The sequence below is a fragment of the Macrobrachium nipponense genome, chromosome 24, assembly GCF_015104395.2.
Source record: "Macrobrachium nipponense isolate FS-2020 chromosome 24, ASM1510439v2, whole genome shotgun sequence".
Classification (NCBI taxonomy): Eukaryota; Metazoa; Arthropoda; class Malacostraca; order Decapoda; family Palaemonidae; genus Macrobrachium; species Macrobrachium nipponense.
This window is the reverse complement of record NC_061091.1, coordinates 2,836,105-2,908,193: the sequence shown is the minus strand read 5'-3', so window position 1 is coordinate 2,908,193 and position 72,089 is coordinate 2,836,105. Positions and strand designations below refer to the sequence as shown.

The window sequence follows — 72,089 nt, the reverse complement described above, 5'->3', positions numbered from 1 at the left end:
GATCCAAGCCTCTGTCCGATTGATCGGGGTGTGCACCGCAGGATCAATGGTCAGACCTCTGGGCCGAGTACTAAGAGAGAGGCAAGCGTATCTCTTCGTACCAGCAAGCAAGAACTTGTTCCTGTTTGCAAGAGGCAACATAAAGTATGGGTTGTCTCAAGCTGGCATCCACTTCCTCCCCCTTGTTGGAGGAAGTGGTGGATATACGCTTCCTATCCTAGTGAAAGGGATAGGATGGGGCTCTGTTAAGTAGCTCACCTGCATCTTGTCCTTATCCAGCAGGGTGACGACCGTGTCCCTCTAACCACAGGTAGAGGGGAAGAAAAAGATGGGAAGAGGAGCCAGTCACACTCCATCACCATCCATTCGTACGGTCACACCAGGACTCGATGCTGTTCAGCCTGCGAGGGTCTGGGTTCGCTACACAACGTGTTGAGCAGCCACCACGGGTCCCAAGGAAAAAGATCCAAGGACCTGTGGGCAATATCCCGAAGGTAGAAGGAAGGGCATGTGGTCTGGTTGGACCAGACCCCTGCCTTCAGTACCTGCGCCAAGGAGAAGTTCTTGCGGACAAGGCAGCATCTCCTTCGCATCGAAGGCGGTGAAGTCCATTAGGGAGGGGATTGTGAACGACTCGAACCAATCGTCAGGGACCGAGGGGTTCTGAGTCTTCGCTACGAAGTTCGGTACGAAATCGAGCGTCACGGATCCCCATCCCCTGGATGCTTGACTTCGCAGGAGAAGTCATGCAGTTCCTCAGAGGAAAAGAAGGAAATAGTCGCATGACCTATCCCTCTTCTTCTACTTCGGTGATGTCCAGTACCCATACCGGTCTGTCCGTTAGCAACGAAGTCTCTCGCATCCTCCTATCCCCATGCAGCGAAGTTCTCGTAGTGGATAGGACACCGACACTCCATGGTGGGTGTCAATGGTATGGGTACTGTGGAGCCAAGCTATTAAACGAAGTAATGATTGCTCTGTAACAACCGAACTAAGTCAACAGCGTAGTTCGTAACTGACTCGGCCGTTCTGACAGCTGCCGACTGACTGCGTTCGGTAGGAGGCAAGTTGTCAAAGCATCCGAGTAAGTCACGTGACCTTCGCCTTTAAAGGGTTATGCCGAGAGACCAAACAAATAATGTATTTGTTTGTCACCAATGCCGGACAGCGAGGTGATGATTCTCTTAAGGCATGTGCCCAAACAGGCGAAAGTCAATTGCCTTCTAGAGACCGAGGTCCCTGAAGGTAAAAACATCTCATGGTTGTTGAATCTCAGCTAAGGAGAAACAACACTATGTACCGTTGAAGACGAAGGTAGATATTGAATGCAACCTACGTCTTCACAGACGAATCGAGAGAAGGATTCTCAAGATTCATAACCTGTGCTTACAAATGACTGAAAACGCTAACCGCTATTTCATTGCTGTCCGTGAGAAGTCGTAGTTGCAATGAAAGCGGGGCGTTCTTCAGTAATGAAAACACAGGGGAAAGCCGCCTGAAGAACTGCTTCTCATGGGCTGAACATTGGAAGTAGAGCTGTCAGGTCGGAGAGTTGGCAATGTCTTCTGACACATCTCGTAATTCGGGTTGAACAATGAACAATTGTATACCTACGAATACGAGATATTTGAAGACAAACTCAGATGTCTGCAAAATCATTCGCATTATCGCAGTGCGATGGCAGCGGGGAGACTTGTACAGACTTCTGTTACCGTGCGGTAAACAGAAAGATGAAAGAGTCCAAGAGATATCTCTGTTGAAAATTCTCGCAATGTCGAAGGCGATGGAATCTAGCGTCACAGCAGTAGATGGGTCCTTCATTATTGCGAGAATCCCCGTTAATCAGAGACTAAGTCCATGATTGTTGGGCAGAGATACGGTTCGGTAGTCAATCAAAGCAGGGCAGAGAGAGAGAACATACATGACCGTGCATATCGGAGGCCCAGCTGATACTGAGCTGCTATCAGGCAGTTCAATACGCAGTAGTTGAGCCTGAGCTCTCTCGACTCGTCATCCTGAGTTGCCAGGTAATCCATTATTCCACGAAGGAATGCGTTCGGCTAGAACTACCGAGCATAAAAGATATGCTCGAGCAATTATATTTAGGCGAAACGAATTTCGGTAAATATAACAGTTGAAATGGTGTTGTTCGTGACAAAACCATAAGTATATAAAATTGAAACTGAAAACTCCTGGGAGGTTGCAGGCAACCCCGAGTTGCAGTTCAATTAGAATACTTCTCTTATAAGTCGCAATCCGTAGTTTCACTAGGATATGCGCCTACCCCTCGGACAATTCAACTGCTTAGTAGAATCATGTCGCGAGGTTAATATACGTAGTATATTGTAGGATTCTGAACAACGATCTCCATCCTAAATTCTTTCCTTCAAGAAAACAAAATAAGGATTGGAGATCGACCACCTTCGATCTCTATCAAAGAGAGTGAAGGAGAAGTCTTCCTCGAAGGAAAGCTTCAATGGTGAACAGAATACTAAGACGATAGTTCAAGCCAAACTGGATATTCCCGTCTGATCTTCTCTAGTCCAGTTGGTCGCCTACTGTGAGATAGTTTCTCAGCAGCAGTCTTCTTCCCAATGCTAGAAATTCCAGGAATTCGAGCATAGGCGAGGTTCCCGATTATCGTGTATATCGGGGATTCTCGTCTCGCTCACTTTGGACCGTGGTCTCGCCTAAGTGTTTGGAGATCGTAAAACTCGAACACTGAATGCGTTAGAAATTCCGTAGAAAATTCTAAGCAGTCTGCGAAACCCCCACCGAATTCGCCAAACGATATCGGCTGGTGGTCCTCTCGATTCCCGTAGAAATCGAGAATGGGGCAGGATTCCTCCTCAACGACCGGGGCTTACGTCAGGTAGGACCCGAAAGGTCCCCCGGTAGCGCAGTCCCGAACGTGGGGATCCTACAGAGAAATCTCTGTAGGATCCCTCCCTTTCCCTCGTAACCGTAAGGAGAGAGGGAATGGGGGAGGAATTGGATACTCGCTCGCCTTCCCAGTGGAACTAGCAGTCGGAGAAGAGTAGGAACAGCCATCGCCTTGCGGCGATGGCCTCTCAGAGTCTGGGAAAACGTATCGTCAGGAGAAAACGTTTTCCCGCGGAGGGTTATGAACTCTCACTGTATTTTTTTGGTAAGGGTCTGCCGCCACTGTGAACGTCGTCTGGGTGGGGCTGATCGACACCTGACAGGAGAGAGCCGATACCGTCCTCAGACTCATTCCAGTCCTCGTCGAGGTCGAAACCTCTCAGGAGGACCGAAGGAGTATTCAAATACGGTGTCCGAAGACACGTAGAAACGCCGCTGTCGCAGTAGAGGAGGTGGAAGTAGCTTGATCGACCGGCCAGAACTGAGAGAGCCTTCTTGTCCGGAGACGAGAGACTCTGGTTCGAGACAGAATCGGCAAGTTCCGATCGCGGCAGACCCACCGTCGGTTTGGGTTCCCTCTCGGGCCCCAAAACGACTCGAGCAGAGACGTGGGCTCTGCTGGTGGGAGCGGCAATCCTTCCGCAAGGTCATTATGCTGACGAATCAGCTAATGACTTCTGCAAATTCCTCTGTATCTCGGGAGTAACCGTGTCTTGCGGAAGTAGGACCGTCCAGTCCCTCCAACAAGAACAGATCCCGAGATACTCCTCCTTCAGAAGGAGGAACAGCGGCAGACCCCACCCCTGACGGTCGCCTTCAGCTACTTGCGCGTATGTCCTGGTCGGTCCTGGAACCGTGCCTGGTCCATACGGCGTCATAGCTGGGTCACGAGCGGCGTACCTCTCGTGATCGCTCCTCGGTACCTCGCTCCTCCCGGTATAGCCCGAGGAGGTTGAAGGTACGGGAGAGGCAGACCTGACGCTCCCCCCTCGCTCGCTGGCAGGACCAGCGTGCGTGGGAGGGCTGCTGCTGATCGTCAACCCGCGGTGACGGTCGAGCAGCAGGCCTAGCCTTACCGCTCGCCTGGGGCGATTGGCTCGGCTGAGAACGTCGAGACCGATCTCTAGCGTCAGGCGAGCTGCCGCTGGTCACCGTCTCCGCCCGGTCCCATCGGGAGCGGCGGACGGGTGACCTGCTAGGCTCTCTGTCGCGTCGAGACCGGCCAGCGTCCTCTCGGCGCGTCGAGTCGCTGGTACCAGCCGTGGCTGGTACCGTCGGCCGCGGGGACTCCTTCCTCGCCTCAACCCGTGGCTGGTCAGCGACCGTCACGTCAGCCCGAGCAGCCAGTTGATCGCTGCGAGAGCGTCCACTGGCCTGGCGAGAGTCGTGTGCACGACTCTCGCCAGTCTTCTGCTCCGCGCCGCTGTCTTGACGGCGAGCGAGCTCGGGCGTCAAAACTTTGGCTGGACGGTCTTCTTTGGAAGAGCGTCCACTCGGTGCTTCTCGCGAACGAGAAGCGGCCGAGACGGAACCTGGTTTAGCGGCAGAACCGCTAGCACCAGGTGAGGACGCACCAGCCGAGGCTGGTGCACCTCTGGTCCCCGTCGCCTTCTTCTTTGCAGAAGAAGCGACGGGCCGTTCCCGAAGGAACAGGAGGACCAGCAGAAGAGCTCCCCAGCTCGCCTGAGCGAGCCGGGCCCTTAGAAGATCCCGAAGGAGTCTTCTTAGGGGGGGAGGAGGCAACCTTCTTCTTCTTCGGCTGTTTGGCCTTAGAAGTCGAAGGGGAAGGAGAGGCAGCAGACGACGAAGAAGACGACGAAGACGACGACGACACCTTCTTCCTCTTCCTCTTCTTCTTCGCCAGGCTCCGCAGGACAGACGTCAGGTCTTCCATCCAGGAGGGAGCCGGGGCAGTTGCCGAAGCAACAGGGCCCGACTGCACCTGTCCGGAAAGACCTGAGACTGTGACAGCACCACCAACAGCAGGAACAACAGGAACAGGTCCAGGAACAGCAGGAACATCTGAAAGTGAATGAGCAGCAGGCACCTGATCTGAAAGGAATGAGCGGCTGGGACAGCAACAGGTACGGCAGGCACGGCAGGTACCACAGGAGAGCCAGGCGTCCTGTCGGCAGCTACCGTCATCCTCGGCACTGGCGGCAGGTCCAGGGGGGTATCTTTGGGCAGCGGAAGTCCGGGGTCGGCAATACAAAGAACCCAGGTGGCGGTGGCACCGTCCTCTTTGGCACGGCAGGAATTGGTTCTGGATTGCAGCCGTGGGTGTTACCGACATGACATGTGGTGTGTACACCAGGTGCGGTGGCATCTCATATTGGTTTTTGTAGTGGTTACCGTACCATGAGTGACCACTGCCGACTCCGCCAACCGCTGAATCAACCCCTGTATGCTCGGCACTCCCTGCAGTCCCAGCGACTCCCACACCTGTCCCAGGTCGTCATTCGCTGATGGCACACCTGCGGAAGCAACAGTCGGGTTAGTTAGAGGGGCTTCCTCGCGCCTGTGAGAAGAAACCCCACCCAGAGCGGACGGAAGACCCCGAGTACAACTGGACGTCCGGGTAGCGGGCGCCCTCCTCCACACTCGACGGATCGAGAGAGGAGAAGGACTCCGCTACCCCCCCCGCAGGGGAAGGCGCGAAACGTGGGGGCTGGCCGGGGGGCAGGAAAGAGGACGAATTGTCCGTTACCAAAGGAGTCACTGGACTTTCCGATGACTTCTTGTGCCCTCGTACAGCACCCACTGCGCCTCGGACCAATGCATACACGTTACACAGGGCTCGTTGCGGGAGCACTCTCGCCCCCGACAACGAGTACAAACCTCGTGAGGATCTACATCTACATCCAAGGTCGTCTCCCACGGATGTAGCACCTGCGGTAACATAGATAGATTAGTAAGAGGGGTTCCCTCACGCACGGGGGGAAGACATGCCCCACCCCGAACGCAAGGAAGACCCCAAATACAAAATACAATGAAGAAGCTGAGCGGGGGGCAGGAAGGAAGACGAAGAATCGGATACCACGGGAGTCGCGGGAGAGCTTTCCGACGACTTCCCGGCAGACCTTCGCTTCCCCCACCCCCGCACAGCAGTGAAAAGTAATATGAAAATGAAACAGAATACTGCCCTTGCGATTCACTTCATAGAACTTGAAAGGAGGAAAAAGATCAATTCCCGGGTAAGAACGGAAACTTGATCCAATAATATGATGCTATCATAAAAATATATATGAAAATGAAACAGAATACTGCACTTGCGATTTCATTTCACATAAAAAGAAATCGTAAGGATCAATTCCCGGGTAAGAACGAAAATTGATCCAAATTAAATTTCATGCAATAAATAAATGAAAATGAAAAGAATATGCAATTGCGAATCCACTTTCATTGCATTCTATTATACAAAATTAAAAGGCTCGTGCCGAGCACAATCACACTCTCGGTAACGAACGCACAGGGCAAAAATATAATGAAAAGAGTACTTACATTTTTCAATTACACACTTTCGCCCAAATACATGACTCGGCGCGAGCGCGCCCGCCCTCGGCACCGAGACATAATTCAAGGGTTCAATTCATGAAAAGAGAGGAAATCGCCGCATCTACGGCGATAACTCCATGTTGGTTCATAATTAAGTAATGAAAATGAAAACAGTGTACTTACAGTTTCATTTTCAAGTCAAACAAACCATTAGTAGAAAACACAATATAAACAAAGCATACGACGATGAAGCGGGCAGAGAGCGATGACGAACACGTCCTTCACACCCGCGGCCGAAAGCAAAAGTGATTTGTTTACCTCCCAGTCGCGCGGCGCGCGACGATCGGACAAGCAGTTAACTACCGTTCTCCCCTTGTTCGAAGCTTACGACCGTTCCAGCTGCCGCTAGCTACTTCCTATTGTTAAAGGACCGAGGGTTTGTATTACGTATCGGAACAAAATTAGGTTATGAAGGCCGCTTCGGAATGGATTAATTTTGTAACCTGAGGCACTACTGTATATTAGTTTCAGAGGTTAGGGGACAAACCCAAGTACTATAGTGTTCTGCTTGTCTTTGTTGTCAGTTTCCTGATCATTGTGATTTTCCAAGTGTTGTCTTCTGTTACATGTACATATGCTATCACAATTTTAGTCTTTAATTTCTTATTGCATCATATTCTGATATGATGACAGTATAGTACTATATAGTAATTACCTTAACAATATATAATGGAAAGTAGTCCTTGAATTAAAAACTTTTTTTATATAATTTGTCAACCAAAGATGGAGTGCCTCACCCACGTATTGTGTAGAACTCCTTTTTCTTTGGATTTCAGGACAGTTGTGATGTAGTTTTGAATATTAATGTATTCCTCTTGATGGTGTCTTTCAGGAAAGTTTGTCATGGTTCATTTAGTCATTGGTCACTTTGAAGAGAACCGGTGTGTTTACCTGCCATGGCATCTTTCTGTACAGTACAACTGTAAGGATTTAACTTTCTTTTGGTTGTAATACTGTTTTTAAAAGTCCTCCAAACATTAATATTGATGATGATTCTCCTAAGTTTAAGAGAGATTGTAATACTGTCTTGAAGTTCTATGGATGGATATATTTATATATATACCATATTGCTGGGGCATTATGAGAAAGTGTATCAAGTTACGCTCTTTGTCTTTCTTGTTTTCGCTTAGACTTTCTAGTGGAATTTTGTGTGCCTTCTTTTCACATGCAGAGTTTCTAGTGGAATTTTGCCAGGTAGTGATTTTAAAGGGTTAAAAATTTATTTTATTCAATAATTATTCAGGTTGTTAAAAAGTTGTTTTATGTCTTAGAAAAATCTGTTCAGCCCTGTCCAAGTTTGCTTCTAAGAATGCTAGCATCTCCCTAGGTACTCTCTGTAATTTAGGGAAGTAAAATTGTTCAAGTTGAGAACCAGCCTTGTAAGAGTTAAATAAACTAGCTCAATGTACCAGTGAAACTGCCTAGTATTTGTACAGTAATCAAAAGCTTTCAGTTTTATCAGTAACCAATATCAATTTCTATTTGAAAGTCTCTTCAGAACACACTCAAGTTAACCGTCTTCTGCATGGTTTGTATTAGTGCTTTTACTACAATGTCACTTGATGTAAAAAGTGAAAACTTATTTCAGTTTAGAAGGATTATGTATCAGTAGTATTAACTTTGGCTTTTGACCTGTAATTTTATGCTTGCATAGACCAGCATAAAGGCATACTAGGTGAAAAGTGGTAGATTTTTTTCTGTGAAACGTTTTGGGAATATCAAACCATTGATTTACAAAAGCTATTTTTGCTTGTCTTTGGTAGGTCAGGGGTAATGAAAAGTAAGGTAACTCGAGTATCTGGTGCCTTATATATAATTGTTGGTAATTATTTGCCTTGTTAGTCAACTTTTAAAGAAGTCATTTTTTACCACAGATAATGTTTATAACACTGAATTGCCGAGCTCCATTATTACCACATACAATCATGGTGTTGCTGCTCTACATGTTGACATTATTTTTGGTTGTGGGTAATTAATAAATTAACCCACACCAATCTAGCAACTGTCTTGACCTTTTTAGTCAGAGATGGGACATGAACTGGATCGTGAATGGTGTATGTGGTTAGTGGGATATGAGGCTGAAATCCAGTAAAACAAACACACTATTGATAGACTTCGCACAGATTTTCGACCCCATCCTTCAGGTAGATGGGTCTCTGCTGAGTGAGTGATGCTCAACTATTCTAGGTATAACTTGACTACCATCTTACTTTTGAGGAAATTCCAATGAAAGTTTTGGCAAATGCTGTGTGAAATTTGGTTATTGTTCCCAAGGCCTCATATTTATAACTGGCAAAATCAGTGCAATCTGTTTTAGATGATTTGTTTTTTCCTTGACTAGAGAAGATGACTCCTTCTGCCACATTTATCTCTTTTAGATAGTGTGGATGTCTGCTTCTGCCACATTTATCTCTTTTAGATAGTGTGGATGTCTGCTTCTGCCACATTTATCTCTTTTAGATAGTGTGGATGTCTGCTTCTGCCACATTTATCTCTTTAGATAGTGTGGATGTCTGCTTCTGCCACATTTATCTCTTTTAGATAGTGTGGATGTCTGCTTCTGCCACATTTATCGCTGTCAGATAGAGTGGTTCATGGTGGTAGGTTTTTGTGTCCTAATATTAGTGGTTATGACCAGGACCGTTGACGGATACATATGCAGTCCCTTCTGTCACGTTTTCACAAGTTGTATTTTAATAAGATCGTTCACATTCACAATTGATCACTGATCCCCTTTTCCTGTCGAGAGCAACCAGGTTTCCTGAACAGCAGCACCAGTATATGTTGGACTGCTGAACATCCCCCCAGAGGATGTTGTGCTATTTGGAACTTCAAAAGTTCAAGCAAAGATGCAAGACATTGCTACCATAATACTATATAATTCTTCTTGTATTGTAATAACTTTAATCTGTCCTAATAACTGATCTTTCTGTATTTCCCATTACCCTCTGCAACTTCTTCTTTCGAATGAAAACCATATTCTTTGTACGCTTGAATTTCATATCAATGGGCCCTTTATCAGCTTGTTCCATATAAATTGGGTTCATCCGATCTTTGTTTGAGGCTTATGTACAGTTGGATCAGGTTCTGGATGTTAGCTTTTCAAGAAAGACTTGAAATTACAGGCCAATTGGAATGGTACTCACTATGATTGTAGCATAGATCTGAATATTACTGTCCATTAATGGTTACCTTACGACTAATGTAGAGAGGATTCCTTCCAAGATCCTCATACCAAGTAGGGGGTTAGTGTCACCAGTGCACGGTGCACTGTAGGCATTACTTAATGTTCTTTGCAGTGTCCCTTTGGCCCTTGGCTGCAACCACTTCATTCTTTCTACTGCACCTCCATTCATATTAGTTTTTGGATCAGTCCCTTTGCACCCACATCTAACAATTATTTCAGAGTGGAACTGCGAGGTTTCCTTCCTGTTACTCACTGTAACCTGCTTTCAATTTTCCTCTGAGCACAGTGAAATCATAAGTCTCAGTGTTTGGCCTTTGGGGGGCTAAATTGTTTATTCTGCTCTATTCTAAAATGCTTGAAGTTATGCCATGGCTGTAAGCTTGAGTGCTTGGGAAAAAGAAAGCAGCTTGTCATTTATGGAAGAACAATCCCTCAGAATTTGTGAATGTAATTTCATCTAGCTTCAGTCCAGCTTGGGTGAGTCTAGGAGAGCATAATATGAGGGTGTGGAAATCTTACTCTTGTGGAGTTGAACAAAAGCGGTAACTATTTTGAACAAATTTGCCTCTCCTTTTGAAAGTTGGTGGAACTGCTGTTTATTGGCCCTAAACAGAAAACAGAAATTTGGCCAGTCTTTGAGCAAAATGGGGGAGAGTCCATGGTTTTGGTTTAAATCAAGCTTTTCCCAGCCTAGGTTGTGTTTTTTAGACCTGTGAAGCTCTTTTGGGTCAAAACTGCTTCAGGGCTTAACAGTTATGGAGGCATTGAACCTAATTGGATGTTTAAAAGACCACAGATTTCATTGCTCATAAGATTTATACTTGAGAGTTTGTTTTTCTTCTGGAGGTGGAGGAAGAAAATTTATGATTTACTTGAAAGTTCTCTCTTTGAAGTAAAAGATTACTGCCTTTACCCAGGGGATTGTCTGTAGCCCCTCAGATTATAGGCAAATTTGAATTTCCATTTTTTCTTGAGGTTTGATATTGCTAGGCACAACTGTAGGTGGTTTATAGATTTACCTCAAAAGTATGGGTTTCATTAAGCCCTTGGTACTTTAAAACTAATGTGAATGAATGTCTTGCAGTGGATTGAGGGTGAAACACACACACACATGCATGGTTGGCTCTCTTTTAGTGCAACCTTTGTATTAACATATAAATATAGTATAATGCTTAATAAATAAATAGATCATGGGCTAACTAAAAATTACCGAGTTGGATTTTAAAGTGAGTTTTAAGGAAGCAGTAACCCAAATTATTACACCTATTCGTATTTGTTGCAGGTGCATACTTTTATTACTCTTACTTCTGTTGCAGGTGCATGTTTGTTTGTATGGCGTTTCTACATTGCATTAAATCAGTGGTTATTCAGCAACGGGACCAACAGCCTTACATGACTTCCAAACCACGTTGAGAATGAACTATCACCAGAAATACAAACCTCTAATCCTCAGTGGAATGCCCGAGAAGCGAACTTGCGGCCACTGAGGTAGCAGGCCAAGACCCTACTGATCACCCCCACTGAGGCGCTTTAGATCCGTACGATAGAAATGAAGGGCTTCTTAGGACTATTGTCCTGCTGATCATTAGCTACATGAAAGTACTTGCAAATGCCATTTCTCTTGAGTCTTAAATAATTTTTACTCGGTAATACTAAGTTTGATTTAATCTGATAAATTAAACTTTAAGCCTTTGTGATTGTCTTTGTATAGAGGAAAGTTGTGGTAAACCAGCTGAAAGTACTCTGTGTCAGTTTAATTCTAATGGTCTCATGTTAACGCCAATCGTGAATATGGAGGAAATAAAAACTTTAAACTTTCTAGTTTTTTATTAAACTAAAATTTTATATATACTGTTTTTAGCTTAGTGGTGGTTAAATTGTTAAAATTTCCAAGAAAAAACGAAGTTTCAAATCAGTAGTTGAAATATTTTTTGGCAAAACCAAATCTCAAAAATTTATGTAGAAAAATTTTTGTCTAGCAAATCTTTTCTACTCAAGAGTGAATTTACATAAGATTACTTATTTTCCATGGAAAACATTCAGTAAATTGATTTTGCCACTTTTATACAAAATGTGTTAAACTTAATTTTCCAACATTCAAAGTCAAAATTGGGAGTTTCAAATCTACACAAATGGCAAAATTAATTTCCTCTTGAATATGTTTTTGCATAGCAAATAAAAAATAAATTCGTAGATTTACTCTCTGGGTAAAAGACTGAATAATGAGACAAATTTTTTTTGCATATAAACTAAGAAATTTGGTTTTGCCAAAATAAGTTTTTTTTCAAGTATACTTTGTAAATTGTACAATTTGACTGTAGTGATTTTTCATTAATACAATGGTTCTTTTTTTCTAGCATGTCATCTTTTCATATACTACTTATACCATAATACAAGTTTTGGTGCTTTTCTTCAGCAGTACTTTGTCAATTATAGGGTTAGTATTTTTTTTTTTTTTTTAATTTTCTCTACAGGAAAGTAATTCCTCATAAAGGATTCTGCCCAAGCCATAACCATTATACTGTAGTTTAAACTACTGAATCATCTGCCTCAAGACTAAACAGTCGCCCAATACTACATGTTGACACCCCACCCCTCCCAATTATACTTTCTAGAAAAAAAAGACAAAATCTAGGAGAAAAAAAAAACTTTCCAACCAAGCACTTTCAAGGCAACAGAAATGACCCACTGTCAAAGAAACACCACACTCAAATTGACACAATTTCAAAGAGACAAAGCTAAATTAACCCACTTGCAAGGAAGCATCTGATCCCCACTCAAGAGGAAAAAAAATATATACAGGCAGTCCCGGGTTATGACGGGGGTTGGTTCTGTTCTTGAGATGTGTCGTAAGCCGGAACCTCGTCAAAAATCCTAAGAAAACCTTACTTTTAATGCTTTGGGTGCATTCAAAACTATGTAAACTGCATTCTTATTGCATTTTTTTCATAAAAAAAACTTAAATATTGATTATTTTGCATTTTTGGTGTCATATTTCATCTGCCAGATCAGTGTTTGTAGGCGTCGTAAGTCTGTAGCATGCGTCTAACCCTGGAAATCATTTCTGATGAATATAATTGAAAAGCGTCGTAACCTCAGAACGTCGTAAGCCAAGACCCGTCGTAACCCGGGGACTGCCTGTGTATATAACCGACATTTCCTGGAAAAACTCAAGTGAAAAACCAATTCTAATACACTAAGCAAATCCCTCTCTCAAAACAAATTTTTATTAATAACTTCTACCACTTACTCATTTTATACATTACCTCTCAATCAAACTCAAAAACACCCACTCTAGAGAAAACAGCTAGCTGAAAAGCATATGAAAAATGAGTGTACAACTCACAAGATATATTTTTAGCCATACACTCGAATCCTCAAACAACTTCCAAACCAAAATTCATTCTATTAGTTTCTTAAGAAACTTGCAAACTAACAAACTACTGTTCTATAAAACAAAATTACTTTATGGACAATTTCATTCACTTCCTAGAAGAAAATATAGATACAGATTTTAGGCAAAAAACACAACCGCCAAACACCTTCAAAGCCAAACTATCATAGATAATAGACTTCCCACAGGAAAAACAACAATCCATCAGTCTACAAAGGTAATAGCATCAACAAATGTAAATACAACCTAACAAACTTATTTTAGGGGGAATATAATGCAAACTGTTTTAAATCGGAAATCTATTCCAAACAAACATACTTCCTAAGTGCAAAGTTATATAATTAGGCTTTGAAAGTACATATATGAAAGATTCTTTAGACTAAAGAACAGACTTAACACTATAAAGTAAGAGTATCACAATAGCCATGACAAACTTCCTGAGGGGAAAATGTCAAATGAACATCCCAAGGCACCAAAGTATCAGACTAACGTGTTTTAAAAAAATTTATAAATATCACAGGCAAATCAACTTCTTAATTCCAAAAGTAATGTAAGCATACACTTCCTAAAACCAAATACGTACAGCAATAACACTTAGAAAGTTAATCCTGATCAAAATTTTTCCGACTCCCAGACATCCACATGTCATTATGCACTGTAGAATTGAATTCTATCGTACTAACAAACCCAAATTACATGCGTCACAAGCAAGGTGTGGAGCCCGCATTAATAGAAACAATCTTAATTCTATATCATAAACTAAACCAAGCTGCGTTATCAGCTAACATTAATGAACTTGTCTATGGCTTCCATTTCATCCAATTTGACAAAGCTTTTCATGAAAATTATCCACACCAGTTAAATCATTGCATCTGGTATTTGGCAATATTGCATACCTTTTCAAGTATACTCTCGATACATTGCAAATTATCATTCACGAAAACTACCAGAATGATATATCCAGTATGTCGAATCAATCGGCTACATTGAACAATTCTAATTGTAAATGATGCTCTACAAATTCCAACTTTTCATTTCAAATTAACATTAACTTTGTCAGGGAATATTTTAAAACTACAAAATACGCGTTTTAGTAAAATCTGAAAATATACAAAAAAAAATTTCACTGATATGACAATTTTTCTTAAAAAGCAAACAAGAAAAGTAACTCAGAGCATAATTTTACATTATATATAGTCAATTATCCATGGTGAAAATCCACCATCTTAAAATACAATCTAAGGACAAAACAAATAACCCTGTCTACAAATATTTGCAAGTGAATTTCTCTACAGAGCTTCAAGGTAAAAATGTTATCAATAAAAAATCCAATTATACAGAGCCTTACGCTTAACAATTAATAATACACTGTAACATGTCTTTTGCTCAGTAATAATTAAGATAGGAAAATTGTTCATTAAATACCAAAAAAATCCTGCATTAAATCTCAAAGACAACTGAAAATTTTGAAACTTATGAAATAGTTTTCTTTCCCTGTAATTCATTGAAAAAATGTACATACCAGGTGCAGAACAACATAGGTTAGCCACACAACATCAGACTTGTCCAGCAAACACTCATTTACCATATATGTCCATGTAAAAGAAGACCTTTAGATAAGACAAGGTAGAAAATTACAGCAAATTTTCATTATCTCAAATCTGAAGTACAAGAAATGACAAATCTTTAATTATTTTGTATTTTTCATAGCTTTCTCAGCATTTCTTGTTAAGTTCAATTACCCCCTTAATTGGCCAATCTGATCCTTGAAAATTGATAATAGTATTTCATTCATTATTCACTAAAATGGCCTCTTGACTTGTACTTGATAATTTATACATAAGTACCAGATGTGTAAAACCTTGTATATATATAATATAACTATACACGCATTAATTTTTTTTAAACGTTAATATTTACCCCGCCCCATCCTCCCTACCCTGTTTTGCGCAAACACCCCCCCCCCTTTTTTTCTCGATTCGGCTCTACCCAGTATTTGTGTTAACATTTTCTTAAGTTATAATGACTTTTCAGTCCATTACTCAGGGCAGTATGAAAGGTTTAATGTACAGTCAAAATCACGGCCTTTTGAGAAAACAGGCCTTTATCCTCGTGTCGACGAATGTAGGCTTGACTTACAAAGGAAGGTGTTTATGTAACATTTAGGTAAATCTTTACGTACATTATATAGTTATATCAATTGTTTTGGTGTTCCTAAGGTTTAGTGCTCTTGATGTTGGTGATATTTATTGGGAATTGTTATTTCACATCATATGCTAGCGTACCTGTGCCTTCTTCTCCCTGTACCCCAACCCCCCTTAAAGGACATATGGCTCCCTGTTGGTTACGTATCCCACACCCCCTACTAGCATTCATATATGGCGGTTTGTTTAAGTTTCTTGGCCCCGAACCAAAACTTTGAAGATTGTTCAGTCGAAGTAGACTATGGCAGTTGACGTTTTCCTATGTTATTTTGCTTACTTTACAAGAGTTTAAGGCCTAATATTTGGCCGGTCGACTGTAACTAATCTGTTAGGCTATTTTCCTTTGAACTCTACATTGGTACATCGCACCCCTTGTACCTATATGTTGACTTCAAAGGTAAATTACGCTTTCATTACAGTCGACCAAATAACTATACTTTAAATTCTTGTTCAGCAGGTAAAATAACATAGGGAAACGTCAACTTCCCTAATCTACTGTACCGCAGAATGCGGGCTTAGAATTACCAATCCAGGAAAACCTACCCGGTATTTCTACAGAAGCAATCCGCTGTGGCTTAGATAATGGCAATTGACTGATTCCTATGTTATTTTAGTTACTGTACAAGATTTAAAAGTAATATCCATTCGGCCGGCTGTAACTAAGCAGTAATTGACCTTTGAAAGTTACATAATAGCCGCACCAAACTCAAAGGTATATTAAAGTTTAGTTCCAACCAAACGAAAAAAATATTCCTTACAACCCTTGTAAAGCAACTAAAATAACATAGAAAATGTCAATTGCCATAGTCTAAGTCACCGAAGAACGGTCCTATAGGAAGGTACCAAGTATTCGTTACGGTGAAGGAAATGTAAACACAGCCGCCATGTTTAAATTCCCCAACCACCACGGAGCCATATGTTCACAAAGGGGGGTGGGGGGGGGGGGGGGTTAACGCACAGGTGGTGGGCGGAGTAAGGTGGAAGGTACGAGTTGTCTTAGCAGCACCCCACTGAATAGTAACATACCTTGACGCAACTTTCGGCGAAAGCCTAACACTCACTTTCCTAAAACATAATAATCAAGAATAATGTGGAGCTTACCTTAAAAGGGGTGGAGGGTACAAAGCAGCAGCTGCCTTTAAGAATGCGTGGAGGCGGGTCTTGGGTTCCTCAAAATGCAGCTTGAAATAAGCAATAGCCAAGTACCCGACGAAAAGTTATACATTCTCCTCCCGTATCTTGGAGTCGACTGCCGGAGTTCCCTCCACCTCCTTTCAATAGTATTAGTATGGGCACCGGTTTCTGGGTCCACAAAGTTCATCGAGTGGTTGACTGTCAAGTGGACATAACCTTCATCTCGCAGGCAGTCATAAGCCCTCCAACAGTCAGAAATAATAGTGGTACCCGGCACAATGTATTCTTTGATAACTGCAAGCAGAGTCCCACTCGTCCTGTCGGGTACGGGAACAACGAAAAACTCCCGGGTCTGCCTGCAGATACCACCGAATACCCACTGGCCTTCGATGAGGCGACCTACGTTGTATTTTCTTCTCCCAAACTTCGCCTCATCGATTTCAACAATTGTGCCGGGCCCACCTATTTGCTTCTTCTGTTGGAAGCACCAATTAACTATGACCTGAAATAAAAGTCAGTGTTAGGGGAGGTAATTAAGTAGGGTAAAAAATTTCATAATAATACAAGGCAGGTTGTGTATGAGAGAGAGGGAGTGGGGGAAGAGCGGGGGAGAAGGAGGGGGTATGAATGGAAAATGGTGAGGGGATAAGCAAAATTACTTAACTTCCCGGAGAAGCTGGCCCAATCATAATTGTCGAGTCCGACAGTCCAAGTTCTGTTCTCGCAACCTTGTAAGAAAAAAAATCACTCGCATACAGGTATGCGAAGAACAGAACTGTCTCAACATCAAGGTGGGACCCAGAGAACCAAGTGCCCTTAAACAATGAAAAGTAGTAAGAACAGCGTTTTTTCGCTTTCTTACTATGTGGTCGATAAGACCGGTCACACCTAAAGGTAAACGTGGAGGGAAAAATACCAATTATAAACATGAAAATATGGAGCAGGTCATAAATGGTATAGGTGTAATATAATATTGCCATGAATCTAGGGCCGGGTCATATCACGGTTACATGTAGAATCCAACAAACTATTCGTAAGGTATTTACCTAAAGCACTTTTTTTTGCAGAGTCTAGGCAGCACTCATTCCCACAATGGGGGCAAAAGACCTGCTTTCTCAGGAGGCCGTGGTCCTGGCAAAAACCGATTAGTCGATCATAATTACCTGAGTAAAAGGCAGAAAAATCTTTGTAACTCATGTAACAATTGTTACATGAAGTTGGCAAAGAGTTCTTGGTGAGGGGCTGGGACGAGCGTGAAGTAGATGCAGCAGTGGATGTCATGGCGGCAGATTCAACAGTGTTGGAGTTCTACAGTTAGGAGGTGGCAGGAGGCCAGACCGTAGAAAACAGGGTAGGAGAGGTGGGGTGGAGTAGTAAAAATGCTTTGATGCTATTGGTTGAGGCAGGGTGGGGCTGAGGTAAATGAACAAGCACTTAACAAGATAAGTTGGCAATGTTAAGGGTAATAAAAGTAAATGGGTAGTTAAGGAACTAAATGTAATGTGGGATGGGTTCAAAATATGAATTAATACAAATACATATATAAGGGGCCCACCAGGGGGCCGAGGGTGGGATTAAGTCCTGGGTGGCAAATGTGTAATAGGGCCTATAGTTGTGTTAATAATACAAAAGACCAAATTAAACATAGGTTAGCATATAACAAAACTAATTAAACTTGTAGGGGATGTTGCCTGACCAGGGGTGGGGTTGGACCTGCTGTAACCCCCCTTAAAGAACCAAACCAACCTAACATAACCTAACCTAGCAGGGGATGTAACCTTACCTAGTAGGGAACTTAACCTAGTAGGCAATGTTGCCTGACCAGGGGGGCTTTGCCCCCAGTACCCCCCCTTAAAGGCCCTAACTTACCTAGTAAGGAATGTAACCTAAACCTAGTAGGGAATATTGCCTGACCAGGGGGCTTCGCCCCCCGTACCCCCCCTTAAGGCCTAACCTAACCTAGTAAGGAACGTAATTACCTAAACCTAGTAGGGAAATACTAGGCCTAACGTAGCCTAGTAAGAATGAACCTAACCTAGTAGGAAATCGCCTGAGCAGGGGGGGCTTCGCCCCCCGTTTACCCCCACCCCCCCTTAAAGGCCCCTAACCTAACCTAGTAAGGAATGGTAACCTAACCTAACCTAACCTAGTAGGGAATATGCCTGGACCAGGGGGGTTTCGCCCCCCCGTACCCCCCCTTAAAGGCCTAACCTAACCTAGTAAGGAACGTAACCTAACCTAACCTAGTAGGGAAATACTAGGCCTAACGTAACCTAGTAAGGAATGTAACCTAACCAACCTAACCTAACCTAACCTAGTAGGGAATATTGCCTGACCAGGGGGGCTTCGCCCCCCCGTACCCCCCCTTAAAGGCCTAACCTAACCTAGTAAGGAATGTAACCTAACCAACCTAACCTAGTAGGGAACATTGCCTGACCAGGGGGGCTTCGCCCCCCCTTACCCCCCCTTAAACAAGGCCTGACCTAACCTAGTAAGGAACGTAACCTAACCTAACCTAGTAGGGAAATACTAGGCCTAACGTAACCTAGTAAGGAATGTAACCTAACCAACCTAACCTAACCTAACCTAGTAGGGAATATTTGCCTGACCAGGGGGCTTCGCTCCCCGTACCCCCCCTTAAAGGCCTAACCTAACCTAGTAAGGAATGTAACTAACCAACCTAACCTAACCTAACTAGTAGGGAACATTGCCTGACCAGGGGGCTTCGCCCCCGTGTACCCCCCTTAAAGGCCTAACGTAACCTAGTAAGGAATGTAACCTAACCTAACCTAAACCTAGTAAGGAATGTAACCTAAACCTAACCTAACCTAGTAGGGAATATTGCCTGACCAGGGGGGTGGGGCTTCGCCCCCCCGTACCCCCCTTAAAGGCCCTAACCCTAACCTAACTAGTAAGGAATGTAACTAACCTAACCAACCTAGGTAGGGAACATTGCCTGACCAGGGGGGCTTCGCCCCCGTACCCCCCCTTAAAGGCCTAACTAACTAGTAAGGAACGTAACCTAACCTAACCTAGTAGGGAAATATTAGGCCTAACGTAACCTAGTAAGGAAATGTAAACAACCAAACTAACTTTAGTAGGGAATATTTCCTGACCAGGGGGGCTTCGCCCCCCCTTAAAGGCCTAACCTAACCTAGTAAGGAATGTAACCTAACCTAGTAGGGGAACATGCCTGACCAAGGGGGGCTTCGCCCCCCCGTACCCCCCCCTTAAAGGCCTAACCTAACCTAGTAAGAACGTAACCTAACCGAACCTAGTAGGGAATATTGCCTGAACCAGGGGGGCTTCGCTCCCCCGTTACCCCCTTAAACCCTTAAAGGGCTAAAACCCTTAACCTAGTAATGGAATGTAACCTAAACCCAACCTAACCTAACCTAGTTAGGGAATATTGCCTGACCATGGGGGCTTCACCCCCTGTACCCCCCTTAAAGGCCTAACCTAACCTAGTAAGGAATGTAACCTAACCAAACCTAACCAATAGTAGGTAACAAGTAGGAATGTACCCCAACCCCCCCCCCCCTCCGGTATCCACCCTTGAAGAACTAACCAACCTAGCCTAACCGGGTAACCCCCTTCAAGGAAGTAAAACTAGTAGGTAAACCAAACATATAACAAACTAAACCTAAGGGTATGTGCCTAACCAGGGGATGGGATTCGGCCCCCAGTAGGTAAAATGACATATAAACCTAACTTTGATGGGTGTGGAAGTGTTGTAAAATGTAAAAAGTAACCATACATAACTGCATAATAGTAAGGAAACTGGAAGGGAGGTGTAAATTGTAATGTCTGTAAAAGTGTATAATGGAATATATTGAAATGTAGGTTTTATAAGAATAATGGCAAAACTATATATTTAAATATTATATATTGAAATGTAGGTTTATAATAATAATGGCAAACTTTAATATAGGTATTGTATCGGTGAGAAATGCATTGTAAATGGTGTAAACGTAAAGAGCCATCGTGAATACTGGAAAGGGGAGGGATTGACTTGTGTATAAATGATATAGGGAGTGTGTATGTAATATGCAACGCAATGTGCAATTTCACGTAACAGGTAGGTAGGTAGGTATCGAAACGTCCTAAAACTGAGTTCTATATAACACGTAGGCATTTTAGGTGTCTGTCCTCAATTATAACATAATATTTCAAGTTATATATGGTGAAATGATTAGGTGGGGATATTTCAAAACAGTTATTATACAAATACTATGGAAAAATGAAAAGGAATAAACACTAGAATTCACATAACATGTTTAATAAACAAATTAGGTAAATTGCTTTATGTAACTCAACGTATGGTTACCAGCCAGGGTTCCCAGATGACACCACTACCAACCAGCCAAAGTCTACCATGAAACCAGCCAAAATCCCGCCAAATGGAAATCCAAACCAAACCCAAATAACCGGCAACTATATGTGCGTTATATCTATCTTTATAAATGCATATTTTTTATCATATATATGCTTGTATAGCGGCATCATAGTTTTAGTTAGTAATATAAACTAATATAAGAATGCAGGAAAAAAAAACGAGAATGAATTGAAATTTTGAAATGAGGCTCGTTCTCTGAGAATCCGGCAGCCTGTTTTGTGGTCATCTTGGTGTGTGTGTGAGTTTTATTTTAATTCCATCTACATATTTTGCTTAAATGTTACCAAGTTTTTACTGAAAACCTATTCAAATTCCCCAGATGTTCCTGAAAACCTTCAAAAATTCCCAATCTGGGGAGAGATTCCTCAAACGTGGGATCAGTGTTTAGCTCAAATAGAAAGTGTTTGAAAACCAGCCAAAATACCACTAACAGCCAAAGTGAATTTTTGCCCACCAAATTAGGAAAAAAAGCCAAATTTGGTGAGAAACTGCCAAATCTGGGAACCCTGTTACCACCCAATCCTTCACTCAGTCCGGTAGCAATGTAGGGGTCATACTGTAACGTTTTGGCTAAATACATATATCCCTCCCGTACCCCCATTTCTTTCCTCACTAAGAAGTCTGAGTTTAGGCCAAAAGCTCCCTCCCTTAGACCAAAGACAATACACGAAAGATGGGAAGCTCAAGCTACAGCCGCATCGGCCGCATACAATTTAGTACCTGGCATGAAATGAAGATGGCGTTGGCATTGCACCTGCCTACATCGTTCTGTTTGGGTTTAACTTTTTCACTAAGCGGGGCATTCAATTTCAATCATGAGTCGGCGTAGCCATCATCACCCGTGTGTGGTTTGCAATAGGACGAAAAATGATTTTCCCCATATTGATTTTTCATGCTTTTCCTCAGAATAAAGAAAGGTAATAAAATCATTACATCTGTTACAAAGTACATGATGACTTTTAGAGAAAATGAAGAAATAAAATAGACCAAAGCAAAATTGAATGTCGGTGCAGTGTTATTCCGAAATAAATATTGGAAAATATTTACAATACGGTGGATGCCTCTAAGCGGAAAGAAAATATATTTATTGCGATTTTCGACTAGAAAAAATATTTGCCATTTGAAACCCCAACAACCAAACCTAACCTCCTGTTGGTGTACATCAGTAGCCTAATCATGTCAACAGTAAACCTAACCATATCAGCAGTACCATAACCATGCCAACAGTTACCTACCATGTCAACAGTAATTTGCAATGGGAAATGAAGCTATTTTGCAAAACATATCAAAATAAACTTGAAAAAATGACAATTTGTCGAAAATTGCATTTTCCTAACTATACAAAACCTGAGGTCCTTTAACAATAGGAAGTAGCTAGCGGCAGCTGGAACGGTCGTAAGCTTCGAACAATGGGGAGAACGGTAGTTAACTGCTTGTCCGACAGTCGCGCGCCGCGCGACTGGGAGGTAAACAAATCACTTTTGCTTTTGGCCCATGCAAAATACGCAGAGTGAGGGGTGGCATGAGGAGGGACTATATGTAAAGGACTCAGGTTTGTATAGTTAGGAAAAATGCAATTTTCGACAAATTGTCATTTGTTCCGATACGTAATACAAACCATCGGTCCTTTAACAATAGGAAGACTCACTTCTTGGTGGGAGGAATCTGAGTCTTTTGATGAACAGACTGGTGTTCGTCCATCCCTGGAATGCCTCCCTGGTCGTAAGAGCGAGGGGAGGGATCCAAGCCTCTGTCCGATTGATCGGGGTGTGCACCGCAGGATCAATGGTCAGACCTCTGGGCCGAGTACTAAGAGAGAGGCAAGCGTATCTCTTCGTACCAGCAAGCAAGAACTTGTTCCTGTTTGCAAGAGGCAACATAAAGTACGGGTTGTCTCAAGCTGGCATCCACTTCCTCCCCCTTGTTGGAGGAAGTGGTGGATAATACGCTCCTATCCCTAGTGAAAGGGATAGGATGGGGCTCTGTTGAGTAGACTCACCTGCATCTTGTCCTAATCCAGCAGGGTGACGACCGTGTCCCTCTAACCACAGGTAGAGGGGAAGAAAAAAAAGATGGGAAGAGGAGCCAGTCACTCTCTCATTCACTCATCCATTCTTACGGTCACACCAGGACTCGATGCTGTTCAGCCTGCGAGGGTCTGGGTTCGCTACACAACGTGTTGAGCAGCCACCACGGGTCCCAAGGAAAAAGATCCAAGGACCTGTGGGCAATATCCCGAATGGTAGAAGGAAGGGCATGTGGTCTGGTTGGACCAGACCCCTGCCTTCAGTACCTGCGCCACGGAGAAGTTCTTGCGGACAAGGCAGCATCTCCTTCGCATCGAAGGCGGTGAAGTCCATTAGGGAGGGGATTGTGAACGACTCGAACCAATCGTCAGGGACCGAAGGGTTCTGAGTCTTCGCTACGAAGTTCGGTACGAAATCGAGCGTCACGGATCCCCATCCCCTGGATGCTTGACTTCGCAGGAGAAGTCATGCAGTTCCTCAGAGGAAAAGAAGGAAATAGTCGCATGACCTATCCCACTCTTCTCTACTTCGGTGATGTCCAGTACCATACTGGTCATGTCGTTTGCCACGAAGTCTCTCGCATCCTCCTATCCCCATGCAGCGAAGTTCTCGGTAGTGGATAGGACACCGACACTCCATGGTGGGTGTCAATGGTATGGGTACTGTGACAAGCTATTAAAACGAAGTAATGATTGCTCTGTAACAACCGAACTAAGTCAACAGCGTAGTTCGTAACTGACTCGGCCGCTCTGACAGCTGCCGACTGACTGCGTTCGGTAGGAGGCAAGTTTTGTCAAAGCATCCGAGTAAGTCACGTGACCTTCGCCTTTAAAGGGTTATGCCGAGAGACCAAACAAATAATGTATTTGTTTGTTTTTCACCAATGCCGGACAGCGAGGTGATGATTCTCTTAAGGCATGTGCCCAACAGGCGAAAGTCAATGCCTTCTAGAGACCGAGGTCCCTGAAGGCAAAACATCTCATGGTTGTTGAATCTCAGCTAAGGAGAAACAACACTATGTACCGTTGAAGACGAAGGTAGATATTGAATGCAACCTACGTCTTCACAGACGAATCAAGAGAAGAAGGATTCTCAAGATTCATAACCTGCTGCTTACAAAATGACTGAAAACGCTAACCGCTATTTCATGCTGTCCGGTGAGAAGTCGCAGTTGCAATGAAAGCGTGGCGTTCTTCAGTAATGAAAACACAGGGGAAAGCCGCCTGAAGAACTGCTTCTCATGGGCTGAACATTTGGAAGTAGAGCTGTCAGGTCGGAAAGTAGGCGATGTCTTTCTGACACATCTTGTAATTCGGGTTGAACAATGAACAATTGTACACCTACGAATACGAGATATTTTGAAGACAAACTCAGATGTCTGCAAAATCATTCGCATTATCGCAGTGCGATGCAGCGGGAGACTTGTACAGACTTCTGTTACCGTGCGGTAAACAGAAAGATGAAAGAGTCCAAGAGATATCTCTGTTGAAAATTCTCGCAATGTCGAAGGCGATGGAATCTAGCGTCACAGCAGTAGATGGTCCTTCATTATTTCGAGAATCCCCATTAATCAGAGACTAAGTCCATGATTGTTGGGCAGAGATACGGTTCGGTAGTCAATCAAACCAGGGGAGAGAGAGAGACATAACTGACCGTGCATCTCGGAGGCCCAGCTGATACTGAGCTGCTGTCAGGCAGTTCAATACGCAGTAGTTGAGCCTGAGCTCTTCGCCGACTCGTCATCCTTGAGTTGCCATGTAATCCATTATTCCATGAAGGAATGCGTTCGGCTAGAACTACCGAGCATAAAAGATATGCTCGAGCAATTATATTTAGGCGAAACGAATTTCGGTAAATATAAAAGTTGAAATGGTGTTGTCGTGACAAAACCATAAGTATATAAAATTGAAACTGAAAACTCCTGGGAGGTTGCAGGCAACCCCGAGTTGCAGTTCAATTAGAATACTTCTCTTCTAAGTCGCAATCCGTAGATAAACTAGGATATGCGCCTACCCCTCGGACCATTCAACTGCTTAGTAGAATCATGTCGCAAGGTTAATATACGTAGTATATTTGTAGGATTCTGAACAACGATCTCCATCCTAAATTCTTTCCTTCAAGAAAACAAAATAAGGATTGGAGATCGACCACCTTCGATCTCTATCAAAGAGTGAAGGAGAAGTCTTCCTCGAAGGAAAGCTTCAATGGTGAACAGAATACTAAGACGATAGTTCAAGCCAAACTGGATATTCCCGTCCGATCTTCTCTATTCCAGGTTGGTCGCCTACTGTAAGATAGTTTCTTTCAGCAGCAGTCTTCTTCCCAATGCTAGAAATTCCAGGAATTCGAGCATAGGCGAGGTTCCCGATTATCATGTAACATCGGGGATTCTCGTCTCGCTCACTTTAGACCGTGGTCTCGCCTAAGTGTTTGGAGATCGTAAAAAACTCGAACACTCTGAATGCGCTAGAAAATTCCTTAGAATTCTAAGCAGTCTGCGAAACCCCCACCGAATTCGTGAAACGATATCGGCTGGTGTCCTCGCGATTCCCGTAGAAATCGAGAATGGGGGCAGGATCCCTCCTCAACGACCGGGCTTACGTCAGGTAGGACCCGAAGGTCCCCCCGGTAGCGCAGTCCCGAACGTCGGGATCCTACAGAGAAATCTCTGTAGGATCCCTCCCCTTTCCCTCGTAGCCGTAAGGAGAGAGGGAATGGGGGGGGAATTGGATACTCGCTCGCCTTCCCAGTGGAACTAGCAGTTGGAGAAGAATAGGAGCAGCCATCGCCTTGCGGCGATGGTCTCTCAGAGTCTGGGAAAACGTATCGTCAGGAGAAAACGTTTTCCCGCGGAGGGTTACGAACTCTCACTGTAGGTAAGGGTCTGCCGCCACTGTGAACGTCGTCTGGGTGGGGCTGATCGACACCTGACAGGAGAGAGCCGATACCGTCCTCGACTCATTCCAGTCCTCGTCGAGGTCGAAACCTCTCAGGAGGACCGAAGGAGTATTTAAATACGGTGTCCGAAGACACGTAGAAACGCCGCTGTCGCAGTAGAGGAGGTGGAAGTAGCTTGATCGACCGGCCAGAACTGAGCGAGCCTTCTTGTCCGGAGACGAGAGAGACTGGTTCGAGACAGAATCGGAAAGCTCCGATCGCGGCAGACCCACCGTCGGTTTGGGTTCCCTCTCGGGCCCCAAAACGACTCGAGCAGAGACGTGGGCTCTGCTGGTGGGAGCGGCAATCCTTCCGCAAGGTCATTATGCTGACGAATCAGCTTAATGACTTCTGCAAATTCCTCTGTATCTCGGGAGTAACCGCGTCTTGCGGAGTAGGACCGTCCAGTCCCTCCAGCAAGAACAGATCCCGAGATACTCCTCCTTCCGAAGGAGGAACAGCGGCAGACCCTGACGGTCGCCTCCAGCTACTTGCACGTATGTCCTGGTCGGTCCTAGAACCGTGCCTGGTCCATACGGCGTCATAGCGGGATCGCGAGCGGCGCACCTCTCGCGATCACTCATAGGTACCTCGCTCCTCCCGGTGTAGCCCGAGGAGGTTGAAGGTACAGGAGAGGCAGACCTGACGCCCCCCCCTAGCTCGCTGGCAGGACCAGCGTGCTTGGAGGGCTGCTGCTGATCGTCAAACCCGCGGTGGCGATCGAGCAGCAGGCCTAGCCTTGCCGCTCGCCTGGGGCGAGAGGCTCGGCTGAGAACGTCGACGCTGATCTCTAGCGGTCAGGCGAGCTGTTGCTGGTTACCATCTCCGCCCGGTCCCGATGGGAGCGGCGTCAGGTGACCTGCTAGGTTCGCTGTCGCGGTGAGACCGGCGAGCGTCCTCTCGGCGCGTCGAGCCGCTGGTACCAGCCGTGGTTGGTACCGACGGCCGCGGGGACCCTTCCTCGCCTCAACTCGTGGCTGGTCAGCGACCGTCACGTCAACCCGAGCAGCCAGCTGGTCGCGTGCGAGAGCATCCACTGGCCATGGCGAGAGTCGTCTGCACGACTCTCGCCAGTCTTCTGCTCCGCGCTTCGGTCTTGACGGCGAGCGAGCTCGGGCGTCAAGACTTTGGCTGGACGATCTCCCGCGGGAGACCGTCCACTCGGTACTTCTCGCTTACGAGAAGCCGAGGCCGGATCCTGGTTTAGCGGCAGAACCGCTAGAACCAGGCGAGGAAGTGCCAGCTGAAGCTGGTACTCCTCTGGTCCCCGTCTTCTTCTCCTTGGTAGAAGAAAAGACGGGCCCTGTTCCCGAGGGAGCAGGAGGACCAGCAGAAGAGCTCCCCGAATCGCCGGAGCGAGACGGGCCCTTAGAAGGTCCCGAAGGAGCCTTCTTAGGGGGGAAAACCCGGGTTACCAGCTGGTCGCTGCAACGAGCGGCCGCTGGCCTGGCAAGAGTCACTGAGCGTCTCTCACCAGCCTTCTGCTCCGTGCCGCGTTTTGGCGCCGAGCGAACTCTGGCGCCGAAACTTGGCTGCACGGTCTCCCGAGGGAGAACGTACACTCGGGATCTCTCGCGAACGAGAGACCGAGCCGGAACCTGGCGTAGCGGCATCGCCGCTAGCACCAGGCGAGGAAGTACCAGAGCTAACCGATACTCCTCTGGTCCCCGTCTATCTTCCTTACGGAGGGGAAGAGGGCCCCCCGCTCCCGAAGGAGCAGGAGGACCAGCAGAAGGACCCCCCGTCCCACCGGGTGGACGGGCCCTTAGAAGTTCCCGAAGGAGACTTCTTAGGGGGTGGGGGGAAGGCAGCCTTCTTCTTCTTCGGCTTATGGGCTTAGAAGTCGAAGGGGAAGAGGCAGCAGCAGACGATGAAGACGAAGATGACAGCTTCCTCTTCTCCTCTTCCTCGTCAGCTCACGGCAGGACCAGTCGTCAGGTCCTCCATCCAGGCCGGAGCCGGGGCTATTGCCGAAGCAACACGGCCCGACTGCACCTGTCCGGAAGGACCTGGGACTGGGAAGACACACCTGTGGGCAGGACCAGCATGGACAGGCACAGGAACCAGGAGCGACAGGAACAGCAACCAGCTCAGGAGCCGGCAGGAACAGCGGCAGCGCGGTAGACCCAGAAGGGACAGCCAAGCCAACAGCGGGAATCACATCAGCGGCAGGTACGGCAGCCCAGCGATGCGCCTCGTAGAATTATCGGCAGCCAGCGGAACCTGGGTCCTGGCGGCCGGTCCAGGGGCGAGCTGCTGGAACAGCGGAAGTCTGGGGCAGGCAACACGAAAAGAAAACAGGCGGCGGCGGCAACCCCACCTCGGTACGGCTGCGGCCCTAGTAGCGGCAGACGGCGTCATCGACACAGCATGGGGAGTGTAGACCAAGAGGGGGGGGAGCAGCATAAGCGGCCGTGGTAGTAGTGGAGACCGCCCCAGACCTCGCTAGACGCTGCAGCAGCCCGTGGATGCTAGGCACGCCCTGCTCCGCGGTGGCCATACCTGTCCAAGGTCGTCTCCCACGGATGTAGCACCTGCGGTAACATAGATAGATTAGTAAGAGGGGTTCCCTCACGCACGGGGGGAAGACATGCCCCACCCCGAACGCAAGGAAGACCCCAAATACAAAATACAACGAAGAAGCTGAGCGGAGGGCAGGAAGGAAGACGAAGAATCGGATACCAAGGGAGTCGCGGGAGAGCTTTCCGACGACTTCCTGGCAGACCTTCGCTTCCCCTACCCCCGCACAGCAGTGAAAAGTAATATGAAAATGAAACAGAATACTGCCCTTGCGATTCACTTCATAGAACTTAAAGGGGAAAAGATCAATTCCTGGGTAAGAACGGAAACTTGATCCAATAATATGATGCTATCATAAAATATATATGAAAATGAAACAGAATACTTGCACTTGCGATTTCATTTGCACATTAAAAAAATCGTAACGGATCAATTCCCGGGTAAGAACGAAAATTGATCCAAATTAAATTTCATGCAAATAAATAAATGAAAATGAAAAGAATATTGCAATTGCGAATCCACTTCATTGCATTCTATTATACAAAATTAAAAGGCTCGTGCCGAGCGCAATCACACTCTCGGTAAACGAACGCACAGGGCAAAAATATAATGAAAAGAGTACTTACATTTTTCAATTACACACTTTCGCCCAAAATACATGACTCGGCGCGAGCGCGCCCGCCCTCGGCACCGAGACATAATTCAAGGGTTCAATTCATGAAAAGAGAGGAAATCGCCGCATCTACGGCGATAACTCCATGTTGGTTCATAATTAAGTAATGAAAATGAAAACAGTGTACTTACAGTTTCATTTTCAAGTCAAACAAACCATTAGTAGAAAACACAATATAAACAAAGCATACGACGATGAAGCGGGCAGAGAGCGATGACGAACACGTCCTTCACACCCGCGGCCGAAAGCAAAAGTGATTTGTTACCTCCCAGTCGCGCGGCGCGCGACTGTCGGACAAGCAGTTAACTACCGTTCTCCCCTTGTTCGAAGCTTACGACCGTTCCAGCTGCCGCTAGCTACTTCCTATTGTTAAAGGACCGATGGTTTGTATTACGTATGCGGAACAACTATATTTTCTTGTCATTTACTGGCGTCAATTGTATTTCAAATAATACCTTTAAGTTATATTTGCATACCTTGAAAATCTCTAGAAATATGAAATAACCATACCAATTCCTATCACTGTCATACAATTCGTGAATGTTGGGTCTCCAGCCTTTTCCAGATAGGCTACTCACAGCAACCTTTGATATACCTTGCTATATATACTTTAGTTAGTTTGTTATATTCTCAGCAGCTTACCCTTGGGTTGTAGTTATAAATGTTTACCTTAATTTTTCAGTAATAAGCAACTATTTAGCAAACCAAAGTTGTTTCATCAGGAAGGATGGATCTTGTGGGAACATTCATATGGGAGAGAGCATAAGTAGGTTAGTTAGTTAGAGTGTTTTACTTTAATTTCAAGTTCACTAACCTTTTAATTCTATGATAGAATTTTCCTATATGTATGGATAAAAGCATTCAAAATAAAAAAAAATTACATGCAAACCAGCATATCTGCTCCCACAAAATCCATTCTTACCGTTTCATCTATGTTTCTGCATTATATGCTCGTAATTGTTCAATTTTTAAAATGAAATCTTGTAATTGTACCAACACCCCACATAGTATTCCAAAGTAAATTTACCATTTGGCAGCAAATGTACGCAGTAATACAGTAGTAATAAATTGGCAAAACAAGTTGTGAAAACCTATGATATTTGCTTGTACTGTACATGTTGCAAAAAGAAACATGGTTCAAGTCAATTAGAATAATTTTTTCAAATTTTTTTAGGAATGTGCATGCTTCTTGCAGAAATGGCATTTTACTAGAAAATACAAGGCAGAAGTGTTGGTTACATTACCTTCATAAAAGGGTGCCAATTGAATATGCATTTTTGAGAACTCCCACAATTGGGCTATGAGATTTTAATAAATAGTTATAAATAGGTTCTGACTTGATCAAGAGCTTAATAAATAATCATAAAATATAATAAACTGTATTCATTCCTCTAGCTTCTTAGATTGTCTGACACATATGTATTGTTTTATGTACAGTATACAATCATAAGCACAAGCCGCAAAAAAGGAAAATAATTACTGTATACTATATTGGTGAACTAATAAGATAATTTGAGAATAAGTTTGTTTCATTCTAACTGCCCTCTCAATTTTAGATCAAGATACTTAGCAATTAATGTTAACTGCCCTCTCAATTTTTGATAAAGATACTTAGCAATTAATGTTACATTAACTAAAGGATTTTATTTAATGATTCAGAAATGCCTAATATATAAGTCATAAGCTATGATAGAGCTCTATAATCATGTTAACAAGCAATATTAATCGATTTAGTATCAATTAATTTATAAAGAGAAGTTTATTGCAGCATAAGAATAAATTTTAACATTTAAAAAAGCCGGCGCTACGCCACAGCCGAGTTTTAGTTGAGGCACCAGATCAATAGATGGCGCGCATTCTGACGGGTTGGATGATGTTTTTTTTAATGGTATTAATAGTCAGTTTCCCATCTTTCGTGTATTGTCTTTGCCCTTAGACCCTTACAGTTAGCGCATGCGCAGTAGCATTAGCGCATGCGTAGTAGGATTCATTGTTGTGGTAGTAGACAAATATGGATGTGGAACGGCTCCACTATCGCTAGTTTTGTTATTTCTTTTATTTCCGCCTGTATTTCGTGTTTTTTAAAAGTGATAAATGTGGGAAATGCCACAATAACACGGCAAAATCTCTCCCTAAGTGGTTTCTCCCCACCCAAAACCACGGTTCCCACAGGGGTCCCCGTTACCGTAGGATAATAGTTGGGGTTTTGTCCCCACCCAAAAACCCGGTTCCCAATGGGAATCCCCTTTACCGTAGGATAGAATTCAAAGGTAAATTAGAGTCGTCCGAATAAATATTACTTCAAATTCTTGTTCAGGAGGTAAAACTGCATAGAAAAACCGCAACTGCCATACTCTGGGCTGCCGCGGATAGGTACACTAGATCTACCCCTACCCCGTAACCCCAACACCCAAAGCTGGTACGGGTCCTTAAAGTCACCGGCCTAGGGCCAAGCACACTGATAAATCAGCCCCTATGATAATTTGCTAATAAAGTAACCAAAATAGCTAGTATACTACAGGAAACTGCAATTTCCAAAGAGATTACCTACCTAGTAGACGCGCCGCGTCTCTATTACTTTGATTAACCCTAAGCTAGTCTTAATTAACCTTCTTACCATGTAAATTAATACAACAAAACGTCAAATTTCCTATATATCACTTCCATACTCATCGACGTAATCGGCAATCTTAGAAATCACAGGAAAAAGTGACGTCTTTAGACGGTTGACAAACCGTTGCCCGACCACCAAAATCCAAAGACCCCTAAACACCCATGAACGTCTACTCTAAAGAAACTACGGGATCCTTAGAAGAAAAGTTCCCTCAAACGTGTATGTACGCTGAAGCAAAATTTTTAAATATTACATTTCTTATATGAGCCTTTATTTTTTACGCTAGCAGACGTCGAACTTTCAGAATATCATGTAAATTTGGGGAGTCAAAATCAATATTCAAGGGCCTCAGGCATTTTTGATGGAGATGAACCCTAGTTTACAGATCAAAAGGTTTCTGAATTCAAGTTAAAGTACTCATATATAGGTATGTATCCGTTCATTGATTCTTTCAATTAGCTTTTCATAACTGATGGGAATGCCTTGTGACCGCAAGACATTGCATAATATGTTTCTGTGGACGTTGTCCAATGCTTTGTTGCAGTCAACAAAGTAATATGATGAATTTCAAACGGAGAAGACTAGGAAATTTTGCTATATACTGTACTTTTATCACAGGCGGATTTTGCACCAAATACACGAGATTCCTTAGTAGATAGTTATCAAGCTTATTTACTGAAAATTCTATTCTCTTATTCCGACAACCTAATCAGAGATTTTTTTTATTACAATAAAGGTTTAGTTCATCTGAAGCGTATAATGTTCAAATTTTGCAATCAGGACATTTTATTACATCATTCTTAATTATCTGTTAAATGAAACTCTTTGTGAATTTTTATTCCGTAAGTAAGTAAACACTAATTAAAAACATTTTCATTTTCTCACAACCGGATTTTTTTTTAATTCATTTTTTTTTCATGCAAAGACCAAAAATATATTACATATATATATATATCTATATATATATATATATATATAAATATATATATAAATAAATAAATAAATAAACAATACCAGACAGTATACTCGGAAATTCGATCAGCACATGCATTATTGCGTGTTAAGTTCTAGGCTAATACTTCCACAAGAAAAGTCCTAACATTAATTGCAGTAAATGTAGGCTGCAATGTATACGGCCTTTTTTATATATATATACGTAGTACAACCCCTGCAAATCTTACTCAGTCAAAAAAAGAAGACAAAAAATACAGGCCTCAACTCGTATCTAAATACTAAAATTCATAACTTTGCACACCTTGCTGAGCCAGAGAGGGAGGAAGAGAGAGGAAGAGAGAGAGAGAGAGAGAGGAGAGAGAGAGAGAGAGAGAGAGAGAGAGAGAGAGAGAGAGAGAGAGAGATAGAGAGAGAGAGGAGAGAGCGAGCTGGAGGAGAGAGAGAGAGAGAAATCTTAAAAGTTTACGTTACGAACACAGCAGGTTTTGGTTTTCTTTAAAGAAAATTTTATACTAAAGAAAATAGAAGCCTGCCAATTAATGGGTAACTTTGTTATATGTTTCTATAGTCTGAGTATTTTAATGAATGTAACTACTACTCATCTTAGACCAGCAATCTACGCATATCATACGAATGCTAGGTAATAATATAGGATACTGTAAATGCTAAGCAATGATGTACATTTGTATTCATGCTTCCTATGGACCTGAAGAAATTAATTTCATGTTGGCAGTACTTACTGGTTACGGTGTCGTCTTGTTCTTGCACAATAAGCTATAACATTAAGCCAAACTTTAATTGTGTTCCTTAGTTGTCTCAACTTCCATGGTATGATTATCTTACCGTAGCTATCGACCTGGCCATGTGAAGATACACACCTTCAAAATGCTTGTAAATACCGTTCTGACTCACTGAATGTTTTTAACCCAAAAGAGCCACAAAGCGTCGTATACTTGAAGCTTGTATACCCATATAATTAACAACAACAAACGGTACTTTGCATCTTAAATGGTCAGGTAATAAAAATGACATCGCAAGTCATATATTTAAGGATTTTAAAAGATCTGTTCAAATATCAACAAACATCATACGGCCGCCAGCCAATTCACATTACACATTCCGAAGAGGTCGTTGTGTTGCTACCATTGCAGTATTACGTTTGAACAGATACCATTCTTCCTGTTTTCTTTCTCTTCTTTTTAGGAAAATGTTCGTCAGGAAATATGCTAACACCAAGAAACTCGCCTCCGAATGCCCGTGTTAGTTTGATACTTTGTTTAAAGTTATCATCACTTTACATAAAAACATCAAACAACCAGCTTCAGCTCCTGACTTCAATATTGTAAGGTTAACCATCCAGGCAACCTGTGGCTTTAGGAGTTTTGCCAACAGAGTGGTATATTAGGCTCTGAATCCAAGCTGTGCCCTTATAATAAACCAATGTCTTGGTCGAAGTTGTTTTGAGCAATTTTGAGCCCGAAGTCAATCAATATGTCTTAGAAATTTAGCTGCGTTTTGGCATAACTATCTTATAAATTGTAGTAGTTTAAAGTTAATATCTTTTGTTAGGACGAGCATAATTAAATACAGGGCCAGATACAAGGTTTATTGTGAATCCGTTACAACTTGCTGCAAAGGACCAGCACACCGGGAGCATCCCAACACAACAACGAAACCGAGAACTCAAAAACAAAAGACGTTCACAGCAGGGAATAGAATCAGAATTAACAAAGGAATACTTTAATTTTTTTTTTTTATCTAAAACTCTAGAAAAGCAATAATATTCCAATTTAAAACATCAGACAATTAAATGAATCAATACAATATTACATCATTATGGAGAGATAAATCATCATATACAGAGGCATATTCTAGAAGTGACATATTATGTTCCTTTGACCATCCCAGCTTCAAAAAATTTTTCAACTGAGACAATACAGCATCCTTATTGGTGAAATGTTTAACTGCCTGAAAAGAGCTGTCATCAGAATCAAGTAATTCAACCAATTTAACATACTCAGCTGGTGTACCAGAATGAAAATCATCATCAAGTGGCAATCTGCCTAAGGCATCAGCAATTACATTTTCCTTCCAAGGTTTGTGAACTAATTCATAATCATACCGAGATAACAACAAAGCCCATCTTTGTATTCTAGAATTAGCATTACATGGAATCTGTTTCCCTCTTCCAAAAAGTCCCAGTAATGGTTTATGATCAGTTCTAGCAACTGTATTCCTGCCAAGCAAAAAATATCTAAAACATTTCACAGCAAAAATAAGAGCTAATCCTTCTTTATCTAACTGAGAGTAGTTCCTTTCTCCTTTAGAGAGTTTTTTACTTGCAAAATAATTTTTTTTTCTTGGTCACCAACCTTTTGTAACAAAACACAACCCACACCTACAGGAGACGCATCCACTTCAGTGATTAAAGGACTATCCCCATCAAAACTAGTCAGCACTTTGGACTCTGAAAAAATCTCTTTTAATGCCTTCAAACGCCTTCTGCTGTACTGAAGTCCATCTAAATTTTAGATTTTTCTTCAACAAATCATACAAGGGAAGAAAAGTTCTTTACAACCTTGCAATAGTGAATAGTCATCCCTAAAAAAGATTGAACTTCTTCAACATAAGTAGGACATGGGCAATCTAAAATAGCTTTCAGTCCCTTTGAAGATGGCTCGACTCCTTCACCCGAGATGTGGTATCCTAAATTTACAATCAATAGATTCAGCCTCCAAAACAGTCTTAGTCTTATTTATTTGTACATTATGTGCTTGCAAAAGTTCCAAAACCTTTCTTAATCGGTGATCATGCTCCTTTTTGGTAGCACCACTTACAATAATATCATCTAAATAAGCAGCTTCACCCTCCACATTTGCCAACACTTGGGAAATAAACCTTTGGAAAATACCAGGAGATAAGGACAAGCCAATAGGTAAGCACTTATATTTAAACAATCCTTTATGAGTATTAATTACTAAGTACTCTTGACTTTTCTCATCAATGGGTATTTGAAGATAAGCATTCTTTAAATCAATTTTGGAAAAAAACTTTCCCTTACCAACAACTGATAACAATTCCTCTATCTTTGGTAACGGGTACCGGTCACAATGAATTTGTTTATTCAAAACTTTAAAATCTCCACAAATCCTCATTTCAACCTTATTTTCTTTCAATACAGGTACAATAGGAACTGCCCATTCACTATGTGATATGGGTGCTATCATTTCATCCGCTACTAGCTTATCTAAGGCATCTTCAATCATTTTCTCGTAATAAAAAGGAATTGTGCGTGCTTTCATAAACTTTGGAGTAGCATTACCTTTTAAATTAATCTTAGCCAAAATACCAGTAATAGGTTTACTTGAATCTACCAAGTAATTATCTAGCAGCTTTTCTGCACTCACATTAGCAACCTTTATTACTCTAGTACCTTCATCTATTCCAGCCAGATAAATACCTACTTGCTGCATTAAATCTTTACCACACAAATTTGTATTACAAGAATCAACAACATAAAATACCTGAGAAACCTTTGTGCTATTATAAAGTACAGGAGCTAACACTTTGCCTAAGACATCAATGTTCATATTATCATAACCTCTTAGCTTTTTATTGCATGGTTCCATATTTAGTTTTAAACTATGTACTCACTCTTTGGTTATAGTGGACACAGAAGCGCCACTGTCAATCTCAAATGGAACTAAATTCTGATTAATACTGAAAATAATTCATCAGAATTAAGAGCAAAAACCTTTCCTTTAACCATTAACAATCTATCATCACTGTTGTCTCCACAATCATCAGTAGTTTTTACAGCCTTCTTACCTTCAGCCCTACTATTGGAAGCCTTATACCTAGGTTTATCACTACTAGGCCTATGAAGAGAAATCTTTGTTTGCCTCTCTACACACCCTTTTTAGATGACCTTTCCTTTTACAAATGTTACAAGTCAGATCTTTAAACCAACAGTCTATACTCTCATGAGGAAAACCACAATGCTTACAAGATGACTTTTCTTTTCTCACTGAACTAACCTGTGGCTGTGATTCGTTCCTCTCACCAACAAAAGCTTTTTCCTTGTTCAAAATTCTTTCTAAAACTGCACTAGAGGTCATAGTTTGGAGATCAATATTCAAAGCAACTAAATTGGGAAAATATACTTCATTGTCCACTGCCATAAACAACTGATCTCTGACTCTTGAATCGAAATGATTACCAAAATTGCAATCTTTTGCTAAAGCCTCGAGGTCAGTATACAAACTATTCACGGTCTCATCCCTCCTTTTTTTTTTCTTTGTTGAAAAGCTATTAAACTACGATGATAAGGTTTCACAATGTAATGTGATTTCAATACAGCTACTAGGTCATCGTAAGTCTTTGTATGGGGTAAATCAGGAGCACACAAATTACCCACTACACTAAAAACATGAGTTCCAATTGACACTAGCAAAACATTTTTCTTTTTGTCATCTTCCTCAATTCCAAGATTACTAAAATTAGCCTCTAATAAACTAAGCCAAAGATCCAGGGTTATCTGAGAAGAATTAAAAGGATCAATCTTAATCCGAGTACTTGTCGCCGTCAATCAACTGGCCTTATGGAAGTGTCCTCAGAGCCAGTAGGCTATGCTGAACTCATCAAAAATCCTGGAAAATCCTTACATCCACATGAAGTTCTTTAGGACCCTATGCTCCTCTGCGTGGATTCTCGTCGCCATTTGTTAGGAAGAGCATAACTAAATACAGGGCCAGATATAGGGTTTATTGTGAATCCGTTACAACAACTTGACGCCAAGGACCAGCACACCGGACGCAGCCCAACACAACAACGGAACCGAGAACTCAAAAACAAAAAGACGTTCACAGCAGGGAATAGAATCAGAATTAACAAAGGATTACCTTTTTTTTTTATCTAAAACTTTACAGCCAAGTACTTTGCCTACAGCCTTTTCCAGTTTATTGTGATCCCACCTTGCAACAAAATATATATTGATTATAAATTTGATTATTTCAGTATCTTGCATTCTATACAGTGGTTTTCCTGTTTCTCTCCAGATTTTCATTCATAAAGCAAGCAAGTTTTACCCTATTAAATGAGAAAATTAACCTTTGCTAACCTCCCCGATCCTTTGAAATCACAACTAAAGCCCAAAATGCTTAGTGACAGAGCTCAATAACAACTAATGCAGATTTAGAGGAGTTTAGAGAGTTAAAACTATTTAAACTTTAAATCATTGAAATTAAGAAAATGTCAAATAACTTTTATAATGACCATAATTATTTAACAAGCATCACCACAGTATTCTTCTTCATTTTAGATTGCAAATGTAATGAGTTCTCTCCATCTTATTTATGTCTTACAGTCTCCAGATTACTATCAAGTCTAGTTCTCCTTTTCCTGCAAAGGGGTAGTGCCATCAGTAGACCTCATACATTACACTGCAGGCATTAATTAAAAGTTCTTGGCAACTTCCCTTGCATTCCTTTGACTGTATCTTTCTTCCATCTTACTCACCAACCTCTACTAACAATTGTTTCATGGCCTAACTGCTTTTTGGTTTCCCTCCTGTTAAAACTTTAAAATAAAAAAACTTTTACTCTCAATTTCCCTTTCAGTGCTAAATGACCTCACAGGTCCCACCAAATGGGCAACAGCTACTGAGAAGTTTGAATTGGGAAAATTTGCAGTAAAAGGGAACACATCTCAAAATGCACAGAATGGTACTTCTCAAAAAGATGTGGTAAATTAGAACAAATTTTAAATAATAAAAATGAGTGAAAGTGAAGCAACATTTCTTGGGTTGGTCTCTGAACAGATTCTCCTGGTTTATTAGCTTTCATCAAAAGCATAAAATCAACAGCAACACAGACAAACTGAGAATAAATGAAGGCAAGATGCTGCAAAGACTAAGGAAAAAGAAACCTTCAAATACAGGACATCTGGACTGTACAGTAAGTTGTCAAGAAGAAAAAAGTAAAGTTTTTAAGGCGTAAACACCACACAATTACATATTAAAAATGTTATACACAAAGAACCAGTTATTCAACTATAAACATGAAGTACAAATAGAGTGCCTATCATTTGGACCAAATGAAGGCTGATAGGAGGGACCTCCAAATATAACCATACATGATGATGAAGGAAAATTTACTTGACAGTACAACAGAAACTCTCATTAACTGCCACCTATGGGTTTAAGTGTGTCCATTACCTGCAAATGGCCAATAATGAAGATAAGATTCTGGCTTAGCTTGGGCTAGGGTTTCTATGACACCAGTATCCAAAACTAACCCTCACAAATTCCAGTTTAGGTTAGGAAACCACAGCAGCATGGACTCACATATTCTTGGTATCCACAGTGTCCTCAAAGGAGTTACAAGGGAACCACAAGAGTAACTCCTCTTACGATGTAAATTGGCTATGCTTTCAAAAACTACAAATGAATATGTACGATTACATTAGTAACGCTTCTCAGACACCTTCATCCTCACTGTGTCTAGTAAGATTTCTCATAGGATCTAACTGCACCTCAAGGTTTCATTGAAGTTGGTATGTTTTCCTCCTCCAGTGTTGCAATGACAAAGGCAGAGAGAATCAGGTTTCCTAACTGATGTAGGCAGTGAGAGGATGCCACTGGAAAGGGGTGCTGCTGGGGAATGTAAAAACGGAAGCTCAAGGCCTTGCAAAGGGTATTAGGTTGACTTACACAGAAGACCCAGGTTCAGGGAAAGCCATGAGTGGCAGCTGCTTATGAATCCTTGCCCAAGGCAAGAGCCCATAGTTACCAACAGGCTGAATGTTATGCTGCAAGATATGCCAGGACATCTCTGTCTCAGGCAACCCATTCATTCTATAATCTTATCCATACATTGAGACACACTTGGGAGAGTTTGAAGGCATATTGAACTGTATTTCTCATCCAACATAATTTGGGGCCCTATGTAGGTCTTACTTGTCTCCAATTGTCCCGGACATCCTGAAACGCACACAAAGTTCCAAGACATGTGAAAAGATATATAAAAACATAAACATCGAAATTAAAACTCTAAAACAAATAAAGGGGTCCTGTCTCCCTGAAGGCAATACTCTCTAGGAGACGGACCAGATTTATCACACACAACGCAAGTGATGCCGATGCAGATTGAAAGATAAATCTATTGTAAAAGCATCTATCTTCAGGAATGTCAACATAGTAAACAAGGATGGCTTGTCTAAAAACATTGACGTCCACAAAACTTCTGAGAAGCGCAGGCCAAGATAAAAAAAAATCGGCTTGGAAAAGGAGAGCGAGGCGAAACTCCGCTTTCCATGGCGGTACAAAACTGGCATATTACAGGGTACGAGCTTGGTCGTTGACCAGCCATCCACCCTGTATTTGCATGATTCGCCAGATGCCATAGTTTCCTTGTTTTACAATCTTTGTTTTTACCTGTTTCAAGCTATTGCTAGGTTATCCTATTGTTAAGACCAAAAGTTTGTTCCTTGTATGAATAAAAGAACCTTTTCTAGTATAACCTCTTGCCCATGTAACTACTACTGTAACTGCTTATCAATTAGTTACATCTGGTGCGTTCTTGGAGATGACTATACAGTACAACGTATACAACCATATCCTGTTTTTATTTCTCCAGCAGGTATGAGACACCAACCTATGAGGATGATTTTTTGGAAGGAATGCTTCTACACACCACTTAGTATAATTATCGATGTAAACCATACTTTCTGGAAAGCAAAGCAATTCACCATCAGCAATCTCTGTACAGGGAGTACCACTCAAGGTGCCTTGCATGGCAAACTGTAGCTGGAATTAAAGGTCCTTTGCAAAATCCTGTCAGTAACAGTTGCACTGTTTTCTGCCTTTTACTCTTAGTAAGTTCACTGGTTTCTTCCTGATTAACTGACCAACATCTTTAATACCTTCCTTCAACTTCAACTTTCATTTTAACAATGAATCCTTCTCACATGCCCTATGATTCTATGATCTCACTAAGGTGATTAATAGTATCAATGATGAAATTATAATTACGACTACTAGCAGGGAGTGCTAATGCAAAGCAGATAAGACATCAATTACTGTTGTGTTCCATGTGCATTTGCAACAGCCGAGGCAGACAACCTTTTCTCTCTTGGAAAATTTCAAGGCAACTTCCATCATTGGTTTAACATTAAGGACAATACCTGCACTTACCACTGCTTAAACTGATCACCTCTTTTCCTAAGTACAACCAGACACTCCACTGATTTCTGAAATCTGAAAACTGAGAATCTGTTGATGCAAAAGTTCACATCAGTATCAGAACCTAACAGAACCATTAACACAATGACAAACTGCTTTAAAATGTCAACTAATCCACTGCTAAGTTCTTAAATAGTATATGGATGTCTGAGTACAACCTCCTGGAGCATCTATCACCCTCTAATTCCTTATTTACAAGTATGTAACAATATGTCGAAAAGACATGGTAAGGTACAAATAACGTCAACATTTACATCAAAATAGTGACTTTATTTAATGCATGTTTATACAAGGTGACTAAAGTCAGTTATTTTATACATGTATATTTCAGGCAAGTGCACATATGTGGTTGGTGAAATATTCAGAAGCTAGTCTATATTTAAAATACAGTATACAAAAGCAATACCTGTATCCTTTCCCCATACTTATGAGTCATGAAAAAAATTCACTGCTTTGCCTTAACATTATCAAGCCAAAAATGCTTCTTATTTGATATATCCAAGCAATTTCTAACAATTATATCCTATATAAAGAGAATTCTTTCCCTGAATGATCACAAAGGTTACAGTTATGACATCATCAGATAAAACTATACTAGAGGTGCTTTCTAACAGCATTACCTTGCAGAATGCAAACCTAACTATAGTCGATTCACATCAACCGTGCATCTGATGTCTAGGCCTGTCCCTTACGATGCTCCTGATTGGCTGCTAATAAGCCAATCACAGGGCTGGAGACTCAGTCTCTCTCGAGAGTTCACATAGTCAGGATGCATGTTCCAGAACATACATCCTGCCTGTGTGAACTCTCTCGAGAGACAGTCTCTCCAGCTCTGTGATTGGCTTATAAACAGCCAATCAGGAGCGTCGTAAGGGACTGGCCTTGACATCAGAGGCACAGTTGATGTGAATCTACTATAGCTTTAACTTTTCATTACTATAGCTCAACAATGGATGCAGAGCCTCTGAAAAAGGTTATATGATCTTGACTGGGACCCAGATGATTTTGGCCGCTCTTAAAGCGAGAGAAAATTTGCCAAGCTGCAAATGTACTGCATCTCTTAGAGGAACCAATGCTGACGAAGGACAAAAAGGATATCAGTTTACTAAGTGATTTAACTACTTTTCAGCATGAACCTCTCAAGTGGAAGACATGTAATGGGTGGAATGTATGAAACTGGGAAAAAAAAAAATAAAGACCTGTAGTTTACCTGGTAAGAAATATTTTCCACTCAAAAACCCCACCACAAACTCTCCTTCCCCAGATCTCTGAATGGAAATCATACACAGAAATTCTTATTATGTCCTGTATTATTCACTGAATATTCCTTTGGCAGAACTTAGCTACGGAGCATTTATTGAGTTTGCAATTTCTATTTACTTCCCAATTTTTTTTCTATGCTATTGCAATACTTTTGCTGCAATATTTTCTGCCTTTTACTTTGTCTACTGTACTCCCATAAGTCTCTCCTAACTTAGGTGCCCAACTCTTCAATTGCTTGTAAGGCCTATAAAATTCTAGAAATGTAACTTAGTGATTACATTAAATTGCAATTATAACAATCTAATGCAATCAAAAACCTCTATGACTCTTCTGTCCTAAAAATGTGAGTCTCTTAAACCCACACAACATCGCTTTTCGTGTAACTGGGACAAAAAAATCAGTGAGCTGCCTGGCTTAATGATTACAGTATTTAAACATCTGAAAACATCTCCCTAGAAAGTGGTTGGGAGTGTTGCTGCAGTATCACTATTCTTTAGTAGAAAATGGTACATAACTGTAAAAACTATAGTACAAACTTGTACCATCAATTAAATCCACAGGAACTGGAACTACTATATATGAATAATGCTACAGTATACATTTCCACCCAAAAGAAATATACCACTTTTGTACTCGGGAAAACTAAGACTATGCATGCTTAAACTTTTTTCTAGAGAAAGTACACAAAAAAATATGAATTCAAAGGGCACTAGCTATAAAATCTGCTGTCCATACTTGTGGCCCTTCTACGATTGGTTAAAATAAATTAAGTACCATTTTGTGATTTGCTCTTGCTTTCAAAGCACATATACTGCATTCAAAACTAGCTATGTATGGCACTAACATACTGAAAATGTTTTTTTTCAATTATATGAAAGAGTAACGATGACTAGCATGATACACTTCAAAGAAAGTAGAATTTCACAATACTGATGTATTCATTTGCATGTTAATAGAAATAAAGTTGCCCTCTGTGTCAGAACCTTTGATTTGATTCAAATAAACTACTCTGATGCAACCGAGGCAGAATTGTCATGATCCCTCCTACAGTACTAAAGTCAGTTTTTCATGTGTAAGATCACACAAAATATCTAAATATGGAGGAACAAACTTCTGAATATAATCTATTCCTAAAAAAAAGATCCTCAAAGGAATGTATTAAACCAATCACTTTATCACAGGTTTTCATAAAAAATAAATGCCAACCAAACTTTCAAGCTCCACTCTGGCCTACAACTAAACACTTTTCTTGCTAGTGCATGAAAAGTCTCTTTAAAGACTTTTTCTTTAAAAAAAAAAGAAAAAAAAAAAAAACAGAAAAAAAAAAATCAACAAAATGATAACTGACCAAAGGTCTGGAATGCGTAATATAAAACTGCCTTGAAGCTAAAACTAAAATCTAAAAATCATGAAGTCAAAAGTTGTAGCAAGCATCAAAACTTGAATTGGTGTGTATTCCTCACCCGAACCTTGCATTATTTTCAGTGCAATCATTATACTATTCTTGGATAAGTATATACATTATATACACCGGAACATACAGAGTAAGTTATCAAAACATAAAAAACATAAAGCGTTATCACTTTTCTTCAGATATGAAGCCAAACTAACTCTGCAAATGCTGCCTCTCTTCCTAATGTCAAGATTCGAATCTTGCAGTTTCCATTTAATTCTTTCCTTCTATAAACTTGACCATCTCAGGCTATTCCACCTTCTATCCCACCCTTTCTATCAAGTGGTCTGATTCAAATTATCTAATAGTATAGAAAGTGGTCTGATTCAACTATCTAATAGTATAACACAAATTTAGCCAAAAGTTTATACCACCTTATACTCACACCTCTCCCAATAATGATCACATTAATTTCCTTACACTAAAAAATCTGTTGAAAAATATAAATGTTGCTTCTGTACGATTACAAGTTTACCCTTCCATCAATAGGTTACAGTAATTCATTGATAATGTTCTAGTCCTTTTCTGCTTGTTCTATGCACTCATCATCCACACAACCATTCATATAACAGTGCTTCTACAGCAAACACAAAATTTTGAATTGGGTACACATACATGAAAAATTTCACTCTCTATGCCCTCCAAATCCTGAAAGCAACCAATCATTGTTACAGTAATGGTATATGCAAAAATCCTGTGCGATAAAATCATATTTCATTAAACAAAGGATACTAATGAGTATGACGTGAGGAAGATTGTCACGCAAACATTTCATATAAAACCTAATGGAGATAACCATAGTAGAAAATTGGGAGTGAAGAAAATGAACAAGAAAATATCAAAGGAAGGAAACTCTCAAGGAACAGAAATGTAAAAAAAATTACATATACTAAACGAAAACTCAAAATAAAATTAGCATCTGTAATGTGGCAAGCCAAGGTAAAAGTCACAGGATTTTTTTTTTAAGTCCTGCGCCTTAAGGTATAAGTGAGCTGGTACATTCAGCTAGTTAGCATAGTTTTAATACTATGTAAAATTAGAAAAGAAACCAAGATCTGTTTGCACTCTTACCTTACATTAAAAAATTAGTATTAAAATAAGATAGTTTTTGAAGGCTGGTGATTATACAACCAACGTTGTATCTCTGCCATTCCCATAGTCTAAACTAATGCTGAGCTTTTATGTAAAAGAGATGGGTAAAAATTTAGATCATTTTAAGCAAGACTTAGATTTGCATAAACAAAAACGCACACTGATCTATATGGCAAACAAAAGACATTTAAAAATTAGAAAATATAATAAAATATGTACTTTGAAAGTTGACTTACAGTTACAGAAATGCTGATGGGGATAATTATGCCAAAGTAGAGAATGAATACAGATGTTTTTCAGAAAAATTAAATATTTGTCTGAATATAAAGTATAGTATCCAAAACACTGCGTACCAAGTGAAATGGATTAAAATGAAAATAGTATATAACCATGCAATTGGTCCAAATTTCTAAATTTGTTTTTCATAGGTATACTAACTAAAACTATCTTTCAGATGAGCTAGAATCAGCCATTGAAACTTGGTAACAAGGCAATTAACTTGTGGTAGAAGACTGAATGGAGGGAAACTCCCAACGACCTGCTATTACCTGGAACTTTTTCCTTCAGCATTATGAACAAGGCAGGGTGGTTGCAGTGGGATTATGATAAAAGGTTTTGGTTTGTGAATCTAGGAAAAGTACAATAAAATGTTTAAAAATCTGCTTTTTTTTTCTCTACAGAAATAGAAACTATGACCTTTATGCAAGATGTTTGGTACTTAGGTAGGAGGTTGTCCTTCAACAGACTTGCAAATTGAATCTTCATCCGGAATTTTCATGCTCCCAATCACAAGAGTGAACAGAGCAGCACTGACTCCTGTAATCTCCCAAGGAGGACAGAGCTATAGGGCCTTGGAGGTAAGTGACATTTCACTCTCGTTGGAGAACCTTTGATAACCAAGTGTGACCCTTACGAGGGGTACCATAACTCGGAAGGGAACTAAACGTTTGCCTATAAACCGAGGGGTTCAGATTATAGTTCCACCGACCCCTGCTTAAGAGATAAGAAAGAGAGTCACATCTTATCAACTGAAGCTCTAAGACTGGGTGTTTGCTTGTGTAGCCTACCTTTATCTGCATAATTGATGCAGCATGTAGTACTCCGTCCAAGCTGCTGCCTTGCCGATGGAAGAAAAACAAGAAGCAGTTACTCTACCCATAAACCTGAGGCTTATGCTCTCCAAGTACCTCAGGCAAGATGATTTTTCTTAGAGATCGGGCAAGTACACAAGCTGCCAAGTGCCACCACAGGTCCGTCCTAACGAGAAGGTATCCAGGAAGTTGTGGGTGATATCTCCTAGGTAAAATGAGGTATCAGCGTCCAGATATCCTCCCTCATTACCTGCATTACAGAAAAGTTGATAAAAAATGCAATGGATGGTACCATGCCCTTGACTTAATGAGCTCTTGCCAGAACTATAGTTACTTTTCTAGGGGAGTTGTAAGCTCGTTTGATTATACTGCAAAGACGGAAAGAATAGGTGCTCCCAAACCATTTCTTCTTGTGCTTGCTGGTACTAACAAAAATGGTCTTTTTTAAGGTAGCACCTAAAAGTTAGCGATATAGAAGCATTTTTGTCCTGATACCAACGACAAAATTCCAGAGAGGTGAAATCAAAACGCTCTTGCACCTCTCATCAGGAACCAATGGGGTTCCAGGCTTTCACCACAAACCCAGTAAAGAGAGAACAAAAGAGATTCACAACTCTTCACTGTTCCCTTTTCTTGTTCAAATCCAAACAGAACAAAAGTAAAAACACCATGCACACAGTGAAAAGATGTTTCAACTTACCAAAGAAAAACTGCTTGGTGAAAGCAGGCGAGTGCTACCCCAAACTTCACCCTCCTATTACCAATTACCAACCTTTTCTTCTTTTTTTTTACCAAGTTTCAACGACCAATTCCTGCTCATACTGAAGGGGACTTCTACATAAAAGGCAATGTTTATATTTCTGTTACCAAATAATATTACTTTTTATGATTTCTATAAACCTCTGCATCAAAACAGTTGGAATATTGAAATAAGGGGTTAATCATTCACAGAATATGTAAAAAGTAAAAACATGAATGAAACCCCATCATCAAATGATAGGGTATTCTTGAAAGGCTAGAATGGTAGCAAAAGCAAATTCAAATGCTGCATGTACATGCACTGGTGGATAGGCGACAAATAAAACTTAAGAAAACGTTTTAGTAAGTGCATGTCTCTTTCTTTCCTAACGTCAGAGATGCATTCCAGAAAATTCCTTCATTTGACAGTACCTTGTAGCTTGTGGTTTAAGTATCTTTTATTTATTCATGCTTTATCTTTTTGTTCTTGTTAAATGAAACTGAGATGCAAGCTTGCTTTATTAGGAGTTCTACCGTTTGGCATATAATTAATTATGTGCAGGTGTGGATAAAAACTAGGTTGATAACCTTCATGATGGTTTGAGAAACATTGTGATTACTCACCTTAAAAATCCAAAGAAAAATCTACCTTAATATATTTCCGTAATTGTCTCTTTGATAAGGAGCGTACTTTACTTACGATGCTTAAGTGTTTCTTCACTGACTAAACTTATACTGTCAACATTACAGATTACTGTGCTACTTTATTCCTAGCGGTGTACAAAATGATTTTTTATCCATGGTTATCTAGTTATTTCTTTAAATACTTCTTGATAAAATACTCTACCTAATCACTACCTCCAATCACATTTAAAATAACTATGTCATACTGTACATTAACGGCTCCACCAAAATCTGAAAGATAATCAACACATAACACTACATTTAAATACACTACACTGCATACTACCACGACTCTACAAAAATAACAAAGAACTTGGGGCATTAAAAAAAATAAATGGTTCTATACATGATCATTTCAAAGTAGGATTTTTTTCTATAACTGCTAGTTACTATATTCACAATACCTCAGAAGCCTAGAGAAAACCTGTGGTGTTAATACAACAAGAACTATCGCATTCCAGCACTCAAGAGCACCCAGAACTTCTTTCCATGCCAAGAGCATGGCTGCAAACATCACTTCCAGCCATTGCAAGACCTTGCAAATGGCCTTCACTCAGAAAAGTAACCTCAATCCATCATGCTGGTTAAAGAGAATTGGGCTACATTGATATCACATCACTTATGCCTTTATAAATGCAAGGAATTGCTGTACCACTCACACTGTTTTATACATGAGAAAGTAAGGATTGCTATTATGCTTATTCATGAAAAGATTTATGTAATAATATGAAAACAGTGCACAAACAATCAAGACTTAATTTATGTGCAAGGAGAATGTGTGCTTAAGCGGTCACCTCAGTCTTTCAGCCCCTGAAAAAAAATCAAACAATTCAATGACAATTGGCAATCAGGACACCGTTGAATAGATATTTGCTGCTATTGCAAAAATAAGAGAGAATTAAACACACTCATCAAACTATCCGTATCAGTAAAGTGTAGACACATTCCAATTATAATTCTTTTTGGCTTCTGGACTTCATATATTTTAATCATCTTTTTTGATAATTCAATATAAATTTTTTAAAAATCTTTGCCTTTATATTCTCACGAAACACTATTGTACAAGAAAATTATAAAATGACTATCTTGCCAGACACACATCATCATCATCAATGCTTATTACATCAGCTTTTCCCTTCTGCCTTGTGCACCTTGTCTGATTCTCATCTCAGTCTTCATATACACCCTTTTTCTACAGTATCCTATGCCTTCTCACTAAAAATCTACCAGCTTCATTTTGGACACTTTCTTTTTACTGCCCATTCATTTCAATTCCTATTTTCCCAGTGTACTCTGGGCCTCTGGCAATGAGTTGTAACATTTTATATTTACAAAGCTTAGAAATATCCACCATCTCCCTTGATACCACCCATGTTTCTGATGGACAAAGTAATATTAATCTTGCAACCTTACCCTTTTCATTAATGGGATATTCTGCTCCTTTTCTCACCTCCCATCTAAGGTTCGGCATTACCATCCAATGAATACCAAATAAAATAGATTATCTATTTCAATAAGACCTGCCATAAATCACAACACACTTATCTTTCATCCCTTCTTCCTTACTTGCTTTTGTAGAAAGATTTTGTGTATCAAAACCTCTTCTTCTATGTATATTTGGGAAATCTAATGACCACTGGTTACACTATCAGTTACATTTTGTACACAGAACTGAGTTCAACCTGACACCATTTTTCCCACATAGTCACTTTCCTGAATGCTTTCTCCTTTGCTTCTTCTCCACTGACCACAAGCTTTATTTTGCTTAAAATGATTTACATTCCCCCTCCTCTCTTCCACCCTTTCAAAATTTCCATGACCTCTTCCAAATCTTTCACTGTTAACACTACACCATTTGTAAAAATATCAGCTCCTAGGAGTCCCCTTGCACTCTTTTACAGCTTCTTCAATTTCTATGATACACAAAGTTCGTTGCTGATCCCTGATGAACACCAACACCCATCTCAAATTCTACAGATACAACCTGTCACTGTCTTCCCCCCAACGATCAAGTGTTAATGTAGAATAACATCACTATCTTATCAAGTCTTTCCTGTACCATCAGCCTAGTGTAATGTACCATTCAGTTGCCTGTCCTGGTATCTAGAGTGCCTTTTAAAATATTTAAATATGCGATATACCTGCCTATTTGTATGGTACTTTTAAGGGGTTGCTTTATTATAATGATTGCTTCAATAGTTGACCTGTCCGGCATGAAGCTAAATTGTCAATTATCCTATTTTGACATTTTTCTAAACATTTCTTTTGGCAATTTTCCAAACATTTTCGTACCATGGTCAATCAGTCTCATCTATTTTTTCCCTATTGAGGTGAGCACCTCTTTGCATATCATTAGTACCCTACAGCTATTTTCCCACTTCTCTGGTCCTATTACTTCTTTTGTTTAGTTACATGTACATACTGTTAAGTTGCCATGTGGTCTTCAAAGTTTCCATCTCTACCCTTTTGATGGTTCTATTAAACTCTTCAGCTCTTTCCCTCCATTATGCAAAATTCCTCCATATATTATTCAGTTCCCTCATTCAATACATTTTCAAAATTCTGCCCTAATTAACAGCATCCAATATTTTCAACTTGAATTTTACTATTTTTATATTTCTAGTCTGTCCTTTACATCTTTTATCAGTCACTGTGCTGCCTTGAATATTTCATAACTTTTCCTATGGTGTACTGAGATTCTCATTCCACTTCTCATCTCCTCTCCACCTTCTTAGCCACTGCAATCTGCATTTTAGCCTACTTCCTTCCCCTTGTCTTGCATACCTATCTTAGAAGACGTCAGAATTTGAAAGAGTTGACTGTTGGAAAGCTACGTGCGCAGAGAACAAATGGAAGGCTAAGGGCATAAAGGACGATCATACTCTGTACGCTGGAAAGGATGATGAGTAACTGAAAATGTTATTTCACTATAGGTACCAGAATCTTTGAACATGATAAATTTACTGTACTTAGACTCAAGATCATAAGTATCAGCCAAGGTAAGTTACCCATGAAAGATACAGCTCACTTGCAAAATTACACAGGACTAATGTTCCTTAATTGCTCTTTGGACACAATTTAGTCTTTACTGGATGCCAAAAATCCAGTTTTTACCCCAAGTGGTATCTGCACACAATGGCATAACTGCGTTCATAAGTCTGAGATGGCAATAATAAAAATGACAATTTGTCGAAAATTGCATTTTTCCTAACTATACAAACCTGAGGTCCTTTAACAATAGGAAGGTAACTAGCGGCAGCTGGGACGGTCGTAAGCTTCGAACAAGGGGAGAACGGTAGTTAACTGCTTGTCCGATCGTGCGCGCGCCCGCGCGCCCGAGAGGTGAAGAATCACTTTTGCTTTAGGCCCATGCAAAAAGTTGCAGAGTGAGGGGTGGCATGAGGTGGGACTATATGTAAAGGACCTCAGGTTTGTATAGTTAGGAAAAATGCAATTTTCGACAAATTGTCATTTGTTCCGATACGTAATACAAACCCTCGGTCCTTTAACAATAGGAAGACTCACTTCTTGGTGGGAGGAATCTGAGTCTTTTTGGTGAACAGACTGGTGTTCGTCCAACCCTGGAGTGCCTCCCTGGTCGTAAGAGCAAGGGAGGGATCCAAACCTCTGTCCGATTGATCGGGGTGTGCACCGCAGGATCAATGGTCAGACCTCTGGGCCAAGTACTAAGAGAGAGGCAAGCGTATCTCTTCGTACCAGCAAGCAAGAACTTGTTCCTGTTTGCAAGAAACAATCATAAAATGATGGGTTTGTCTCAATTTGGCATCCACTTCCTCCCCCTTGTTGGAGGAAGTGGTGGATATTTACTCCTATCCCTACTGAAAGGGATAGGATGGTGCTCTATTGAGTAGCTCACCTGCATCTCGTCCTTACCCAGCAGGGTGACGACCGTGTCCCTCTACCCAAAGGTAGAGGGAAGAAAAAAGATGGGAAGAGGAGCCAGTCACACTCTCATTCCTCATCCATTCTTACGGTCACACCAGGACTCGATGCTGTTCAGCCTGCGAGGGTCTGGGTTAACTACACAACGTGTTGAGCAACCACCACGGTTGGTTCCAAGGAAAAAGATCCAAGGAACTGTGGGCAATATCCTGAAGGTAGAAGGAGGTGCATGCGGTCCGGTTGGACCAGGCGCCTGCCTTCATTACCTGCGCCATGGAGAAGTTCTTGCGGAACGCGAGAGAATGATGAAGAGGCGTCCACACTCATCCTGGGTGTCGAGTTTCTTCAGACAGCTCCGTCGCACCTTCACAGGACAAAGCAGCATAGCCTTCGTATCGGAGGCGGTGACGTCCCTTAGGGAGGGTATTGTGAAGGACTCGAACCAATCGTCAGTTACCGAAGGGTTCTGAGTCTTCGCTACGAAGATCGGTACGAAATCGAGCGTCACAAATCCCCATCCCTTTGTGCTTGACTTCTCAAGAGAAGTCATGCAGTTACCTAAGACGAAAAGAAGGGAATAGTCGTATGACCTATCCCTCTTCTCGACTTTGGTTATGTACAGTACTCATACTGACAAGCTATTAAGACGAAGTAATGATTGCTCTGGAACAACCAAACTAAGACCACAGCATAGTTCGTAACTGACTCGGGCGCTCTGACAGCTGCCGACTGACTGGTTCGGAATCAGTAGAGGCAAGTTGTCCAAGCATCCGGGGTTAAGTCACGTGACCTTCGCCCTTTTTAAAGAGTTATGCTGAGAGACCAAACAAATAAAATATTTGTTAGTCACGATGCCGGACGGCGCGGCGATGATTCTCTTAATGCATAAGCTCAAAAGGCGAAAGTCAATTGCCTTCAAAAGACCGAGGTCCCTGATGGCAAGAAAATCTCATAGACGTTGAATCTCAGCTTAAGGAGAAACAACACTATGTGACGTTGAAGACGAAGGTAGGCAATGAATGCAACCTACGTCTTCCCGCTGAATCGAGAGAAGGAATCTCAAGATTCTAAACCTGTGCTTACAAATGACTGAAACGCTAACCGCCATTTCATTGCTGTCCGTTGTGCAATGAAAGCGGGGCGTTCTTCAGTAATGAAACACAGGGGAGAGCCGCTTGAAGAACTGCTTCTCATGGGCTGAACGTTTGGAAGTAGAGCTGGCAGGTGTGGGAGTAGGCGATGTCTTTCAATACATCTGCTAATCCGGGGTGAACAATGAACAATTGTACACCTCCGAATACAAGATATTTTGAGGACAAACTCAGATTCCGCAAAAATCATTCGCATTATCGGGATACGATGCAGCAAGAGACTATTACAGAATTCTGTTACCGTGCGGTAAACAGAAAGATGAGAGTCGAATAGATATCTCTGTTTTAAAATTCTCGCAATACCGAAGACGATGAATACTAGCGTTTCTCAGCAGTAGATGGTCATTCATGTATGCGAGAATCCCCGTTAATCAGAGACTTAAGTCTGTGATTGTTGGGCAGAGATACGGTTGTTATTCAATCAAAGCAGGTGAGAAAGACATAAACAACCGTCTACCTCAAAGCGGCAGCTGATACTGAAATGCCTTGGGCAATTCAATACGCAGTAGCTGTCGCTGACTCGTCATCCTGAGTTGCCAAGTAATCCTTTCCACGAAGGAATGCGTTCGGCTAGAACCACCGAGCATAAAAAGATATGCTCGAGCAATTATATTTAAGCGAAACGAATTTCGGTAAATATAAAAGCTTAAATGGTGTTGTTGTGACAACACCATAAGTATATAAAATTGAAACTGGAAACTCCTGGGAGGTTGCAGGCAACCCGGGTTGCAGTTCAATTAGAATACTTTTCGTCTAAGTCGCAATCCGTAGAATAACCAGGATATGCGCCTACCCCTCGGACCATTCAACTGCTTAGCAGAATCATGTCGCGAGGTTAATATACGTAGTATATTTGTAGGATTCTGAACAACGATCTCCATCCTAAATTCTTTCCTTCAAGAAAACAAAATAAGGATTGGAGATCGACCACCTTCGTTCTCTATTAAAGAGAGTGAAGGAGAAGTCTTCCTCGAAGGAAAGCTTCAATGGTGAACAGAATACTAAGACGATAGTTCAAGCCAAACTGGATATTCCCGTCCGTTCTTCTCTATTCCAGGTTGGTCGCCTACTGTGAGATAGTCTTCTTTCAGCAGCAGTCTTCTTCCTAATGCTAGAAATTCCAGGAATTCGAGCATAGGCGAGGTTCCCGATTATCGTGTAACATATCGGGATTCTCGTCTCGCTCACTTTGGACCGTGGTCTCGCCTAAGTGTTTGGAGATCGTAAGAAACTCTAACACTCTGAATGCGCTAGAAATTCCGTAGAATTCTAAGCAGTCTGCGAAACCCCCACCGAATTCGTCAAACGATATCGGCTGGTGGTCCTCTCGATTCCCGTAGAAATCGAGAATGGGGCAGGATCCCTCCTCAACGACCGGGGCTTACGTCAGGTAGGACCCGAAGGTCCCCCCTGGTAGCGCAGTCCCCAACGTGGGATCCTACAGAGAAATCTCTGTAGGATCCTTCCCCTTTCCCTCGTAGCCGTAAGGAGAGAGGGAAATGGGGGAGGAATTGGATACTCGCTCGCCTTCCCAGTGGAACTAGCAGTTGGAGAAGAGTAGGAGCAGCCATCGCCTTGCGGCGATGGCCTCTCAGAGTCTGGGAAAACGTATCGTCAGGAGAAAACGTTTTCCCCGAGGAGGGTTACGAACTCTCACTGTAGGTAAGGGTCTGCCGCCACTGTGAACGTCGTCTGGGTGGGGCTGATCGACACCTGACAGGAGAGAGCCGATACCGTCCTCCGACTCATTCCAGTCCTCGTCGAGGTCGAAACCTCTCAGGAGGACCGAAGGAGTATTTAAATACGGTGTCCGAAGACACGTAGAAACGCCGCTGTCGCAGTAGAGGAGGTGGAAGTAGCTTGATCGACCGGCCAGAACTGAGAGAGCCTTCTTGTCCGGAGACGAGAGACTCTGGTTCAAGACAGAATCGGCAAGCTCCGATCGCGGCATACCCACCGTCGGTTTGGGTTCCCTCTCGGGCCCCAAAACGACTCGAGCAGAGACATGGGCTCTGCTGGTGGGAGCGGCGATCCTTCCCCCCGGTCGTTGTGCTGACGAATCAGTGCAATAACCTGGGTAAAGTTACTCTGAATCTCGGAAGTTACAGCGTCTTGAGGAGTAGGACCGTCAGTCCTCCCAACAAGAGCAGCTCCCAGGACCCTCCTCCTTCAGAAGAAGGACCAGCAACAGATCCCTGACGGTTGCCTCCAATCACTTGCGCGTACGTCCTGGTTGGTCCTAAGACCAACCTGGCACGTGCGGCGTCGTGACGGGATCGTGAGCGGCGCATCTCTCACGATCACTCCTATATACCTCGCTCTTCCTGGCGTATGCCGAGGAAGTTGAAGGTATCGGAGAGACAAGAACTGACGCTACCCTCTCTCCCCCTGACGGTCACCTCCAATCACTTGCGCGTACGTCCTGGTTGGTCCTAAGACCATACGTGGCACGTGCGGCGTCGTGACGGGATCGTGAGCGGCCCACCTCTCACGATCACTCTTAGCTACCTCGCTCTTCCCGGTGTAGCCCGAGGAAGTTGAGGGTAGTGGAGAGACAGACCTGACGCTCCCCCCCGCTCGCTGGCAGGACCAGCGTACGTGGGGGGCTGCAGCCGATCACCAACCCGCGGTGGGGATCGATCTGCAGGCCACTGGCCGTGCCGCTCACCTGTGGCGAGTGGCTCGACTGAGCACGTCGACCCCGGTCCCGTGCGTCAGACGAGCTGCTGCTGGTCACCGTATCCGCCCGGTCCCTGTGGGAGCGGCGGTCAGGTGACCTGCAGAGCTCGCTTTCGCCGTGAGACCGGTGAGCGTCCTCGCGGCACGTCAAACCGCTGGTACCAGCCGAGGCTGGTACCGTCGGTCGAGGGGACCTGGGGGACCTCTTCCCAGCCTCAACCCGTGGCCGGTCAGAGACCGTCACGTCCACCCAAGGTACCGGCTGGTCGCTGCGAGAGCGGCCGCTGGCCTGGCGAGAGTCACCTGAGCGGCTCTCGACAGTCTTCTGCTCCGTGCCTCGGTCATGACGCTGAGCGAACTCAGGCGTCTTAACTTTGGCTGCACGGTCACCCCGAAGGAGATCGTACACTCGGAACTTCTCGCGGACGAGAAACCGAGCCGGTACCTGGCTTAGCAGCAGAGCTGCCAAGACCAGGCGAGGGTGTACCAGCGGTAGCCAGCACACCCTTGGTCCCCGTCTTCTTCTTCTCAGAAGGGGAGACGGGCCCCGTTCCCGAAGGAACAGGAGGACCAGCAGAAGAACCCCCCCGTCACACCGGAATGTGACGAGCCCTTCGAAGTTCCCGAAGGAGTCTTCTTAGGGGGAATAACAAAACCCGGTTACCAGCTGGTCGCTGCGAGAGCGGCCGCTGGCCTGGCGAGAGTCACCTGAGCGGTTCTCGCCAGCCTTCTGCTCCGTGCCGTGGTCTTGGCGCCGAGCGAACTCTGGCGCCGAAACTTTGGCTGCACGGTCTCCCGAGGGAGAGCGTACACTCGGGATCTCCCCCGAACGAGAGACCGAGCCGGAACCTGGCGTAGCGGCATCGCCGCTAGCACCAGGCGAGGAAGTACCAGAGCTAACCGATACTCCTCTGGTCCCCGTCTATCTCTTCCTTACGGAAGGGGAGACGGGCCCCGCTCCCGAAGGAGCAGGAGGACCAGCAGAAGGACCCCCCCGTCCCACCGAGGTGGGACGGGCCCTTAGAAGTTCCCGAAGGAGACTTCTTAGGGGGGGGAGGCAGCCTTCTTCTTCTTCGGCTTATGGGCCTTAGAAGTCGAAGGGGAAGAGGCAGCAACAGACGAAGACGAAGATGACACCTTCCCCTTCTTCGTCAGCTCACGCAGGACAGTCGTCAGGTCCTCCATCCAGGCCGGAGTCGGGCCTATTGCCGAAGCAACACGGCCCGACTGCACCTGTCCGGAAGGACCTGGGACTGGGGAAGACACACCATGGGCAGGACCAGCATGGACAGGCGCAGGAACCAGGAGCGACAGGAACAGCAACCAGCTCAGGAGCGGCAGGAACAGCGGCAGCGGTAAACACAGAAGGGACAGCCAAGCCAGTAGCGGGAACCACATCAGCGACAGGTACGGCAGGCCCAGCCATCGCCTCGTAGAATCATCGGCAGCCAGCGTGGTACTGGCGGCCGGTCCAGGGGCGAGCTGCTGGAACAGCGAAGTCTGGGGCAGGCAACACGAAGAAAACACAGGCGGCGGCGGCATACCCCTCCTCGGTACGGCGGCGACCGGCCCTAGAAGCGGCAGACGGCGTCACCGACACAGCATGGGGAGTGTAGACCAGCGGGGGGAAGCAGCATAAGCGGCCGTGAAGGTTGTAGTGGAGACCACTCCAAGGTCACCGCCCCAGACCTCGCTAGACTCTGCAGCGGATCGTGGATGCTAGGCACGCCCTGCAGCCGCAGTGGTCCATACCTGTCCAAGGTCGTCTCCCACGGCTGTAGCACCTGCGGTAGCACAGACAGATTAGTAAGAGGGGTTCCCTCACGCACGGGGGGGGAGACATGCCCCACCCCGAACGGAAGGAAGACCCCAAAAACAAAATACGAGGAAGCTGAGCGCGGGGGCAGGAAAGAAGACGAAGAATCGGATACCAAGGGAGTCGCGGGAGAGCTTTCCGACGACTTCCTGGCAGACCTTCGCTTCCCTACCCCGCACAGCAGTGAAAAGTAATATGAAAATGAAACAGAATACTGCACTTGCGATTCACTTCATAGAACTTAAAGAGGGAAAAATCAATTCCCGGTAAGAGCGGAAACTTGATCCATAATAATATGATGCTATCATAAATATATATGAAAATGAACAATACTGCACTTGCTATTTTCACTTTCACAGCAATAAATCGTAAGGATTAATTCCCGGGTAAGAGCGGAAATTGATCCAAAATTAAATTTGATGCAATTAATAAATGAAAATGAAAAGAAAACTGCATTGCGAATCCACTTTCATTGCATTCTATTCATACAAAATAAGAGGCTCTTGCCGAGCGCAATCAAGCTCTCGGCAACGAACGCACAGGGCAAAAATATAATGAAAAAGAGTACTTACATCTTTCAATTACACACTTTCGCCCAAAATACATGACTCGGCGCGAGTGCGCCCGCCCTCGGCACCGAGACATAATTCAAGGGTTCAATTCATGAAAAGAGCGGAAATCGCCGTCTCTACGGCGATAGCTCCATGTTGATTCATAATTAAGTAATGAAAATGAAAACAGTGTACTTACAGTTTCATTTTCAAGTCAAACCAAACCATTAGTAGAAAACACAATATAAACAAAGCATACGACGATGAAGCGGGCAGAGAGCGATGACGAACACGTCCTTCACACCCGCGGCCGAAAGCAAAAGTGATTCTTCACCTCTCGGGCGCGCGCGCGCACGATCGGACAAGCAGTTAACTACCGTTCTCCCCTTGTTCGAAGCTTACGACCGTCCCAGCTGCCGCTAGTTACCTTCCTATTGTTAAAGGACCGAGGGTTTGTATTACGTATCGGAACAAATATGCATTAGATATATTGAAATGTTTAACTAGGATAGATCCTCCTTTGCAAGCAGAATACAGTATCATTAGAGTACAGCAAAGGTAAAACCCATATCTTAAGATATTGCTAATTAGGTTTATGTAATTTTGTAACAAAGACCATATAGCTTATAGTACCGTACCTGTTTACAAACTTCCAAACTGGACTAGGTAATCACTTGGTTTTCTTGGTTTCATCAGAATCTTCCTCCTGCACTAAACCAGCATCCTGGACTCTTCTCGATTCACCTTGTCTTGACGAATCTCTTCGCATTTTTGCTTCTAGTTCTGCTCTCTTCCAGGTGACCATCATGTTGCTACTTAACCAGAGCCAATTCATCTGAAAATAGTGGAATTATTTGTATTTGACTCCCCAAACCTATTAAATCTATGCATCTTCTGTCACAGGTCAAATTACCTGTCAACATGGTCCTGGTTATCCAAATCCTAAGATATCATTCTTAGAGAAACCATCATATTTTTGAGCAGGACTCAAATATTGCATTCCCATATTTTCATTTACTTTAAATGCCAGAATCCAAAGTGGGCATAGCTTTCCAGTTATATTTACAGTATATGTATATCCAAATCACATGCAAGCAGTCATACATTAAGAAAAACAAACCTGAAAAACTACTGATTTGTTTACTAATCACTTGAGAATTCAAACAAGCTTCAGGTATAAGTCAGTCTACTTACTACGTTTTAACATATTATAAGTATTACTACGGAGGAATTTAGATGTTAAAGAAATTACCAAATACATTATCTTCACTCTTGTTAACCAACAACTTACCACCATCATCATACAGTTGAAAAGGACTGGCATTGAAAATACAACACTAATGAAGAGACCCTGAGAGTCAAAGTATTGCTGTCGACTGAACGACTGCCAATGCTCTGCCGCGTATTCGTTAATGAACTCTGAGGATCGCACAGTGAGGAGAAGCAAGACGAAGAGGACAGCTTGAGTAGTATGATGATTTCTTGTCATCACAGTGAAGACAGTGAGAAAGATGTGGAACACAAGCAATCCAAGAAGCCATCCTTCACTCCAGTCAATCTGTTGATAAAGAACAGATATTGTAACATACATTACACTGTGGAAATAAAACAATACTAATTTCAGTCATTTAAATCCCTCCATGTCCGTGGAAATGCTAGGCCACGAACAGATATCTTCAACAGTATTACTGTACTAGCCTATGTACAAAGCAAAATCAGAATATTGTAAATTAATGCTACTTGCTTAAATTCCATGAGACATTTCAACACTTTTTTTTCCACAAAGCAGAATGTCTAAATACTAACACAGATTTAAAGTAATAATACAACAGTAATACGTATTGGTAAGTTAAGGATGTTTCATAATATAAAACTCTTGAAGACAAATGTAAGTGATTACAGCAAAGGTTCTGTTCCAGTGGCACGCTGTAAGTCAATTTCTGCCATAAGTCTGTGCTTATTAATTAATTGGCGCTGTAACTAGATATCTAGTCTTGTTTTATGCACCGTTAATGGGGTTTAAAGGTGCTTACAGTCCTGAAACTAGATACTGTTACTGTACCTATCCTCGATAAATGTATTTGAAAAACACCAGATCTGAATGCCTTAAGTCGGTGCTGCCATAACTTGGGAACACCCTGTACAATCTTTAGACTAAACTGAATAATGTATATTTCATAGTTTTTATAATACATAAACTCCTTACCAAAAACTGTGTTCCCAGTCATATAAACTTAATCATTCTATTGTATTGTGAAACATCTGAAAATAGTAAACCTCAAGCTCTTGACTGTTGTGGGAGAGGTGTAGAGATGAATGAAACACTGTAAACCAAATGTAACAGGTTGTCTCATATGGTCAAGACTGCAAAGTATGAATGAAGCAAAGGATTTTCAATTGACCTCTAGTTTTCCTCTTATGAGACAAAGGTTAAGTTGCAATACTACTGGAAATCACTGCCTGAATGCAACCTATCTGAACTGTAACTCATCAGTTTATAAACTCAAATATCTCAATCAAATACGTATATGTTACAGTAATTAAAAATACAAAAATGTAGAGAGATTATGAACTCAACATCATGGAGTACAAGTTATGTATATTATAAAAAAAAAATTAATTATCTAAGCTTAGTTCCAGACGCAGGCTGTTTTATTTGTGATCATTCATTATTTTGATGCAAAATGAGAAAAACATGTCCATGCAATAACATATATCTATGGCCCTCGTTCATTTAACAGTGGCGTTAGCAACTCGTATACGTACTGTGATTCATATTTCCTGTATTCATTTCAAGGTCACTCCAATTGAACATTTCCTCTCTATCCCTATAGTGGTCTTGTAAATCATACCTAAAGAATCACATTATCTCCCTGGGCCCTATTCACCCCATCTTACTCACTGTCCTTGAGAGAGAGAGAGAGAGAGAGAGAGAGAGAGAGAGAGAGAGAGAGAGAGAGAGAGAGGAGATGAGAGAGAGAGAGAGAGAGGGCGAGAGAGATGCAAGAGAGAGACGAGAGAGAGAGAGAGAGAGAGAGAGAAGAGAGAGAGAGAGAGAGAGAGAGAAATGGAATAGACATATGAAAAGGAAGATGTATAAATGAAAGGTAAATCATTAATTTACAATGCTTCCTTCTACATGAAAGTACTGTACTATATATAAAATTCCACATCAGAAATACTATAATGTCTTTAGCAACATCTAAACAAGTATGTCTATTAACATTCTTTGCTGTCAATCTGGTTAGTGTAAATATTTATCCACCACACGTTAGGCCGAACACCGGAGGCCAATAATAGGTTATTTACCATAGGTAACAGTTAAAAGGTTATGTCTGGTTACATAACGATGCACCTCGTGGCATCTTTGTCCTTCATAATACTGTATGTATGTATTGGGACTACAGATACAAAAATAATCATGTATTTTTTTAAGCGCTTATACTGTGGCTTATGAATTTTATACTATTCTTGTTGGTACAATGAGGTATGGTCACATCCTCACTCCCAAATAATCCTAGTTAACACTGGGAAAGTATCACTGCATCAAAGAGCTGACGACTTACTCTACTATTCATGAATTAATTTTGGATGTAATGTCATGTGAAATGTGCTCTATATGTAACCTATCTCATTAATTCAATTAAAAAATAAAAATATGACAGTACACAGTAACAAAAAAGCTAAAATTCCAAAACTGTTAATAAAACCTGTGGATGGTGTCATATAAGCTTACAGTTGCAAGGACAGAAAGCAAGGCACACACACAACACTACCTTACACTATGATTAATTACTAACCTAACAACTAGATCTATCCTAACCTAATGCAGTGGTGGACTAAGGGGAGTCAGTTCTTTAGCAAAGGGCTAATGATATTAGCCTACCTGCACAGAATTTAAGTACAGGCAGTCCCCGGGTTACGAGGGGAGTTTCATTCTTGAGACAAGTTGAAAACCGAAAATCGTCGTAAGCCGGAACATCGTAAAAAATCCTAAGAAAACCTTACTTTTAATGCTTTGGGTGCATTCAAAACTATGTAAACTGCATTCTAATTGCATTCTTCATAAAAAAAACCTTCAATTATTGATTATTTTGCATTTTTGGAGTCATATTTCTTCTGCCAAATCAGCATTGTAGGCGCTGTAACCCTGGAACATGCGCTGTAAACCTGGAAATAACGTCTGATAAACATAATTGAAAAGCGTTGTAACCTCGGAATGTCGTAAGCCAGGGACTGCCTGTATTTGCAACTGTAAATAGATACCACTAATACAAACTGATATGTATACGGTATTACTATCATTGTTTGATACAACGGCATCAATACTTTAGTAAGTTTCCCTTCACAGATTAAGACATGTCACCAACGAGCAGATGTTAACAATAACAGACATATGATTGGTTTTATTTTTTTAAATTGTGATGCCATTTTTGGTGATTGAGTTGGCTTATTGTGTGTGCCAATTGCTCCTCCAGTCAAAAATGTGCGGTGCATTTCAAGACATCACAGACACATTTTTTCTTGAATACTATTCTTACCTTAATTAAATAAACAATTAAATAAACAATGTGGTTTGTTCGATCATCTGTTATGGAACGGCATCATGACACCACCATTTCGCTCTGATACAACATGTAGTTACTCTTAAGTCAAGGTTGTGAACAGTTGATAGGCCTACTTATTTACAAGCTTAGTTACCTTGGGAGCGTATAATTGTAAGTCAGGTATGAGAGCATTTGTACATTGTGCACCAAGACTATATACAACAAAATACTGCCTTTAGTGAAGATCATACAAGAAGAAAGCAAATCCACCGTCACTTTCAGGATAAGCCCAAAGCTACTGGTGAATGAAAAAGTAATAATAAAAAGGTGATTGGAAAGAAGTCGTGACCAATTAGCCTTTGCTTAAGGCTCAGTAGCTGTATGGTATACGAACAAATGGCCACCATTTCACTCGAGAGAGGACACTTTCTTCACTCAATAATAGGTGAAACAAAATACAATTATATACATCTTTCAGCATACCATTCTAAAGATTGACTCAAAAATTATGAAATAATTGCACAATTAAGGTGCTTTTTCGGGAAGAAACCGCATTCCAGGATAGGTGGCCGCTATGTCGCAGCCCAGTTGTTTACCCTGTAGCCTAGTATTCCTAATTCCAACTCCTCGTCAGTTACCCTAAAGAGCTACAAACTATCCTGGAGGGGACGTTGTGGTAATGGGGTAACCAGCATTTAAGATGGAATATAGGTTAATATACCAAATGGCTGGCCTCTACCGTAGCGCGACCACCTTCCCGATAAAATACTTTAAACACGTCCTGTAACCCAGGACAGACATTAGTCAAGAGCCAGCGTCCGTTGAGGCAACACCTCAAGTTTTTTCTCCCAAGTCATAAGTTAAGGCCATAATTTCAAATTTTCGGAAAGGTAGTAGCCCTACAGTAAAGGTGGCCGCCAGGTGGCCAATCGGTATTTTACCCTAATACAGGCGAGTTTCATATCAGAACCAATGGTTTTGTCACCCAATTTTGAGTGGACAGTAACCACCACTGTCACTTTTAGAATAAACCAAAGCTACGGGTGAAGGAAAAAAATAAATAAATAAAAAATGCTTGGTATATATCTAGTCTAGCCTAGGTATATCACAAACAATGGTGTTGTCACCCAATTTTGAGTGGACGGTAACCACCACCGCCACTTTTAGAATAGGCCAAGCCCAAAGTTATGGGTGAATGAAATATAGGTATATAAAAAAAATCTAAATAAAAAGGTGATTGGAAAATAGTCGTGACCAACTAGCCTTAGGTTATGGCTCGGTACATAGGGTGAGCGACCAAATGGCCACCATATCACTCAAAAAAAGTACTGGAAAGTACTTCTTTTTTCACTCGATAATTGGTGACACAAACAATAAGATTCAATATTTAAGCATAACATTCAAAAGATTGAAACAATCTTTTGAATGGAATGATTAAAGATGTAATTGTATTGTTGTTTCACACCAATCATCAAGTGAAAAAAGTGGTGGTCTTTTTTCGAGTGAAAGAGTTGCCATTTGGCTGTTTACCCTACTAACGTTTCCCAGCCTCGTGCCCTTCTGTCCCAACCCCCCCCCCCCCCCCCCAAAAAAACCCCCCCCCCCCCCCAAAAAAAAAAGGGGACATTCCCACGAAATGACAAAATGAAATGTCTCTCTTGGGGGGGGGAACATGGTGGCCATTTGGTAGTTTGTCCTACTATAAGGTTTCCCGGCCTCGGCCTTGTGCCCTTCGATCACCGACCCCCCACCCCCCCCGGGCGAAAGACTCCCACGAAAATCGTCATGTCCCGCGAATGACAAAACCGAAATGTCTCTCTCTCTCGGGGAGGAATATGGTGGCCATTTACCTAACTCCTAGTATAAGGTTTCCCGGCCTCGATTCTCGTGCCCTTCGGTAACCCACCCCAGGGAAAGACCCACACGAAAATCGTCCCGTTCCGCGAAATGACAAAACCGAAATCTCTCTTGGAACTGACAGCTAACTAGACGGGACGTTTTTAACCTTCGTCACTCCTCCGAAGGGGGAGACAGTCATCGCATTTTGATCACGCCTTTGGTCATAAAGGCCGCCACGACTGAAGCAAAGAAACCGCCTCCCTCTCACTTTCAACAAACGACCACCTCTCTCCGTACGACTCTAATTCAACTACCTATAATATAAAAAATCAACTCACTGTCCTCACGAACGACCACAAGTCAGTCACTTGGTCCGCCTCGCTATAGTCCTCCGGCACGACTTCCATCATATATCGCTTACAGTTTTCCCCCCTACGAAACTACTATATATCTCTCCACTCGGCAACTAACGCTCTCACTCTCAGCTGTCCGCCACAACAACAACAACATCTGCAACGTATGTGTCGACTGACTCTCTAACCCCTGTCCCGGGCCTGGGGCCGGGGGAGCCACGCCCCCTCTCCCACCGGAGCGGGAGGAGGAGGTCGCGCATAGATACATATTAAATAGAGATGGCGAACACTACTTCGCCGCTCATATCTACGCGATCTGGACCCACAAAACTCGTTGTAATTCATGATTTTTTATACTTAGGTGAAGCATCTAAACATAAAAATGAAATATATAAAGGAGGAAGTCTAAAATGATATTGATTTTCACCATGACAAGTCTACAGGGATGAATTCGTAGCCATCATGGCGGGCGTATCGTAACGGTATCCTATCAAATCTTTCTTTTATATAACTCTATGAAGCGTGAGGGTTAATGCTTGTATTAAAACTCTTATTTAACCCGGAAACTCTTCATGCATAATAATACGATATCATCTTTATTAGTCATGACGGTGATAAAGCTCGACTCATTCCAGTACTGATGATATTTACGTTAAAAATCTCACGCCCTGAAAAATAAAAATACCATTCACGAGTTGCAGGAAACTTAACCGATATTTGCGGGAATCTCTTGCGAGATCTAGTTTGGAGAACTGGTGTCGTCTCGGCTTATAATAAACGATTTCAAATGACTATAATCATTAAACTGGGAAAATTGTTTCCAGAAACTAGATATGGTATCGTTTTGTAAAGTTTAAATGCCTCTAAAGGTCGCCATGTTTTATCTGACGCTTTTATGTATGAGCGCAATGTTAGGATACAAAAACCAGTTCTTGCGTAAACCACTTTCTCCTGAAGTTACTTATTGCCAACTCAGTTCCTTTACGTGCCTTCCTCTCTCTGGTTAAATTGTAAAATACAAAGCTCACTCAACGTCCTAAATCTTTCTATCATACTGCTGAGACAAAAGCATTTAATTTTCCTATAAGCTGAAAGTTCACTTTATGGCTGTTGTATTAAATTACATGGAAAGCAACAATGCAAAATTCACACTGACTAATATATATATATATATATATATATATATATATATATATATATATATATTATATCGTACATTATTATATATGCAAATACACGACTTACATTTACCATTAATCACACTGACTTTAATTGAAGAGCATTTTCTGTGTAGCATACTGTGCACGATAGTCGCTGCCGTTAATCACATGATAATAACGACAGATGGATCAGCGGAAATCAGTGTTCAGTTCAGCAGTAGTTTCTCATTTTTTCCAGCTAGACCTTTCTGATGGACGAAAGGTCTCGTGGCAATGACTGTCGACTAATTGTGTTTTATTCATTCACGGATAGAGATGTTTTTTGTGTTCATTTTATAGAAATAAAAACGTGTCTTGTGCACAAGCTACTGCGTGATTTCTCACACAGGAAACGGAAAATCTACAAGACAGGAGAATGACGCAAATGCGGATATTATTTTTAATAATACAGCCACAAATAGACGTAACATTTCCTATTTGTTTATTTAGTGATACATTTGCAATATATTGTACTAGGGAATTAACAAAGGCTTTCTACGTAATGGCTTACCCAGTTGCATATCACGATAAATGAATTTGAAAGTTTACAAGTATTCTCGTGTAGTAATCGGCCGAATTTCTTCAACTTGAGGTAAATTAAACTCACTAAAGGATATCTTTGTACTTCTTTATAAGTCAGCATCAGGATCGAACCCCGGCAAGTAAGAGAATTGTCTTCATACCGTATTCGGATATCAAGGTATCCAGAATATTAAGTAAGCGTGACCTGCTGAGAGAGAGAGAGAGAGAGAGAGAGAGAGAGAGAGAGAGAGAGAGAGAGAGAGAGAGAGAATATTCTCAGCAATGAATGATACTATCATATTTTTTTAATCGGAGACATAGGCATCGTACGGCGATAAGTCGTACCCGAACATCTTAAAGTCAAGAAGGAAAATGTTGTAAAGTTCCATCAGCTGATGACGTTTGATTTTGGCGAAGAATTTCGCTTCGGTGTTTACGTGACTGTCTCCAGCTTCTTCTTCTTCTTCTTCCTGATGGCGTTTTGGAGGCGGGACATCAAACAACAGATCCTTCGCAGCTAGACGCATCCCGTTTTTCAGATCCTGCCTTTGAATCATCGCACCGTTCAGCTGGTTTTTATCGTTAGAGTCGTGCCCATTCTGTCCGGGCAGTAGTAGTAGTATTTCGGGCACGGCTTTGCCTCTCGTGGCATGGACGTGGGACGGGGCCAGCTCCGGTAACCCTGTAGCGTTGACTAGGTATTCCGCATCGTCTTGCAATGTTTCTAGATGCAAGATGAAGTTGTAGTGGTGGTGACACGGCGAGCAGGTGAGGTAGTAAGGACGCCAGTGTTCGTTGTACTCCCAGACGGGAGTCGAGATCAGGTACTGGACGAATTCCCAGAAGGTTGGGACATCTCTATAGTACTCCTCCTCCGGCGGTGGCTCGCTCTTCCTGTGCTTGGCTATGATGGAGAGGCCGTATAACTCCTTGAATTTCCTGAACTTCTTGCCTTCGCTCCTGTCCAGGAATTTGTCCCTAGGGTGACAAGAGAGTGAAATTATGAATAAGTTCAATCCAAAGAAAACTCATACTCACACGAGTCAGTAACATTGGGAAAGTAAATCCACGGTAGTACTATGCGTTTTTTGTTTTGTTATTTAAAATATATACAGACATCGAAAGCTTTCTGCTTTACATATTTTCAATAACAAAACCAAACAGACATATACTACAGTAGATTTACTTTCCCAATCAGTTTCATAGCAGCATGAATAATCACATTTCTGTCTAATCTGCAATTGCCGTTTGTTACAACAAGATAAAAGCTGCTCGAATTTGAATGAAATGCAGGATTACAGAAGAGATTCAGACTCTGGTAAATAATCTTCATAAGGAAAGGAAAGGATAAGAATGACGTAATTTTGACTTAACAGGTAACTGATCATGTCGTCTGTATTAAAATTTGTTTTATATATTATGTATTTGAGGACAATTTCTCTCGGACCTTTCCAAATTGATGAAGTGTCCTCAAGGATATATATATATAATATATATATATATATATATATATATATATATATATATATATAAAGTAAATTTGACTTAACAGTAGTAGAGTAGAAATCGACCTGTATCTTTGTCACGAAGTATAAGTCTACACGTGCCCCAAAGATTCAGCAAATATGCCTTAGAAACTTAACCCCACAACAGGCATCTTTCGTAATTTATAACGGACTAATCTCTTGGGAACAAACTGTCCTTCATCAATGTTGTGTATCAACGTACCAGGACGGGTCATAAAGTGATAGACGAAGGTTGGTAGAAGAAAAAGAATAATAATAACAGCTGGATCAGTAGAAATCAGTGTTCAGTAGTTTCTCATTGTGTCCAACATGACCTTCCTAAGTGACGAAAGGTCTTCAATTGTGTGTTATTCACTTACGTATAGGGATGAGGTTTTTATTTTAGAAATAAAAATACGTATGACTTGTGCATAAGTTACTGCGTGACCTTTCACACGCAGGAAAGGGAAATCTGTTAAAAAAAATAGGAGAATAACGCAAATACTTGCCATTATTTTTAATAATACAGCCACGAATAGACGTGACATCTGTCCAATTTGTTTAGTGGTACATTTGCAATATACCGTATACTACGGACGTTACCAGTGGCTCTTCTTCATCGCATGGAAAAAAAAGGTTATAACAAAATGGAAACCGCAGACGCAGAAGAAAGGAGAACTAATTAGAAAGACGAGACGAAAACGTACTTTCCAGGACCAACCTATAAGCCGAAAGGACTCTCTGGAAAGGATGCCTGACCACCATGAAAGCTGCGAAGCCCCTGACGTCCTCGTCCGCCCTCGGAGGCGGCATCATACGACGAAGGACCATGTGTAGATGACTTCGGTGGACTCTGGCGTCGAGGAGGTGCCCCACGCCGCTTAGCCGAAGGAGGGCGTGGACGAAGGACGTGGAGGCGACCTTCGGAACCTGAAGGAATGCCTAAATCCTTTAAATTGAGTATAATGATAATAATTGTAATAATAATGATAATAATAATAATAACGGGATTGTTTTTCATGTGTATGAGGAAGATATCTCCATTTACGTTATTATTATTATTTTTATTATTATTATTATTATTATTATTATTATTATTATTATTATTATTATTATTATTATTATTATTATTATTGCCAGTAAACTCTCTTTTAAACATGTTTAATAAAAGAGGGTTTACTTCCAGCATACACTAAGATTATTATTATTATTATTATTATTATTATTATTATTATTATTATTATTATTATTATTAAGAAGAAGAAGAAGAAGAAGAAGAAGAAGAAGAAGAAAGTCACAGTGTCTTCAAAGCATTTCGGAGAGGAGAGAGAGAGAGAGAGAGAGAGAGAAATTCTGACGTTTTTTTTAACCTGATACAACGCTACACCTGATGCTTTCCTTAATAATAATAATAATAATAATAATAATAATAGTCACTCAGTTGGCTCTCAGGGGTCATAGACTACCACAACGATGAATCAGATATTCTCTCTCTCTCTCTCTCTCTCTCTCTTTCTCTCTCTCTATTGCAATAATGTAAAAGGGTAAAAGCGCATCCAGTGAGTCGTAGAAACTCAAAAGTTAATATAAATAATTAATTACTCACAAAAGACGATAATTAACGAGACAAAAAAATAATAACTTTACATCCACTTGAAAGCGTTAATACCAAGGATACAGAAGAAGAGTAAAGTTAATTACAATACACTTTTAAAAAATGTAAATAAACGAGAATTAAGACGAATGTAATAAGCATCTCACCTTGCACCAGACCAATCGCTGCCTTCTGTTTACGAGAACATCCGGGTTCACGAATAATAATGGGTCCACCTTTTGCCAATATTCGCTCACTCCCAGCCACTGCCTTCGGGAAGAGAACAGAGCAGTGATAATAATAATAATAATAATAATAATAATAATAATAATAATAATAATAATAATAATAATAATAATAATAATAATAATAATAATAATCAGGGATAAGTACATCTTCCTAATAGACTGATACACTACTTTGATATCTTTATGACAAATTTTAATTGATTTACATATATACGTAGATCTATATAATAATAATAATAATAATAATAATAATAATAATAATAATAATAATAATAATAATAATAATAATAATAATAATATCGACATCTTTCTTGTAGGCTGATACACTACTTTGATATCTTTATAACGTTTAATTGATTTACATATATAAATTTGTATATATGATACAGAGAGAGAGAAGGAGAGAAGAGAGAGATAGAGAGAGAGAGAGAGAGAGAGAGAGAGAGAGAGAGAGAGAGAGAATAATTTTGAAGCAGTGCAATGTCTTGCACAGGAGATTTTACCAGAGGTCATTTCAAAAAACTGAAAAATAAAAGAGATAAAGACGGTAATATCTACAAAAATAAAAATAATGGTAGCTATATTTCAACAAGATATCGGTAAATAAAAAAAATAATGGTAATAACAAGAAACTATTTTTATCCTTAGATTACATTATTCATGAAACATGTTGCTGAACGATCTTAGACTACAGTGTTTATATAACCGTATTGTAAAGCCTACATTTAAGGAGGTGTATTATCTTAAGTCAATTTGTACGCTTGTGACAACAAGTGTACTATATTTAGATGACAACATTCCTCACTGAAGGTAAGGACAGATGAAGGAATTCAGTTGCATGTATGTTTATATATATATATATATATATATATATATATATATATATATATATATATATATATATATATATATATATATATATATATATATATATGCATGCGTGTGTGTGTGTCTACTTATATATAGTACATGTGCATGTATTATATATACAATTATATACATGTATATATAAATATATTTATATATGCATATATAAACACATATACTATATATAGATATGTATATTTACAGTACTGAATATACTTCTCTATATACATACTATATATATAAGTATACAAACACACACACATATATACACCTTTTTATTTTTTCTACAGAGGTCTCAGTGGGTGGCAGCCGAAATACCTATTATCTTGTCAATTCTTTGGCAACAATATTAACTCTGCTTTACGTCAGTGTGCAAAAGCTCGTAATTTATAATACATAGAAACTAAAAAAAAAAAAAAAGACCATTACGTCAGTGATGGAAACTCACCCTTAAATATTCTTGGCTATCACAAATATACAGCATTTCTTTAGATATTATCATCTCTTAAACGCAGCTAGAGAACTCGTGCTTAGATCATTTGTCATCGTATCATCGAACAAAGTTCGTTTTATCGATAGAAAAATCAATAAAGTTCCTTGTCATCATTACCATGTCAACATTGCTCTTGTTGTGTTGTGACTGTATAACATATCGAAGTCATTATTATTTTTATCGATAGCATCACAGTTATTTCTGTATATTTTGAATAGATAAAATTACTTTCGTTAAAAACACGTGTTATATATATATATATATATATATATATATATATATAAATATATAAACATTAACCGTTTCTTTATACACCACAACCACTACACTGCACTTAGACAGTATTAAGCGGAAAAGTATTGGTAATAAGTTTAACTACATTCCTCTAATCATTGTCCATGAAATAAGGTGAAATATTGTTAAAAGAATATTTGAAACATGACTTTATAAACATATAAGTCCAGTTTTTCAAAATCAGAACAGGGTATGGGTGTTGCAACGTCATCCTAGCGCTGTTACCAAGAAGCTAAAGTGAATATCTGCACTACCTCTCTCTCTCTCTCTCTCTCTCTCCCTCTTCGGTCAGTGTATCAATAGACTATATATATATATATATATATATATATATATATATATATATATATATATATATATATATATATTTATAATTCACTGACCGGGATAAAACGAGGGAAAAGCAACACTCGGTGCGTTGGACAGGAAATCCTGAACGATTCTAAGACAACTGGTTGATGTTGAAACACTTCCAGTGTAAATTCTCCAAACAAATGTTGAACAAATGTTTGCAAAACTAGCATTAGCAGCGAATACTTCTTTCAGATGTTTCTGGGTGATTGGCCTTGTTGTTTAGCAGAGTTAGATGTTGGTTTGCAACTAAGGCGGTCATTGTTATGAAATATAGGTCTAAGACTGCGAAGCGCTGTAGAGAGAGAGAGAGAGAGAGAGAGAGAGAGAGAGAGAGAGAGAGAGAAGAGAATAAACTTTTAGAGATCTAACTCAAATGTCCCTCGAGATTTTAACACACACTTACGCATAGTGATGAAGCAATTCGCTCTTGTATTCATGGCAAGTTGTGTTGACCAGCCTCGTCCTCTGTAGCATGCGATGGCGTAACTCTGCCATAGGCTGAGGAGAGAAAGATGCATAAAAACACATTAATACTTATCTCACCCAGCAACGCCAGACTCAAGCATTGCCTTATCATCTTGTTTTTAAATAGAGACCAGAGACAAAATATTGTGGGTGTACTCAGTGACAGACAGTCCACCCCGCAGATAAGTCCATAAGGGATATCAGAAAGCTAGACTCATGCCACCCCAAACCTTATATATTTGTCTATTTTTTATATATTTATTTACTTTACTGTTTGTATTAGTAACATTTACTACAGGCAAGATATTATAGAGCGTTCACAGCTCCATTACGGAGATCCTGCACATGATATCACAGATGAAATACGAGAGCGGTTCGTACAAACTGTGGTTATCTGAGTACAGACTATTCCCCGAGCTGAGTTCTTTTTGATTAGATCATTTTATCGGCAGATTCACGATTGTATGAGGATATCTGAATGGTATCAACTGAACAGGGATTACCAAAGAATAACTATTTGGGAGAGCGTGAATGTTTAATATAGATACATACTTACAAACATACATCTCTCTCTCTCTTTCTGTATGTTTATTTCCTACATGCGACGATAAGATTATAACGTATACCACATGACCTGCTTTGAGGGTATGTGTCCAAGCATAAGCAAAAGG

General features: G+C 41.5%; 2 protein-coding genes across 9 annotated transcripts in view; both read right to left on the bottom strand.

Moving 5' to 3' along the window:
- Positions 1-34,076: 34,076 nt before the first annotated feature.
- LOC135204839 (transmembrane protein 18-like) lies at positions 34,077-64,064 on the bottom strand. Of its 4 annotated transcripts, XM_064235073.1 has the most exons (5): positions 63,863-64,064; positions 58,430-58,696; positions 57,777-57,973; positions 47,833-47,848; positions 40,967-41,792 (listed from the first exon to the last, which is right to left on the bottom strand). In XM_064235073.1, exons 1-3 carry the CDS (start codon positions 63,932-63,934, stop codon positions 57,809-57,811), a joined length of 504 nt encoding a protein of 167 aa, XP_064091143.1. In that variant the 5' UTR covers positions 63,935-64,064; the 3' UTR covers positions 40,967-41,792; positions 47,833-47,848; positions 57,777-57,808. The 4 variants fall into 4 exon arrangements, with proteins under 4 accessions (XP_064091121.1, XP_064091143.1, XP_064091134.1 ...); XM_064235064.1 differs by lacking the exon at positions 47,833-47,848 and having other exon boundaries at positions 63,863-64,063; XM_064235058.1 differs by lacking the exon at positions 40,967-41,792 and having other exon boundaries at positions 43,284-47,848; positions 63,863-64,063.
- A 1,452-nt stretch (positions 64,065-65,516) lies between these two features.
- The window catches only part of LOC135204814 (carbohydrate sulfotransferase 10-like), a 22,203-nt gene continuing 15,630 nt past the window's right edge, over positions 65,517-72,089 (bottom strand). For 2 of the 5 annotated variants that reach the window (XM_064235030.1, XM_064235005.1), the window contains exons 3-6: positions 71,357-71,451; positions 68,865-68,967; positions 67,825-68,045; positions 65,517-66,576 (exon numbers count right to left, since the gene is read on the bottom strand). In XM_064235030.1, the coding sequence (XP_064091100.1) occupies positions 65,904-66,576; positions 67,825-68,045; positions 68,865-68,967; positions 71,357-71,448 (1,089 nt within the window). In that variant the 5' untranslated portion in view covers positions 71,449-71,451 and the 3' untranslated portion in view covers positions 65,517-65,903. The remainder of the gene's footprint in view (positions 66,577-67,824; positions 68,046-68,864; positions 68,968-71,356; positions 71,452-72,089) is intronic. The other 3 variants (XM_064235019.1, XM_064235012.1, XM_064235039.1) reach the window with 3 other exon arrangements.

What these genes read in the sequence shown, in the direction of transcription:
- LOC135204839 (XM_064235051.1), bottom strand. Translation starts at nt 36,107, where the DNA reads ATGGAACCATGCAATAAAAAGCTAAGAGGTTATGATAATATGAACATT.